This window comes from Polypterus senegalus, chromosome 11 (genome assembly GCF_016835505.1).
Source record: "Polypterus senegalus isolate Bchr_013 chromosome 11, ASM1683550v1, whole genome shotgun sequence".
Classification (NCBI taxonomy): domain Eukaryota; kingdom Metazoa; phylum Chordata; class Cladistia; order Polypteriformes; family Polypteridae; genus Polypterus; species Polypterus senegalus.
In genome coordinates this window covers 147,220,882-147,292,970 of record NC_053164.1, presented here as the reverse complement: position 1 = coordinate 147,292,970, position 72,089 = coordinate 147,220,882, and positions in this window count along the sequence as shown.

Below are 72,089 nucleotides of genomic sequence, written 5' to 3'. Positions count from 1 at the left end.
GATTAGCCCTTAAGGTGTTTCTATTTTGCTTTCTTCACATGAACCTTTCCAGTCACAAACCCTCTGGCAAGGGATGTTTTGGTGGATTCTTATTTTGATTTGTAACCTGGAAACAGTTGTTAGCTTGTATTTCAAAAATGACAATGTCCGAGTATGGTAAAAGTTTATATTTCTCCCTGGGGTCAAAAATCATTCAATAGCTTTGCATTTTTTATTGATTACAAAAAAAGGCTGGGTAAGACAGAACAGTTACAGTAAGTGCAGCACTGTAGCCTAACAACATTTAGGCCTTGGTTTGACTCTTAGCTGGATCTCTTCATTGCATAATTTGTATGATCTCCCAGTTTTCTGATTTACTTTTTGTTTCCTTCTACATTTCAAAGACAAAATGTGAGGTTCATTGGAAACCGAAAGATTCACTGATTTGAGTATGTGTGTATATGTATGTGTGAGAGGGTCCTCTGATAGCTAGTCTGTTGCCCCATCCAAAACTGAATCTACTGTACATTATGATTCTTTTTACCTGGTGCGTTCTGAAGCTGAGGACCCCTGACAGATGAAAGAGGGGGCAGAAAATGACAAGATGGGCAGATATTCCTGTGCAGATAACAGTCTTGTCTTTTAAATCATATTTTTGGTCTCATGTGTTTAATTTCATGCCACATCAAACACTATTGTAACAGCATTGTCCTTGAACTTCCTATTTTGCCTACTGTCATTACTCTTTTATACTGGTGTATGATTTTCAGAATTTAAGAGCTCTATTAATTGTAATTTGTTGATGTCTTTCTCAGTCTACATTTACAGCACCTGCAATAGTGTTTGTTTTCTTGCTTTTTGAATGAAATAAAATCACTTATATACAGAATAATGTCCTCAGGTAAGATATTAAAAAGTAGCATGGGATCTGAAGAGGGCATATATCTGCTCTAGGTTACACATATGACAAATGTTCTGAAAATATGTCACTGCCTTACCAGAAGAACACAATAAATGAACAGAAACAAGTTAGACAAAAATGCGCATAGAAGTTAGAAATGTTTTTGCATATTAATAAGTACACAATACTTGAATAGATCATTTAAACTGAGGAAAATAATAATTAAATCTTGTAAGAGACCTTAACACATCAAGCTAATCGATTTATCTATGTTCTAACCCACTTATCCAGTTTTAAGTTGGTGAGGCGCCACAGTTTATCCTTGCAGCATTTGGTGTAGGACAGGTACCAGGCCTGGATAGAATAACAGTCCATCACCTTCACACTAGACACATTTAACATTAACAATTAATATACATTAACACACATGTCTTTGGGAGAAAAATCTGGCATATCCACAGAGGCACTGGGAAAACATGCAAACCCCCCTTCTCAATAGCTTTCCTATTCTGTATCTTGCTCTGCATGTGTTTCGCGCCCACATTTTTTTTGAGTCTTTTGAATTCCACTGTTTTCATTATCTCTAACCTGCTCTGCATGTGTTTGGCCCCTTGGTTTTTAACCTCTTTAGGATGTTTTACTTTTTTTTTGTACTCTTTGTCTTTTATTTCTGACCTCACTTTGTCCTGTTTTTTTTTCAATGACACCTGGTCCATGGTGATTATTTTCCCTTTTTTCGAGTAATAATTTCCGTTTGTTTGCGCTACTGCAATCTTTACTTTCTTTTAATTGATACTTTCTAATTTTCCTGCTTCATATTCTTTAACTTTCTCTGCATTTGTATTGCAACTGATTTTGAGCCTTTCGAATTCCACTGCTTTCATAATCTCTAACCTGCTCTGCATGTGTATAGCACCAATGTTTTTGAATGTCTTTATGAAGTTCTACTTTCTTTTAATTCTGAGCCCGATTGGACGTGCTTTTATTCAATGCCACTTGTTCTGGGCTGATTATTACTTTCCTTATTTCCTTATTACTCTGAATTTGCACCTAGATTATTCTTTTTCCTTTTTGCATTTTTTTTCTCTCCAACACTTTTAAGTCCTCTTTCTTCTTCGCTTAGTCGTCGACGTTTCATCTATGATGTATTGTCCTTATATGCTTTATATGCGCTGACAGCCCTGGATCTATGTGTGCTCAAAACCTTTACACGACTAAGTGTTTTGCTGCTCATGGTCTTATTTGATATTGGTTGTAAGTAGGGCGTGTCTTGCAAGAATCTCATGTTGTACGTCCCTGTGAGACGATCCTGGGCAATCTCTTGGCACAAAGTCTCATGTTTAAGGTTATACGTTGTGTAGTCACAATGTAAGTCCAAACACAGAATCAAAATTTAATGCGATATTGACGAAAAGTTAATTAAAAAATAGTTTTTACTGAAGTTTTACAGTAGAAGTGTAAGTTTAAAACGCACTTGCATGATAATTTCAAAATCAAAGAGAACGAAAACATATAACGCAATGAATACCTTCTAACACATCATGAAACATAATTTTCTTTCAATTTATTACATTTAACTATTTTTACTATGGTTAATTACTCGCTGTAATGTAAAATAATTGGTTCTATTATGCATATGTAACAATTCCCATGAAAATAACAATCTGTTTAAATTGTACATCCACTTCCCCATACGCGAGCGGCAGATCCGTGAAGTGGCTAGCGTGTAGCGCTCATCCAGGGGTTGGGAAGTGAAGCGAGCAGGAGTCCACTAGTCTCACAAAATATAATTTGCTTTTCAAACCAAATTCTCAGTTTTGACTCTTTTAACCTCACTTGTATCTCATGTGCCATTTTTGCAAAAAGCTAATTCTTCTAAAGGAATTTTTTAGAGAAATATCTGTAACCATTCGATTCTTGAATGAAACATAAATGAGTATCTTATGTATGGTGAGCCAACGCCAACCTTTGAGCAGTAAAATTTTCCTATGGGCTGTGGTGGTCTAGCTCCCCATCCAGTGTTGGCTCCAGCCTACTGTCCAATGCAGCTAGGGCAGGTTCCGGCTCGTTGTAATAGGATTCAGCAGATTTGAAAATGTTATGCTATGTATTTTCTGATATTGTAAAGATAAGTTGGAATTAACTGTTCTGAACGGATGTAATGATCTTTAAATGTTAACACCAATCATTACACTCTGGGTAAAAAAGAATAAAAAAAATATTTTAAAATGTGCTTTGCTTTTTTATATTTAAGACTAACATGTAGAATGTCTTGGTGTTCTGCATTTCTGTCATTTTTTCCTTCTTTAACGTGTTGTAAATTCAATAGCTACTGAAGATTAGACCATCCCTAAAACTACTATAGAATGTGAAATAAGGTATATTAAATGAAATGTCTTCCAGCATTTGAGTAGAGAAATCATGCCATGTCTGTTTAAAACACACTTAGTGCAGATCAGGGGAGGGAGGTATGGGAGCACAAGGCAGGAACAAATCCTGGATAGGAGGCCAATCCATTGCAGGGTGAACACACACACACACCCCAAACACAAACTAGGGCCAATTCAGCATTGTCAGTTCACCTAACCTGCATATTTCTTGACAGTGGGAGAAAATCGGAGCATCCAGAGGAAACCGCAGGAAGGACCCAGGATGTGAATGCTGGTCTCCTTACTGCAAGACAGCAATGCTACCACTGTACCATCCTTGTAACAGATGAATTTGGTCCAAAAATCTAGACTGTGGAGTGTTTGGATTTGTTTGGCTGATCTAGTTGCTGGGTTTCTGTTAAACACTTGCTCATAAAGTCTAATTCAGAAGCCCTGCCAGTTTTGTTTGAAAGAGTTGCTAAAGGAACGTGTATTTCAGGTTTCTGGAAGACCACAATGGTGCAGTTCTAACTAATTATTTAGTTAGAAGTCAACACTTACTGCTAATTTAACTTGTCAAGTCCATTTTCACTTGTCATAACTTATCATGAAAATGTTGACTCGTGGGCATACTTAGGTGCATGGCTCATCGCTCAAAGCTGCCATTTTATGACATTGTAAAGAAAGGGCATGTGGTTACCTAAAGTCAGTCCATGAATACACCTGTCATTTTCAGAAATGTCATTGTAAAAATGCAATTTCATCATTAAGCTTAAAAGGTCATTTGTTTTAATTATTTATCTACATAATAGTTATAAAATTTTAATTGAGGACCACAATGGTTATTACTTCTCTGTCAAATCATACAGGAAAAGCCCCTGACCTTCCCACCAATCTTGAATAGGACAAAGCAATGTGGATTTTAGACGGGCCAGTTTCACACTCCACACCTGTGATCACTTTTGGGGTAACCACTGCAACTACTTTAGAGGTTACTCCATGGTAATCCCATGTGGCTGCATGCCAGGAGCTCCCAGAGATAGGCGTCTCTTTTTCACAAACTTCAGGAGGGGTCCATAAGTAACAAAATGGACCTCGTGCTTCTGTTTAAAAGGACCGTGGGACTTCCATCCATTGACAGTCATCCTCCACTTCTTTTCAGTTTCTTTTGTACCCTGGAAAACCTATCTATGGGGATCTAAATATTCTTAATGAAATAAGGATCCCCTGTTGTAATTCTAATATTGGAATTGGCACTTTAGTGACATTTTCTACTGTAAGAGCCAGTTCTTCTTATACTATCAGGTCCTTGTAAGGTCCTGGGTCTGTGCAGTAGCACCTTTATTTTACAGCAGATTTATGTTAAGTATTCGGTGGTCTAGTGCTCTGCTCGAGAAAGGATTTTCTTTTTGCTTCCCTTTCGATGTCACTTTCAAGTTAACTTACATTATCACATGAGCTCTTTGCTCCCAGAAAAGTCAGGACTAGAGTATCCATTGTAGAAGTGAAGCCTATAGCTGAGCATGCCTTTAGAAATCCTTCAAACCATTCCCTTATGCTGACATCCAAGATTCAAAAGCTATTTTCTCTTCAGCTTTATAAATTCATATTCAGACTTTGCTACTAGTCAGCGATGCCACTTTTTACAGTGATGTTTATGTCCCCTTAGCAACGCTTCCGAGTTTTGCAGATTTAGTTGCCATGCTTTCTATAGTACATAACTAGTCTATGTATCATGTTTCCTCATGACCATGCCTGCTCTTGAAACCCCTCTGCCAGGATGGTCAAATATTTGCAGCTGTTTATTTTTTACTTAGAGTGGAGGTAATCCCTTTAAACAGCAAAATATAGTGTTAATAATTTAAATAACAAATATGAGCAGGACCAGATACAAGTTAACTTTTGCATATGCTCAGCTTTGACAATGCTTTAGTGAGTAATTCATAGTAAGCAAACTAATACTGAAAATGAGTGGTTTTTAATACCGTATACCACTGACTAATACTCAGCAAAGAACAGGCTGGAGGGCAATGTAATAAGCACAGACATCTCCACATACGGGAAGACCTGGTGGTTTCTGTTGTCTATAAAAGCAAATTTTGCAATGACTGTAAGCCCCCTTAGTGCTTAACAGGACTAACAACAGTGCAGCACTGCACTAAGCCATTGGCAAACAGCATGAAGTTGAACTAGCAGAGTACTAAGATGCTGAAATGTAGAGCTGATGTAGATTACACAAAGGCTATTTAACAGTTCACAATATAAAGTCTTGGAGGCAGCTCTATTTCCAAATCCTCTGGCATCTATAACCAAGATCAAGCTATTTAACATGCCTGCTGGCAAGCTGAGTGCAGGCTCATGATGATTCTCTCAGCCCAAATACACAATATTCTTGTCTTTAGGAATCTGGTTTCAATTTGTCAGTTTTTGTGATCTACGTTCCTATTCAACTTCATTTTGGCCATTCCTGCCTAGTTAGACGGGCCTACACAGCTAGTGTTATATAAAAAATGGCCATTGTTAATTATGTTCTTCTTTTGCATATTTTCTTTGAATAAAGGTTGACATTCATCACAGCAATCTTATCTGGAACCCTTACATGCTTCACAAAACCAGTCTCTCAGTTTCCTCAGAACACATTTTCCTGCTGCTGGGTCAAAGTTGACCATTTGCCATTCTTTATGTGACAAAGTATAACATTATGAAATGTTCAGTCCTCATTCTATGCCAAAAATATTTGATCATCTTTAACCCTAACCCTGTTTTTTAGCAGCAAAGAATCTGAATTGCCAAGTCAATCTGCATTTCTGTCAGCTTAGGCCTTGCCTATTTTAATTTACATTTCAAAATCATCTGGATTCTTGGATGCACCCTAACTAAACACTTCTTTCTTAATGCTAAGATATTCTTCATTGATCGTAAAAATACAGAAATAATAAAATCTGAGAAAGTATGAAAAAAACTTACATCTACAGTACTTTAAATAAACTATTTTTTCCCACTTAAAATGATGAATAATAGCATTTTCTGGCACATATGCAAAATTATGATGGCTGGTGATAGAGAAACAAATTACACCAAAGTATCAACTGACTTTTAGCAGTAAATTTACAAACAAAAGTAAATAGTCCAAAAAATGCTTTAATAGAGGGATTTTGTGTATATAAAATATATATGCATGTGAACCTTCTTTCAGTTTCTAAATTCAGTGATTTAGATAAAGAGCTTGACATTTGAAGATCTGGCATATTAAGAGAGTTGCCCACATTCACAAAGTAAATTGAGAGTTGTGAAATAAAGCTGTAGCTTTGTGGTTTACAGTTCAACTCCTTAAGCTGCACTTGGCTTTATAAGAATAATGAGAATAAACTGAAGTAATGGACCACAAGAATAAATCATTAACACTTCAGCAGAGGGGATTTGAGGACTTCTTTTAGTAGTAGTAGTACTATGGCTATTTGTACAGAGTACAGGGTAATTCTTATTGCATGTCCCAATAACACGCAATACATCACCACTCTCCAACACTATGATAAACAAGCAGGTATTAAAAGTACAAAGCTTCAAGATCACAATTTTACAGTTTGAAAATCTGATTATTTGCACATTACACTTAGGTGCTAAATAACATTGTATCAGAGACAGTCAAAGCAGGACCTTGCCATTTTTTTAAGTTAGTACTCCCAAGCCTAATTTCTTTGTTACAAATAATTCTCACATTAATAAAAGCTGGTTTTCAAATAATTAAGAATATGAACGTTTTAGTCATTTATTGCACTTATTTTTTTATAACACAAAGTTTTTTAAGGTCTTGTTATATAGCAGTAAATGACCTTTGGTGGCCACTTGGAGTGTGGCCACCAAGGAGTGTTGGAGTGTTGGAGTCTTATAAGTCTTACTAACACCAGGCTTACAAAAGCAAGAACATTTTTCTACCAAAGCTTGAACAGAATACTAGTGAGGACTAGAGTTTGAGATCATTATTTCATTTTTTTTTACTTTGTTTAAATGTTCTGGACAAACTAGATAGGAGACCAGAAGCAGTTCCAGGGTCTAGTTTAAAAGAAAGCCTTCTGCCTTACTTCATTTTAGTCAGAGGTGGGAGGCTGTAGGCACCTGGAGAAGAAAGGAGATATTGTGAATGGTTTATTTTGCTAGCATTTGTATGTGGAAGGCATTATTGTTGAATCAAAATCATTATTTGAACCTGTTGGGTTTTGCTGTGTCTGTGATTGTGGGCTCAATGGTGACCCCTAGTGGTTACAATTGGACTAGTTGACAGGATTTCTGACTGCCTACTTGGCAGGTGTGATGGACAGTCGGCAGCTTATCCCAGCCGACACATCCAAGACGCTAGATGGCATCCTCCCTGCAGCATGGAGGTGCCCCGGATTCCTGCAGGGCAACATGGAGGATGGAGTTTGGCTTCACAGCCCTGGTGGGTGCTGTGGGTGCCATCATGGGACGCTGCAGGGAGACACGGGGATTTTTATTTTCCCGGTAGCACAGAAGTACTCCTCAATCACGAGGACGGAGAAACATAAGTACTTCCGGGCTGAAGAAAAATATAACTCTTTATCTGACCCAGAAATGCTATGGAATCACGTGGACAGAAGGACAGAAGCACTTCCAGATCAAGGACTTTTAAAAGGACTATTTGAGTCCCAGCAAGAGAGCCAGTGTTGGGAAGGTGTTTGATGGAGCTGCTGGGAGTGCAGGATTGGATTATTGTATTTGTATTATTGATGTGTTTATTGTTTATGGGGGTGAAGGTGCTTTGGGGCACTTTGGAGAAGAAAATTAAAATACTTCTTAGTGCTTTTAAACCAGTGTCTGCATCTGCCCATTGGGTTTCACGGGGCAACAGCGACCCCTAGCTGTCCACTCATTGACACTGGTTTTGCAGAACTTATTTATTGCAGCAAAAATCCAGACTGTAATTCCACAGACAGCCAGAAAAGCTGGTGAAAAAGACGTGAAAGCAACCAGTCACCATTGGGAAGCGTTGTGATGTCTGAAGATACTGTAGCTGAACAACATACCGGGTCCAAGACTGCGATCTGTATGTACAGGAGGAGTACTTGGGTGCAGGGATGCTGAACTGCCACTTTGGTAGAGTGTTACTTGCCACAAACAACAATAAGGTAAATGCCGTCGTAGGGTCAAAATTACTGAAAAGTGATGTGGAAAATCTCACTGCCCCTAACCATGAAAAAAGCTAGCCCTTGGTAGGCCATCTGTTTTGTGTTTCAGCATCTCGACCAGAAAGCCGCAAGGCACACAAAGATCATAATGACAAGGACATCACTTTTAAACCCTAGGCTGCTGGAGTCTTCACCAATGAATCCCAGATGACGAGACTGGGGGTAAGCGAGTCTCCTTTCTTATCAGAAGATTATAAGGGGTCTCAGAATTTGCGTTGGATTTCCGTCACTGCCTAGTGGTTATAACTTCTTTAATAGATTCATTTTTACAATGGTTGATATGATCATGTTATATTCAGTAACTGGCTAGCATATGCTTTATAGGATGCCCTATTCTAAAGGTTTACCACATGTAACAAGGTAAAGCAAATTCAGTTTCCAAAAGCAATTTAACTGCCAAGACAAACTAATAGTAATTGTAAACAAATGTTCATACAATATAGGGTCCAAGTACACAAAACTGCTCTGCAAGAAAATAAAAGTGGGCCATGACTTTCTCCTTTGACTTTGCCTGTTCTGGCCAGCAGAGAGCTCCACTATGCCATAATATGTCTAATATTCTGATTCATCATTTACAAAGCACAAATACAAATTTTTAACTTAATGAGAGATATGCTATTTTATTATACTGTATAAATACTTCAGTTAAAAAATTTTGCTTATTTTCTTTGGTAATTTCTTTAATTCATACATTTATTTTTCCTTGAAGGGGCACATTGCCACAGCAAGATGGCTTTTGGCAGGCATTGTGGCAATGTTATGAAGGCATTGGACTTTGAATCACACTTTCATTTAACCTGTCTGGGTTCCAACTGAAAAAAAAAAATCTGTAAGCAAACAGTAAAGTATCTTGTAAGTGATCTCAGGCAAGACCATTTTATAGATGGAATGGAATAAGGAAACAATTTATTAATAACCATGATGCTGCAGCAGTGCTACTTAAATTAACTACATATCCCAGCAGCCATGGTAGTACTTCGCTATTGGTCATCTTTGGATGTTGCCGCTGGGGTTGCCAGGGGAAATAAGGTATTGCGTGGACTCTAAATGTGCATCAGAGGAAGCTGTCAAAAAAAAAACCAGAATCATCTATTTTTTCTGTCTCAACTCCTCACCCCAATATCTGTTACTGAATTTGTGTTTGTGTCCTTTTCCCAGTATCTGTGTGGTCTGATAAAAGTTTATAAACATTGTTGAGCGCTCCCAACACCTGCAATTCTTCATAAACAGCTCTTTACAGTAGGACAAACATTATTTAAATATACTGAAAGCTGTTCACTTGGGACTTTGCTCATTTATCACATTCAATCTGCGTTAGCATCTGGACTGCAGTTGAACTTTGTCTTGCTGTGTTCATTGTCAATCTTTTTGTACTTAGTGATTTGGTCCGGACACAGACAGACGGACATCTTATGTTCACCCAACACACGTTTATTTATAATATTTACAAGTTTTTGTGCACTCACACACCCCAGTGCCTCCAGCACCGATTCCCCCAATGTCCAGGCCACACAGTTCCAGTGCCTTTTTCCTGGCCGCCTCTAGTCCTCCCTCCAGTTCCAGCTAATGACTGGAGGGAGGCGGCCCCTTAAATAGGAACCCGGATGGGCTCCAGCTGCTTCCCGGCATTCCCCTGTAGCCACGCCCCTGTGTAGCGGAAGTGCCGGCTCCCGGGATATTCAGGCACCAGGGTGCCTCCTGGCGGTGGCCACGGGTCCCTACAGGGCTGGGCTTCCAAGCCCTTCACCCGAGGCCCCCAACATAACCAGGGCGGACGCCCCCTCGCGGTCTGTAGGAGGCTGGAGCCCGGCCGGGGACCACAGTTAGTTAATTTTTGGGGAAGGCTTTTGCATACACGTTAGTTGTTTAATAATAGGTTTCTCCTTCTTTCTTTGTTTAATATACGCTTTATTATCAATTAATTTGTGCCTTTACGTGTCTCTGTTTTTGCATTTGTAAATAATAAAATCTTAAATAAAATAAACCAATTGCCACTTAAAGACAGAGTGAATATGAGCTATGCTACAACACTGTTTAACATTATTTTTATATGAATGAGTATGGTGTCTGAAATTCTACTATAAATTGCCTTTAATTTTTCCATTATCAGTTATTTGCAGTCTTAATTTTGGTGACTAAAGGTACAGGAAATGCTGTTATGGGAATGGACAGAAAGTTTTCCACAAAAGCATGAGAACTAGAGTTTGAGACCAACATAAAAAATATTGTATTTTTTGCTGAAATTAGTCTTTAATCTCAGTTAAAGAAAGTCATTCTCAAGTGTTTGACTTATGACTTTATGAGAATCCTTACAATGACAGATGGTAATATGGGAGGTTGTCTAATATCACTGGACAATGAAGATTTTGGCCTGCTGATCACACAAATCATCTTTGAATTTTCCTTTAAGGTACTGTGGGGTACAGCCCGGACACAGACAGGAAGACATGATATTTCACCACACACACGTTTATTTACACTTATTATTTACACAAGTGAGCACAAACCCAGTGCCGCAGCACCAATCACCCCTCAAGTCCAGGGGCCTCATGTATAAACGGTGCGTACGCACAGAAATGTTGCGTAAGAACTTTTCCACGTTCAAATCACGATGTATAAAACCTACACTTGGCGTAAAGCCACGCACTTTTCCACGGTACCTCATACCTTGTCGTACGCAAGTTCTCCGCTCGGTTTTGCAAACTGGCGGCACCCAGCGTCAAAGCAATGGTACTGTTCTTGTGTGATTACTCATTATTTTCATGACGCGGCTTTATAAATACACAGAAACTAACCGCATATTGTTTATTAGTGTAATGCATCTGATTGTAATTAACTCGTAACAATATAATGGTCCAGGGAACAGCCATAGTATTCCAAATACCATAACTGCTTTAGCGTTGTTACTCTCACTTCTTTTTCTTTTTCTTCTTCTTCTTCTTTCAGCTCCTCCCATTAGGAGTTGCCACAGCGGATCATCTTTTTCCATATTACTCTCTACGCATGACTCGGAGTATTTATATCACTGTATCTGAGTGTGAATCACAGCAGCAGCTGATCGGAAAGAGAATTATCGGTATACAGCTTTAAGGACACGCTGTCTCAGCCACTGCAAAATGTTTTAAAGCCTTTCCTGTATGGACCTCGCGGTTCAGAAACAGTTTAATCCCAAGAATTTTAAATGCACTCAATCAATTGCTCCTTGTAGAACGGTTTGCACTTATAAGTACAATCACCCCACTGTAAACTTGCACTATAGTTATAATATCTCACAACCTGGGCCACTTTATAAAGCGCATATTTACATATAATGACGATATCATTTTTAAGGTGAAACGCAGCAAAATATGTTTGTTAAATTATACACATAAAACTTTAACTTCATTTAAATAATCTATATTCTTCACTGGGAGTGTCGTGAAGGATAGAATAATTAACCATGTACTACGAAGATATTTCAATGTTCTTTAAACATTTTGAAGAATCGGCGCTAAGCTTACAAATGGCTTAACGTGTATTACAGAGCTGATTGTATGGCGATCGGTTACTTGGGGAAAGAAAAGCAAGGACTCTTGGGGCGGCCACGCCAATATATATTGAATATAAAACAGAAAGAGAAAATAAAAACACAGCTAAAAACGCAGCGACAAATTTCGACAAAAGATAAATGCTTGTCATGAGCACGAGGCTCATGAAACACATGTTTAATAATGTGCTTTAGCTCCTATCATCATGAAAATGACATCACGTACAGTATACATCTCAGTATTTTAGTTATTCAGAGAGCTGTAATATCATAAATGTAATGGACTCTGTGTCCAGTTGGAGGAAGAGAGACAGTTTAAGAAGCAAGTAGTGATTCACACACATAGAGCACATACGAGTAGAAGATCAAATACAAAACAAAGCATTTAACGTGCTACTTTAATTACGATGTAATTTTGAGAAACTGGTTAATTAAACGATTTTAAGATGAAGTTTATAATGTTCTACTAAATGACAAAATAAACTACGTGATTAAAGTGGAAAATTCGAGATTAAAGTTGACATTTCGTGCTTTTTCCCCACTGTGTGCCTTTTTTCTCTGTACCCTAATAAACTTTCATATGACACTCAGACAGTGGGCTTACAACTCTTCTTTTCACGGCAACTTTGATATGTGACTTCTTTTTATTTCCGGCACTGTGCGATTTTGTGAATGTGAGCTTTCAAGTTTCTCCAACACGCTATGTCACTCGATCAACTTCATTTTGTTGATTATACCACGGTTTATTTGAACAAATAGTATGTTTTTCCTTTGCCTGCACTTGGTATTCGCTGAAATTCTTATATTTTCTCCGTGCTTTTCCCATTGTCTTTTCACAGAAGGCTGCGCTTAAGGGCGATTTATATTGATTTGCATATTCAAATAGGCGTAATTCTGGGAGGATTTGGGGCGTTACATAATGCGCGTGCACGAGCGTTAGTTTTCATGCTGATCGGGATTTATGTAACGGAAGAACGTGGAAGTTGGAGTACGCACAGATTCCTGCATCTGGATTTTTCTGTGCGTAAGCACATTTCGGCTTTTGTGCTTACGCCATGTTATAGTGCGAGTTCTACACACGGCGTTATACATGAGGCCCCAGGCCTTCTCACAATGCCTCTTCTGGTCTCAGGTCCACCTCCACTCCTCTCCTCTCCTTTAAGACTTTTGTCCATTTCCACCCAACTCCAGCCATTGAATGAAGGGAGTCAGCCTCTTTTATAATCACCCGGATGTGCTCCAGGTGTGGCGGAAGTGCCGGCTGCATCTCCGGAAGCATTCTGGGTGTCCCTGCTCTTCTTCCCCCCAGCACTTTCCCCATAGCAACCAGGGTGGTTACCCCCACGTGATCTGAGGTGGGCGTACGCCCTCTTCTGGTCCTCTAAGGCATCCCGGCCAGGTAAGTTGCCTCAGGCATCTGCCACAGTACATATATATGGTATGACTACAGCTGGAACATCTGTGGTGATCTAAAAGTATTGCCACTTCTACCTGGACTCAATCTCAGATATACCAAGCACTGTTGTTTCATTTGCAAATTGGACAGCTGTGCTAAAGAGTCTCATTACATTGAAAGAACTGGTCGCTTGTAAGCATTTGTTTTCAGGGCAGAAAAGTGTGGCACACAAACCACTTGTCAACCCAAAAAAGATATTTTTGACTGCTCTTCATTTAACACTTGGACTGATGAAAATTTTTGGGAAAGCCAGTGTAATAAATAAAAAGTCTTTCAAAATAGAAAAAGATTTGGGGATGATCCCCATATATTGTCGTCCAGACAAAATGAAATAAAGATTGATTCAAAGTGACTTTCCAGTACAGAATGAATGAATTACTGCAACAAAATGGCATTTAAATAACAGATTGTATGATGGGAGAGGAAATGGTTGGCAGGAAGTGACGATTGGAGGCGGGACCACGGAACCAACTTCATTGTGAGTAGACTGAAGTAGTTGAGTGTGGAACCGGAAGTGACGTGATCAGAGTGGAACCGGAAGTGACGTCATCGCGGCCATTTTGGAACTGAAAATGGATGGATTTATTTTTCTTCCAGTTTTCTGTAGGTAGAAAGAGATTCAGGTAAGTACCACGTGATAAACCCTTGTCTTGCGAGATTTCACTCACCTTTGACTGCCTTCAACTCGCACGTGTGTGACACCAGTAAATTGAAAGATTTTGATATGTGGTGTTTCCACAAATAACTTTGCCAAGATTAAGGAAGAAAATTGCATGGAAGGCATTCAAGAATATTATTGAGAACTTTCTTGGCAACTACAGAGCACCTGCAGAGGAACTGCTTGCCAACATTCAACCATACAAAACCATGAAGTGGAACAGATTCATTTTCTGTATTCATTGTTGCTCCTGTTAGGTGTTGCCACAGCGGATCATCTTTTCCATATCTTTCTGTCCTCTGCATCTTGTTCTGTTACACCCATCACCTGCATGCCCTCTCTCACCACATCCATAAACCTCCTCTTAGGCCTTCCTCCTTTTCTCTTGCCTGGCAGCTCTAGTCTTGGCATCCTTCTCCCAATATACTTAACATCTCTCCTCTGCACCTGTCTAAACCTAATCTTAGTAATTTCAACAGGACATTGCAACAATGGATTGCAGTGTCAAGGCAAGTGGAATCCATCACTGCTGGCCAGCTACTCTTGGAAACTGTAATGAAAAGCATCAGAGACTAAGTACAATGCAGCAGCAAAACCTTTTAATCTCATTGATCAAATGCAATGTATATTCATGATTAAGTGATTAAACACACTAAATTCATTAAAAATTATTGTGTTTCTCCAAATTCCTATATGATACAGTCTATCTTGAATTATACTGTATTTCGTTTCAGCTAGAAGCTGCCTATTATAATCACCAAAAATATTTCAGGAAACAAACATTTTGAAAAATGTTATTTTCTAGTGCATTCAAATGTAACATTTTCTTCCTTAAAATTGCCATTATCTTTATTTTGGAAAAAAAATGAATCTACAACTAAGGTTTTTTTTGTAAATACATCACTTGCAGGATATGGTTAGAGCTTCTGCTTCACTACTCCAGAGTCCAGGGCATTAATCCTGAGTCTGTATACTGCCTGGTTTGCTCCCATATCCTAAAGATGTACATGTCAGGTTAATTGGTAAGCACAAGCAAATGTGTGTGTGTGTGTGTGTGTTTGTATACTACAATGGATTGCAACAGACTGGCACCCTAGCCTCAATTTCCAAGACTGGATGGCCCATTTCAGCCTTTTATTGCATGCTTTCCTTGTCTGTTTGTGGATATTACTTTTCCGTCTCAAAGACATGTTGTTTAAATTGATTGACAGTGAAATTACTCCAGTTTTGGTAATTGACTGATGTGTCCAGGGTTAGTTCCTGGAATGCGCCCTTTGCTCAGCTCCCTTTGACCATGGACAAAAGAAGTGATTTGCAAAATACATGGTGTGATGGATGGCCAGGGATCTTGCCAGATGGGACGCCCTTTTGAAGAGAAGACAAGGGGAATGGACATACTACCAGCAGTACCTCCCCCGGGACATGAGACGGCAGCCCCCTTGGTTTACATCGGGACCTTACAGGTGGCGCCTGGACAGCTCCGGAGTCTGAGCATGCAGCACTTCTGCAACAACTGGAAGTGCTGCCTGATATAAATCGGGAGACACCTGGAGAACTTCTGGGTGCAGTATAAAGGAGGCCGCCTCACTCCATTCGGGAGGCCGTAGTCGGGTGGCAGTGGACAAAGCGTGCAAATGAGGAGTGGAGGCGGTAGAAGAAAAGAAGGACTGAGCATTGTGGTGGTTTGTGCTGTGTCCACCAAAAGAAGAAATAAACATATGTGCTTTCGAACATTCTGAGTTAGTGTCTTTCTGTCTGTCTGGGGTTCAAGTTCTACAATGGCTATACATATTTTATTGCAATGCCATGGTTCATTATGGCCTTGTCTAAGCACAGCTGAACAACCCTGGAATGGGCACCAGTGCATCACAGGAAGCCCTTGGTTACACATTCACCATTTGTGCTTATTTGGCCAGATTAGAACTGCCTATAAATGTAGCTTTTTCATCATTAATATGTGGGCAGCAACTGGAAAATGTCATATGACCTATACAAAGACAAATGACCAAGGTGAGAAGTGAACACAGGTCCTCAGAGCTGTGAAGTAGCAATTGTAACCACCGTACCACCATGCTACCATTAAAAGAACAGCAATGAAGAAAAGCCATTTATCCTCTCTCTAAAGGACTAATTTTCTTAATTAAAGAAAACTACTTAGCCCCCAGGGACACAATTTCTGTATTATTTTAACTGACTCAGTGATAGAGCTGAAATACTCAGTGTAAGAAAACCACACTAATTTTCCCTTATCTTTGCAGTTCTGAAGACGTCTGTATGATATAAAGGTGGGAGTTTGGGGTCCATGAGAAGTTTTTAACAGAACACATAACTGCTTTGACTGGTGATCTCAAACTACAGAAGACAAAATAGAAGAGGAATTGCAGTAGTGAGAATGACAACTAGAAAATACACGTTCGTTAATTTATAAAATCCTTTCTTTATGTCTTGAGGATTGCTATTAATGGAGTAATTTAAAGTGTGTGGCCTATAGAAGGTATTGCAGCAAAGCCCTAGACACAACTCATGTCCTGGGTGCTAAATGATTTATTTCAGCAATACCTTCTAGCAGGTTTCTGAACATGGCTTGCACAATCAAAATTCTGTTGTTTTTTTTTCTTGTATTGTCTTGTCTTCCTCTACTCCTCTCAGGCAATCTTTGTCCATTTCCACCCAAAACAAAGTTGCCTTTATGGAAGGTGCAGGGAGGGCACTGCCTGTAGGAAGCATTTTAAAGTCAGGCAGAAACTCCCCGAAGTAGGGACCACAGATCACTGCCGCACACCCTGGCGGCACCCATGGACCCAACAGGGCTGCCCACAGGGCTGCAATTCCCAGCATACCCTGTGTGTATCAGTATGAGTACCATATCCCACTGCTGCTATCATCTAGAATGTTGGTGGAGTAAATAGCTCGAACTGGCAGCCTCCCCCTGCCCCTCTTTTACACTGGCCTCCTGGCCAAGTAAGGATTTTCAGCCTATCCCTGCTGGGATGCCAGTATATTCACTCTAAGGTTGACACCTTCTGGCAAAGATAAGGAGTAGCTTGCCTTTCTTCTATTGAAAATGCTAATCACCCACTTCATAGTGTTGTGGCTGGGCAGAGGAGCGTTTTCAGCAGTAGACTGACTAGCATCAAGTGCTCCACTGAACGTCACAGAAAATCCTTCCTCCCCACAGCCATCAGACTTTTTAACTCACCCATACTTTAAGCTATTACCGTCTTTCTTTATTGGATATCCAGGTACATTTTTCAAGTACTTGAAATGTGCAACATACTATCTGTTCTTGTGCAATAAATTGTCTTCTCTTCACATGAGAATAACCTTATTTGTTCTCAGAATGTGCAATATTAACTTAAGGTGCAACACTCTGCACTCTAGTTTGATACTTAAATTTATTATACTTTATTTATATTTATCTGATTACTTTATACTTGCTCTTAGTGTAACATGTCCCTTGTCTGTTGTTAAGTTGTAACATAAGTAATTTCTTTTGGGATTGATAAAGTTTTCTGATTCTGATTCTTGGCCATTCAGTCCTTTGTACAACCAGGTAAGGGAATCACACACCATCCCAGTCATCATAAGTAAAATCTGCCACATAGTTGTACTAAAACTACAAAAAAAACTGATAACCCACTGCCAACAAATTAGCCCTCATTCAGGCTGCATAAGAGTTTGTCTTTTTCAGAAAAAAAAGACATTCATTTTCATCATGACTGAATATTAAATGATCCCTAATGCACTGCAAGCTACCTAAATTACAATATAAAAAAATAATTGAAAACATTAAACTTGCTTAATCTGGACAATGAGAGGCTAGTAGATGCCTAATACATGTTTCTGATTTGTAGACAATATTATAGAAGATAGAATATATCAAGTGTAGTGATTTTATAATACACAGTAAATCACTCCAAATATCATGGGATGAGGACAGGTTCATTACATTTCTTCATCTAGCAATGCATAAACCATTAGGCTTTCTACTGACACACATAGTGAAGGCAAAAATAAACAAGGCTACTATCAATTTTATTGGATTTTTTCTCTTCACAAAGAATATCTGGACATAAGTGCCTTTCCAATTTATTTAAGTTTTGAAAAAAAATTGCTTAAATAAGTAGTAAACCAATATCACCTTTGATTAATAATGGATAAGCTTTCACTCACACATGAAAAGTAGGGTAAGCATCATTTAACATTATTTTTAATAATAATATGCAAGATCTGTTCAAAAACTTTGAAGATGTTCATTACCTGAGCTATGATAGGGTGTGTACCAATGAGAAATATTAATGTATCCCATAAACAAGCCATTTCCCCATACATCAGAGGAGTTCTGATGTAGAAATATCTCTTACTTCAGTATAATTAATGCAAATGCAAAAGTAAAGCAACATGAGAACATTAAGTTTTATTTGAAAAGTGGTAGACATGGAACATAAAAACTTTAGATGTTAAGAAGTGACTTTGGTAATGATTGCATTTCAGGAAAGATTTTTTTTAATCAAGTGGGGACTCAATCATTAGGGGGATTGAAGCGCAGGTGTGCTCCAGAGAGAGAGAGTCTCGCACGGTGTGTTGCCTTCTGGGAGCACAGGTGGGAGACCTCCCTGGAAGGGTGGATAGGCTCTTGGCCAGAGCGGGGGTGGATCCAGTTGTCATTGTCCACGTTGGAACAAATGACATACATAAGGGTATTCTGTCAGTTCTGCATTCCAAATTCAAAGAGTTAGGTACCAAGCTGAGGAGCAGAACTGACAAGGTAGTCTTCTCCAAAGTTCTGCCTGTGCCACGCGACAGTCCAGGTAAGATTGAGGAGATTAGAAGGCTTAACGCGTGGCTCAAATCTTGGTGCAGGGTAGAAGGGTATAGGTTTATGGGGCATTGGGACTCCTTTTGGAACAGATGGGACCTGTTCCGCCGTGACGGGTTACATCTGAACCGGAGGGGCACCAATGTATTGGGGAGGCATATGTGTAGGCTAGTCAAGGATTGTTTAAACTAGGGAATGGGGGGGCAGGGTGTTTAGGACAGGCCAGATTTAGATCTATACATGGAAGAACAAACAATGGTGTAGAAATCAAAATGCATAGTAATGTAAATTCTAAGCAAACACGTAAAGTAGAAGGATTAACACATTAAAAATAGCTTGCCTTAATGCTAGAAGTATCAAAAATAAGGTAAGTGAGTTGGAGTTGTATGTAGCAGAGCATAATTATGATATTATAGCAATAACGGAAACCTGGCTAAATAACAAAGATGGGGATGAGTGTAACATAGAGGGATACACATGTTTTAGGAAGGATAGACAGAACAGAAAAGGAGGTGGGGTTGCTGTTTATGCCAAACAGGGTTTAAATGTAAGTCATCTTCAGTTGGATGATGAGCCCCATCTTAGTGAGGACATGTGGCTTCGCCTGGAAAATATTAGGGAAAAGGTCTTATTTTAGGAGTGTGTTATAGACCACCCAATTCAGACAGTAATTTCAAACACATCTTTTTAGTAATATCAAAAAGGCAAGTTTACAGGGGATATTATAGTCATGGGGACTTTAATTATCCAAATATTAACTGGGATAACCTTACAGATGGAGGAGCAAGAGCAGGAGTTTTAGAAGTAATCAGCGACTGTTTTTAACACAGCATGTTAAAGCACCAACAAGGGGTGAAGCCTGTCTGGATTTAGTATTCTGTAATAATCAGGATAGAATTGAGGGTGTAGAGGTGATTGAACCACTAGGGTCAAGTGACCATAATGTAATACAATTCTCAGTATTTTGTAAGAGTACAGATGCAAAGACTAAAATTGTTAAGTTGAACTTTAGTAGGGCTAATTTTGAGCAGATGCGACAAAGTCTAAGTAGGATAGACTGGGATAAGCTTTTAAATGTGGAGACAGTCGAGGAGCAGTGGAACAGGTTTAAAAATGTTTTACATGTAATGCAGGACAGATACATACCTAAATTTGGAAGTAATAGGAAACTAAAAAACTCCACGATGGATTAATAAAGAATTAAAAAAGAAGTTGCAAAGGAAAAATCTGCTGTATAAGGCATATAAGACTAATGACTGCAAAGAGAACGTAGCGTATGAGAACATGAGGGCAACCATTAAGAAGGATATCAGAGAGGCTAAAAGACAGTTGGAGAGGAATATAGCAGATAAGGCGAAAGAAGACCCCAAGAGATTCTTTCAGTATTTTAGTAGTAAAAGAACAGTTAAGGAGGAGGTCAAGTTCATCAGGAATAGTAAAGGGAATTAAAAGATACAGACAATGAAATAGCAGATGCCCTAAACTTACATTTTTCTGAGGTGTTTACAAGTGAGCAAGTGGATAACCTGCCAGAGGTAAACAACTACTAAGGAGGTACTGAGGGATTTGGAAATTGTAGAGGGAGAAGTGCTGCTCAGATTAAATAAGATGAAATCAAACAAATCACCAGGCCCAGATAATATTTATCCTCGTGTTCTTAAGGAGGCTAGTGAGTACATATATAAACCCTTGACACATATTTTTAGGAAGTCACTGTGCACTGGAGAGATTCCAAAGGACTGGAAAATGGCAAATATCATCCCATTATATAAAAAGGGTGACAGGGCAGATCCAAGCAACTATAGGCCAGTAAGCTTAACAAGCATCACAGGAAAATTAATGGAAGGAATTATTAAGGATAAGATTGAGCAACACATGGCAAGGACAGGAGTTATTCTGAACAGTCAGCATGGGTTCAGAAGAGGGAGGTCGTGTTTTACTAACATGTTGGAATTCTATGAGGAGGCAACAAAAGGATACGATCAAAGTGGAGCTTATGATATTATTTATCTGGACTTTCAGAAAGCATTTGATAAGGTGCCACATGAGAGGTTGGGCATCAAGTTAAAAGAAGTGGGAGTTCAGGGTGATGTTTTTAGATGGGTGCAGAATTGGCTCAGACACAGGAAGCAGAGGGTGATGGTGCGAGGAACCTCATCAGAACTGGCGATGTTAAGAGTGGTGTTCCACAGGGGTCAGTGCTAGGGCCGCTGCTATTTTTAATATATATAAATGATTTAGATAGGAATATAAGTAACAAGCTGGTTAAGTTTGCAGATGATACCAAGATAGGTGGATTAGCAGATAATTTGGAATCCGTTATATCATTACAGAAGGACTTGGATAGCATACAGGCTTGGGCAGATTTGTGGCAGATGAAATTTAATGTCAGTAAATGTAAAGTATTACACATAGGAAGTAAAAATATTAGGTTTGAATACACAATGGGCGGTCGGAAAATCGAGAGTACACCTTATGAGAAGGATTTAGGAGTCATAGTGGACTCCAAGCTATCAACTTCCCAACAGTGTTCAGAAGCCATTAAGAAGGCTAACAGAATGTTAGGTTATATAGCACGATCTGTGGAATACAAGTCCAAGGAGGTTATGCTCAACCTTTATAATGCACTGGTGAGGCCTCATCTTGAGTACTGTGTGCAGTTTTGGTCTCCAGGCTACAAAAAGGACATAGCAGCGCTAAAAAAGGTCCAGAGAAGAGTGACTAGACTGATTCCAGGACTACAGGGGTTGAATTATGAGGAAAGATTAAAAGAGCTGAGCCTTTACAGTTTAAGCAAAAGAAGATTAAGAGGTGACATGATCGAAGTGTTTAAAATTATGAAGGGAATGAGTACAGTGGATCGAGACTGGTATTTTAAAATGAGCTCATCAAGAACACGGGGACACAGTTGGAAACTTGTTAAGGGTAAATTTCGCACAAAAATTAGGAAGTTTTTCTTTACACAAAGAACAATAGACACTTGGAATAAGCTACCAAGTAGTGTGGTAGACAGTAAGACATTAGGGACTTTCAAAACTCTACTTGATGTTTTCTTGGAGGAAACAAGTGGATAGGACTGGCAAGCTTTGTTGGGCTGAATGGCCTGGTCTCGTCTAGAGTGTTCTAATGTTCTAATTAATGGAATTTTTCAAATATGTCCTAGAGTGAAAGATATGCCATGTTCAGAGTATCCTATGCCATCATACAATGAGAAAGTGTCTGCTAATTTCAAAGAAACAGGTTGAAATGACCTAAAATTAACCATCAAAGAAACTGATGAAGACTTAGTAATTTATTTTGAATCATGTTGGGCAAAATGTCTGCATTTGTCAAGTGTCTATAAAATCTCTTCCAAGATTGTTAACTGTTAAATCAATGTTTTGTAATCAGGAAGTGTGTGATAATCAAAACAGAAGACAAAATAATCAAACCAACTTTCTTCACCTTTTCCCAACCGTATATACTCACAGATAAGTTCTCCCATGGATAAGTCGGGACTTGATTTTACTGTGTAATTTCTTGTATTTTATAATGTTGGCCATATAAATTGAATGTGGAAAACTCACGCTATTGGTCTAAGAGATTATGCTATTTTAATGCCCACCTGAGAGAGTAACCATGGAGCGTACTGCCTTTTTTTCTATGTACAGTAATCCCTCGCTATATCGCGCTTTGACTTTCGCGGTTTCACTCTATCGCGGATTTTAAATGTAAGCACATCTAAACATATATCGCAGATTTTTCACTGGTTCGCCACTTTCTGCGGACAATGGGTCTTTTAATTTAGGTTACATGCTTCCTCAGTTTGATTGCCCAGTTGATTTCATACAAGGGACGCTATTGGCGGATGGCTTAGAAGCTACCCAATCAGAGCATGTATTGCATATTAACTAAAACTCCTCAATGCTATAAGATATGCTTCCCGCGCTGTGCTTGTTTGCTTCTCTCTATCTTTCTCTCTCTCTCTGCCTGACGGAGGGGGTGTGAGCAGAGGGGCTGTTTGCACAGAGGACACGGATGCTCCTCTACAAAATGCCGCTTTATCGCGGTGCTTCTGTATACTTAAAAGCATGTATTGATTTTTTGATTGTTTGCTTTTCTTTGCGAGCGCTCTCTCGGACATTCTCTGCTCCTGACCGCTCCTTTATGATGGCGCTCCTTTGAAGATAAGATATGTTTGCTTTCTTTTAATTGTGAGAAAGAACTGTCATCTCTGTCTTGTCATGGAGCACAGTTTAAACGTTTGACTAAAGGGTGTTATTTCATGTCTAGAGGGCTCTAATAATGTTAACAGGGTGGGAGAGTTTATAAGGGCTTAAAATATATAAAAATAACCATACAAACATATGGTTTCTACTTCGCGGATTTTCACCTATCGCGGGGGGGGTCTGGAACGCAACCCCCGCGATCGAGGAGGGATTACTGTATTGTGTCTATGTGACCACATGGTAATACCCACAGTATTCCGAAGCACTGTTTGCACTGATTTGTGTTTTTGGTATCTCACACCCTCATACACCTTTATTGTAAGAGCATCCCTTACCTATGATGGGGCTTTTTATCAGAAGAAAATATGTAGCTGGTTTTAAATTAAATGTTGTTGAAGTAGCCAAAGAAATTTGTAATTTCACTGCTGCAACAAAATTCGATGCGTCTGAAAAACTGACACGAGATTGGAGGAAGCAAGAAGATGTAAAAAAACAAAAAAATGAAGTGTCACATTTTTAAACGGGTGTATAAGTCAGGGTCTGATTTTATGATCGATTTTTCGGGTTTCAAGAGCCGACTTATACGTGAGTATATACGGTAATTAAAATTAAGCTCTACGGAAGACAATTTGATGAGTTTCAAGTAACAGAGAATAGAGAACTTCCTAGTGCAATAGACGTCCAGGATTGCTTTCTGAAGTGTGTCACACACATGCGCATGGGAGACAACTTCTGAAAGTTATTGCACTCTCAACCAGGGGTTGGCACTGTCGCCTAATGCCTTTTCTCTTCCTCCCTCTGCATTAGCAGTGATTGACAATCAAGCCACCAATAACGTCACTTCCATTTCCTGACCTCTTGAACTCACCTCTTCCTGTTTTCCAACCTGAAAACTGGCTCCACTGCCATCTTCAGGCAGTCCACTTCTAATTCTCATCTGAAAAGATGAAACAACTTCATTTTGATACAGTCTTTCTTTAGTGTCTTACTGTATTTCCAATTATATCGATTATATCTTGCCTGAAGAAGTGGCCTCGAAAGCTTGCATATTGTAATCTTTTTAGTTAGCCAATAAAAGCTGTCATTTTGTTTGACTTTTCACTACATTCATACTGGCTAACATGGTACAACACCCTAGTACTACAATTAATATCAAGATCACTATGGTGCCCCAACTCTCATTACCTTCCTTGGCATTATTGACAATATGAATATTGAAACAAATCATCTGTGGGACATTACTTTAAAGGTAAATAATAATGATTTACAGCATTTACATTATTATTTAAACTAAATGCTAGGTTTTCTGCCAGTTCAAAATGAGCAGAGGAATTCTGAGAAATGAACCATGAGATGAAGCAAGAAAACTCAGAAATAAGTCGAAGAAGGACAAAATATCTTTTGCCAAAGCCTAAACATTAACCGACTCAAAACCAAAAGGAACTTCTTAGCCCTTTTAAACATCTTTTCTTCCCCTGCTCCTTTTTCTTTTCACAACAAATCAAGTGCAGGCTTTTAGTTTGCACTTAATGGTAAAGAGCAAAGGACAGGGTACCAGTTCATCGCAGAGGCCATTCACACATACACAATGATACTTACTTGGCACCAGTTTGGATTCACCTTTTGGACATAGGAGAAAAGACTTCATAGTAAATGGCTTGATGCAGGATTTAAGCCTAGGATGATGAATATTTGAAACAGTAGTGGTCTAATGAATCAGACCCAAAATGCTGAAATGGACTGATTTCTACCATTTACCCTACTAAACTGTAGGAGGCTAATAAAAAGACAGGCGAATATCATCCCCTAAATCACCCTGCAGTACCTCCCTTTTTGATATAATCAACTTTAAACAGTCAAATGAACATATACAGTATATGTAAAAAAAAAGTTAAAAGGCAAGTTCAGAAAAAACAGTAAAAATATACATTAAAAAAAGACACAAAGATGAAAACAGCAATGACCTTTTTCCTCTGAAAACACAATATCCCTTATAAGTGTGAATAATAATATATGTAATATATATAGGACTGTATTAAGAATTAAGTAAAATAAGCACGTGCTTAGGGCATCAGCGATGCGGAGCACCATAGAAATTTTCCATTGCCAGGTTTACCATGGACCATATGGAGCAAAACTGCAAATGAGCCAGGTTCCACAGAAAGGGAATCCCATAATAAGTGAAAGAAATACATATATATATATATATATATATATATATATATATATATATATATATATATATATATATATATATATATATATATATATGTAAAATAACAATAATAATAAAATAATAATAATATAGTCTAATGATATATATTAATCTTGGGAATACTGCAAAATTATAATCTGGTAACTGCCACACAGTCCTCCTAGGCTCGCATGATCATTCTTGTCTTAGTCATGTCGGCTGACCAGTTCAGTCCTCCACTGAGAGTGAGTACAGCTCATATATAGGGGGGCACTAAAATCTTTTAAGTGCTTTAGGGTATCTAAAGGTCTTAATCCAGCCCTGAATACCCCACAGCCTCTCCTGAAGTTCACACAATAGTCTAGAGATCGAGTTGTCTGATTGTAATAAGTAAAAGAATTGTAGAAGCTATCCATTGAAAGAATGTGAATATTTAAATGTAAAATGCTTCCACAGTCAGTAATGAGCCATTTTTTTAAAAAAAAGGACTTCAACAAGCTCACCCAATTCTGCTAGTCGTAACTAAATACAGGATTCACATCGCTGGAGATAAATGCTAACCTTCACCTATCTAGATAGGTCTTCATAGCATTGGTTCCTTTTACATGGCCCATGAAGCAGCTAATCCGTTTTGCTGGTTTTTCCATCTTTTTCCTCAGATTGCTGTCCTCTTCTCTCCTTTCAAAATGCAAAGTACTTCTGAAACCGGACGCCCAGCTTTCAGGGGTGCCACTGTCAATCACTTGTATATTCCCCAAACGGCATATGTGAGTTAGCTTCTTTGTCCACACAAGCACGACCAGACAGACAAGTGGCAAACACATAACATTTTCAATTTGCTACAGCGCTAACCATGGTGCTACCATGCCACTCTATAATACACTTTGAGATATTTTGTATCAATTTCCTAATATCTTAAAATGGGTTCCTCTTCAAGTTGAAATATCTTAAACTCCATTGCAAATATCTATATATTAAAGGATTATGAGATATCTGAAAATTAATTTTCAGGCATCTTTAACAGTTAATCTAGCTCGCCATATGCTAGTGACTTCCAAACTGACTGACAGCAAGCTCAGCAGCAGCCAGGTGCCAAACCAACAGATAAAAGGTTACAAACCAAATTAAAAAGTCCCAGTGAATTAACTCAGAAATATAGACCAGAAACAAAAAAGTGCAAACTTTTTGAAGAATCCTTGAAGTTAGACATGAAGATTTTATATTTTAGATGAACCACACTGATTTATTTCTGAACAGATGCCTTCCACATATAATTCATCACGTGCGCTCTAATTAAAATGAATTTGATGGAATGCTTACATTATTCATTATTAGCAAGTGATTAGATTCAGAAAGCTGTATCTTAATTAGCCTTAACTGAATCTTTTTCACTTATTATCTAATACAGACAGAATGATAAAAATCCTCTGTTCTGTCTGGAGCATTTGTTGTAAAACCGCCAAATGAGTTGATCATATTTTACACATTGAACTCAAAGGTGTGAAAGACACATTTTGCTTGCAGTCATCTGTTTATGATGATACATTGTTTGAATAATCTTGCTATGAACTACTTTGTGAAGTACACTATATAAAATGAATGCAATTTTTTGGTAATGTGAAAGTGGGACAGGGAACAGTCAATTTGTTGCCCTTGTAAATGTCTTCCAGGCCACTAGAGTACACTGGGGGCTAAAACGACAAGAGTACTGGGAAGAACAGACAGACTGGCCTTTCCCAATTACACTCTGTGGTGGGAGAAGTCGGCCGGGAAACCTAGTATTGCTAGGGGGAGCTACTCAGAGATACCTGAAGACCTTTGAGCACTGGCCGGATAACCCGGAAACAGTAGTGAGAGCTTAACCGGGTGGGTTTCCTGACCCAGCGAAAAAACAGGCCCTGCAGTCAGTAAACAGGGGGTCTTAGTGCTGGAAGGAAGTCATTGCTAAGTGGCCAGACAAGAAAAAAAGGCTGGAGGATAAATAGAACAGCCAGAAGGTTTAGGTTTTTGTTATTTTTAAACCCCTATGCGTTTATGGGAAACTGTTTTGAATGTTTTCCTGCTTTGGGCCAAAAAAACCCTTTTCTTTTGTCACTTCATTTGGACTCAGGGATGAAACATGAGCACCCCCTATAATCCACAGTGTGGGTTCTAACAGTATGAAGTGAGTATTGAATTAAGAAGACAGTAAATGTAAGAGCTGTATTTAGCATTGCAACCTTTCTTTGGTGTTTAGAACTTCACTTTTTAAATATACACATTAAAGCAGTTACAGTTTTTATTTTTACTAGCTTCTTTTTTTGATCAGTTTTGCATCGCGGTGAGCAGTAAGAGCATAATTACAGAGTCTGTCATGTTAAAAATGAATTCCAAGGGCACTATGAAAAATGATAGGGACAGAAATGTTGTTTGAACTTTTGTTTCTATTGCATGGTAATTAGCTTGAATTAGCATTAAACAAAGTTTGAACAGGCGCTCAGAGAGCAATGACAACCACTTAATCCTAGCAGAAGAATGAATGTTGCTTAGGTGCTCTAAAGGCTGATGCTCCCAGATTTTGAAATTGCATGAATTGTGTGACTCAGGGCTGCTATTATTTTTTTCTTATTCTTCATAGTTTTTTATGTATTTCCCCATCTGTCACATTAACCATTTTTTTATTTTAGGGATTTACTTATATGAATGTTCTTTGAACTCTTTCCTCTGGCATTCATTGCATGTTCTGGTACTTTAAATGTGTATTCATAATTGTGATTTTTTTTCCAGTTTTAATTTTTCACTCTTGCTTACATAATTTCTGAACTACTTTATTAGTATAGCAATACATTGTCAAACCTGCATAATTCAATTCATGGCCACAGGGACAAAATCTTTTCATAAACTTACCCTGGACAGGGCACCAATCCACCACACTTACAAAGAGACAGTTTAGAAAATCTCAGCAACTTAAAGGGATGGGACAGGAAAAATGGGAATCTAGAGAGACCCAGGCAGACATATGGAAAATGTGTATACTCCATATAAAAAAAAAAAAAACTTCAGTTAAGCTGGAGAAGAAAACAAAATCTGCAGTGGTTCCAGCCCAAAAGACTGCCCAGCTTCCACTAATCATTCTTTTTTTTATTTTTTTTTTAATTTAAATATTAATTTTATTGTAATCCATACAAAGCAATCAAGTTTTTACAAAAAGAAAAATTAAGTTAAGAACAGATCTATCCCCACCCCTGTGAGAGAGAGCAAGCTAAACGACGTAAAATTTAAGGCTTGTAAACATACCTAAATTAATAAATTCTCTGTGCTTCATGAACTTATTTTAAAATATTACTGATTAGAGCCTGCCATGTTTTGAAAAAAGTCTGTACGGATCCTCTAACTGAGTATTTGATTTTTTCCAATTTCAAATAGTATAACACATCAGTTTCCCACTGACTTAAAAGAGGAGAGCTTGGGTTCTTCCAGTTTATCAGAATAAGTCTGCGTGCCAACAGTGTAGTGAATGCAATCACAATTTGTTTTTCTTTCTCCACTTTAAGCCCCTCTGGAAGAACCCCAAACACAGCTCATAATATAATATAATATAATATAATATAATATAATATAATATAATATAATATAATATAATATAATATAATATAATATAATATAATATTAGTAGACCCTAGCCTAATGTTTCTCAATTATGTTTACCTCTTTTGTAAGTCTCTTTGAATAAAAGCATCTGCCAATCAAATAAATGCAAATGTACAGTATATAATGTACATTAGTATTAAGACTGATTTGAATTAGTTAAAGCAGACAAATTATTTTAGCTATATTGTCTGAGAGGACCTGGGTGCCTTAGAATGTAGCCAATCTGTTCTGAAAAACTGCTGTCACTCCCAGAACAAATTAAAATTCTTGGTGATGGCAAGGCTGTGCTCAGTGCAGAAAGTCTTCAACCTGGCATCTTGGGAAAACAAATGACTAAAGGCTTTATCTGAGCACTGGAACATCAGAAGTGGTCCAGAGATAAAGATCCTCACTGCTGACACCTGGATCCCTTCTCAAGCAATATACAACAGTGATCCAAAGTCCTCTTTTAATACCTCTAACCAGAGACTGCAAATGTTGTTTGTTTCCATGTGGAAAACCACAGCTCCAACATCATCAAGCTTTTTAAGGACAAACAGATTTTTTTACAATGTAAAGTACAGTAAAGCAAGACACAAAAGTCTTATAGTCAGAAGGTGCACAGTCCAGTTTTCATACAATACAGCTTCCCAAAATGACAACAGCACTTTATCAGGCAGCTGACACAGAGTCGAGAGCTTAGAAATGGTTGCTGAAATGGGTGCTTTAGGTGGAGGCCAGTTTTTTTTCGTGTGTACTGTACATGCACAGAGGTAATACTGCAACAGATAATTGTAAAAATGTTGAACATAACAAACATAAGCATGCTTTGGATTCTCCGGAACAAACTTGACTACATGAAAAAATCTGCTCACTAATTCCCACGCTTGCTGTTGACTAATGAGAAATGGGCCCATGTGGAGTTTGCCAAACAATTCTATGTGGATTCCGAGAAGGAACATTCGATGATGTTCAAGTCATTCATCACTAGTAATGAAGCTTGGTCTCCATCCGTATCTCTGGAATCAATTTTGTTGAAGCCCCATCTTATTTCCCGGATCTAGCCCCTTGTGATTTTTGAATTTTCCCCAAAATCAAATACCTTACTTATTCTCGTCCCCTTCTCTCTCCATCACTACAATAAAACTTTATCTCACTGTGATTTTCTATGGAACTATCATAACAGAAGAAATTCTCACTACCACTAATTATAATCAACTGAAAAGAAAGACTATAGCACAAAAGTGTTATTTATCATAAACAGTAAAGTTATATTAAAGGTAAACAGACACATCTTTCTGTCTTTTAGTAGAAAAATTACTCTTTCATGTGGAAGGTTTGAAAAAAATCATGGTGTGGAACAATATAGCTGTTTTTATATAAATTACCAGAAAAGAGTAGACACGTGATGCCACTGTTTTAATATTAAGCAGAGGGAAGAGCTCAAATCCCAAGAATGAATGTAGTGGTTGATGGATGGGCTGGGCATGTATGGCATAGCTCACACCATTTTGATTCTTTGGGCCTTGATAGTTACTGTGCCATATCGCTAGCATGTGATGTCGGCATGACCATGATATTTAAGTTGTGTTTGTTTGATTTATTGTTTTACACTGTAGACCTTGATGTTCAATATCAATAACACGTAGATGGCGTAATAATCAGAAATCAGAAAGGAGCAATGAGAGGTGTACATAAGAATAATCACATTGTTTTAGGAATTTGCCCTCTCTTTCAGATTCCCTTTCTCATGGGCACCAACAATTTTTTTAGTAAAACTCTGTGTGTTCATAGGCACATAAGTCGTGTGCGGAGATAAGCGTGACATCATTGGTTGATAGAGGTTTTTATATAAATAAGATAGCAACCTTATCAAATAATTATATACTTGGGCAATCTAAAAGGAAAAAGAAACAAAAGAAAAAAAATTTAGGGTTCCTCCAGTGTAAATCTGGTAGCCTTCAGTGTTATTTGACCCTAAAAATGGTTTGCCAAACTTCCAAGTAGAGTTCTGGCCAACTTTTTAATTGCTTTGCATCATTCTACTAATTATCCCGTTATTAGATTAAAATGGATTTGACTCTCACTATATACGAAATTGATCAAAATTTAAAGTGTTTGGAGGATGGATTGGTGTTGGTGTTACAACTAATCTAGGGCTTGGAATTTGCATTTGAAAAAAAACATTTATAGATTTCGTGACTGTAAAATATTGATATCTCATAGATTATTTCACGAGAACTGATATTTTAATTATAAAAAAATGCTCCAACAATGTTAATTTTATTTAATCCTGTAGCAGCTGATCTCTCGCATTTGGTATCACTACTACTTTTATTTGTAAAGTAACATTAATTGAAAGGAATTCCTCGAGGGGCAGATTTGTGCTTTCACAGCAGACAGTAAGCCATGCAGCACTCTTTCTAATGAGGCCAGTGCCGTCAGTAATCTACTGGAGGTCCACATGCAGGCATTGCCCTTTTTTGTCTAAATTAGTGAATTAGGTCAGTAAGAACATGCAGACAATGAGATTTAGGTCAGGGTCTGGTCCAGTGCTTTTATATTCATGTCACACAACCAGGGACATTTCAATGGCAGTATGTGTCAGCATTACACTATATGTCAGTTATAGATTTTGTTGCATTTCATCTGTAGAATGACAGGGGCAGCTTGTGGCTATTCCAGCAATCATTGCGCACAGAAGCAGGGATAACACCTAGACAGAACAGCAGTGATGACTGTTCCTAACACAGCAAAACACATTATTCCTTTATATTTTAAATCTTAGTGGAACACTTTCAATTTTAATAACAGATCATGTGAATGTGAATTGTGCCTGAATGAACAGTACATTTTTGGGTTAGTATTCTTTCATGTAATGTTTGTTCTTCTTTTTCTCAGGTTCTAGATTAGATTAGATTAGATACATTTTTTACCATTAATTATGTAATATGTACATTTAAGTTTTTGATGCCGGGGCATTTGCAGGATCAATCGAATATACTTAACTCCTTATAATTTATATGATTTTTAAATAACCTGTTATTCATGTATTGCTTTAGGATGTATATTTTTTCTAAAGAAGTTTAAAGTAATACTTGTTGTGGAAGGTGCTATATAATGCATTCCAGTCATTTTATTGCTTCATCTGGGTTTTCAGTTTAATAAAATGAAGTATATCATTGTGCCAGAAAGTGGTTAATGAATTTCATCATGCTCTGTAAACTTAATAATACTACTACTGTGTAGATGCATACATAGAAATCTTTTTCTGTAATTGCTGACAAAAATGTATCCACACAAATTTGTGTCCTGGAAATACCAGGGCATTCAAAATAAGTGTAAGATTTTAAAGCTTAATAGAAAATATAGGTAAATTGAATACAATAAAAATAGTTTATGCAAATTATTCTCTTCCTCCCATAAGTCTACTGTCACAATCATATTTAATTTTTAATTTATATATTATATTGCATACCTAACTGAAAAATAAAACTATTTATATCTTTAAAGACAATGGCTCACATTGTAAATGGCTTGTAAAGTAAAACAAATGTGCAATTTAGAACTTGTTAACTATGTCAACTTATGTGTTACATTTGCTAGACTTGTAGCTTTGGTCAAAGAAGCTATAAGATGCTGCAATTTATGTGCACAAATCCTTACCTAAGGTTATTATTGTTTGTAAATGTTTATCTTCTCCCTTAGTGAAGTTTGCTTACTAGCTCTGTCTTTTTCACCACAGGAGGCAGTACCTTCACTTCACTTCATCTGATGGCTCATGTCCTGGGCTCAAAATGTACACGGGCATATTGAATTAATTGACTTACATGTGCTGCATCCCATGTTGCTGATGTAAACTTGTAGCCAATCATTTTTTTTTAATAATCAAATTTCTCTGTTATCTAGCATTCCTGTCAATCAACTTGCTCAGATGCAGTGCCATCTTGGTAGCAGCTCTTAGAATTTTTAGCATCAATACCATAATGAACCGACACGGTGTGATAAGTTAGACTTCTGCCAAAATTCAGTATAGAAACTTTACACATTTTGCAAGTACGTGGGATGCATGGGGTTTGTGGAAATATTGCAGCTTGCATCTGGTTATTCCATCCGCTTTAATTTTTTCAACCATTAAAGCTTGCAGAAGAATCATAGTACATTGCTACATACATTATTCTTACAAATCCTCCACAGTCAAATGAGTTGCTAATCTTAAAACTGCAAGGTGTATGACCAGCACATGGTGTACCATTGGGGGTTAGAAAGTAAAATGATGGGATGTGAAGTAAGGGAATGCTTGAATTAAATCCTAATCTCACCTACTTGAAACACTGTTTTTGGTACATTGTCTCTGATACCTCAGCCACTTGTACCTGTAAGTGCTACTCTTTTTATGGACATGTTTGTTGGTTAAACATTGAGCTCTGACTGAAATATTTTAATCATTAATCCATTGAAGGACACATTTATGGCCACACCCACACTTTTTGCATCTGATCATCTTACGGTCAATATGTAAAAATATGAATGTTCATTCATTCAATCATTCATTTCCATTACTTATCCAAAACCAGTACATTGTGACAACCATCTTAGCAGTGAGGCCCAAATGTCCCTTTCCTCAGGCACTGCCCATATCCATCTGTCGATCTCATCATCCCTTTTGCCCTCAATTGTGAACAATTGAAGGTGCTGATCCTCATCACTGCCACATCACCTTGATTGCAAACAATCCCAAAGCTAGTTTGGAAAGAAGAATAGATTGACTGACAAGAACTTCAGATACCCTCGATTGACTGATCAAGCATAAGAGCTGTTTTCAGTTGAACCCGTAATGTAAAAAATCTTTCTGAATTCTTCCAAATACTTATAAAGATGCATGCACGTAAATACAGTAGTTTAGGGGATTCTGATATTACATTTTTGTTTACATAAAAATAGTTTATGATGCCTAGGTTGCAATTTATTTTGTGCATCCTCATAAGAAACTTCCTGGGGAGATGCTCTGCCTGCTCAGTCTCCTACACCCATACACTTAAAGCCCACTTGCACTCCTACTACCCCTTCTTTATTTGACTTTGTTTGTCTTCTTCATTTCAGAGTACGCATCATTTTTCAAAGATGACTGAGGAGGTTTCTCTTTTGTGTCTAAGTCATGTATCCTTTCGGCCCACTCTTCTGCAAAAAAAAAAACTCTCCTCCAACTTCATTTTTTAAATGTAGAAATCCACCTACCTCCTGTTATGTTTGATGGAGAAAAAGGCTGAGAAACCTCTGTTTTCACATCAATAGCTGGATGCCTTACCATAGTGCCACCTTGCCAGCAATAACATAGAATGAAGCACTTAAGGCACTTTTGAATGTGTTTCTGAAAGTGTCTCCTAATGTGAAAAAGAAAATCGGATCATTATTGTAAATAAAACTATGGTATTTTAAAATATTTAGATTTGATTTTTGATTTGATATACTTTATAATCAAATAATAAGGTTTGAGTTTGACTGAAAAAAATGAGTGGTTACAAATTATGATATGCAATATAGAAAAAGATAAATTGATTATTCAGTTAATTAATTATCAGGTTTGAATTCTACAATGCATGTAATTAATTAAATAATTTTGTAAGGCACCCACTTTAAATGTCTTACCTTTTTCTGTAGAAGGGGGTCTCCAGTCGTTCGATTTATATCAAAGCAAATGTTTTAAGAAACAGTATAATATGATTTATTAATAAACATAAAGTGTAACAAATTGACTCCAGACAGTCACAAAGGTTTGGGGCAGCCACCCGTATAATATGATCCTGGCTGCAAAAGGTTTGAAAAAGTGAGTTGTTTACAAGACAGAGTCCAAAACAGAACTGTTTAAGTGGAGGTAAGATGGTGGTTTTAAAGGCTAGAAGAGGAAATGATGTCATCCATGTCATAATCGGAAGTGACGTCTTCGGGACCGGAAGTGGCGCAACAAGTGGCACCGCAGCCGGACATGACGTCTGCGGGAACCAGAAATGACTTCATCAAGTGACACCAGAACTGGCATTGACATCATCAGTGACACCGGAACCTGATGGGATTTCCCAGGTATGGTTTGCAAGAGACTAAGAGAGATAGTTACCACAATCTGCCACCCCCTGGTCTGATGTAGTATTACTTAAGCCCTTTAGCTGCCTCCTAATCACATGTGTGTGATAAAGGATTATAGAATTATGATAACAGAATATGTATCGACATAGAAGACAGTATGCAAGACAGATGAAACAGACAAACATATAACACAGAATAGACTGCCTGTTTGCTGGCTATTTAGAGTTCTAATTCATTTTGGAACACATACAGTTTATGTTATCAGGCCTTTAAGGATGATATCCAATGTAACACACAGTCATGTGATATTGTTCTGAGTTCAAGTGGAGACACCCTCTTGCGTTAGAGTGCACTCTTGCTGTTTGCTACATGGTCCTTTGTCCTTGGTGTGGTGTAACATTGCCTTCCTCGGCTCACTTTTAGGATCTTTGCTGTGCCCTCTGAAACTTCACAGGGATGTAGATGCTGAATTTCCCTTCTTGAAGTAATGGCTGATTTTCAGTCTTCACAGACAGGGCTCAGTCACTGGAACAGAGCTTGGGTTGGCAGAATGGATCTTAAAGCTAGTTCAGGGTGTTAAGCTCCAAGGCTCAATGCAGAATAGCTTCTAGTCAAAGAAAATTTGTGAGCACTTTGCTCCTTAGAGTCGGTGGTTTCTCACCCCAAACAGAGTAGCTCATCAGCTTTTAGCTCTCGAAAGGGAAAGATAAGATGTACAGAGCTTGATTTGAAGAAAGGTATAACCTCTGGTGACTGGATCAAGGTCACTTCAAGTTATAGATCTAGCGCCTGCTTATATACATGTTATTACATACAGGCAAATTCAGTTTGCAGTCACAAGACTAAGATGAATGTCCAACTGGATGCCTTTTTGTCTGAAGGAGCCTCTGCCGAGGTGTGAGCTGAACTCTGATTTGCACCATTGTTATTTGATGAAGTTCAGTGCTGACCAAAGTTAGGTATGACCTTTAGTTTAGCTATTCACTCTGCAATGTGGGGAAGTGCAACATCCTGTTGAATATGCTGTGTAAGATCTAAGATCTCAAGAGTCCCAAATTCTCGAACAGTTTCAAAACTGGCCACTACAGGGAGATGCACTGTCAAATTACCCTGGCCAGTAACCCAGTGCGGCATGTAGAATCTTTATAAAGAAACTGAGTTATTTTTTTCAGAAAAATGCTCTGTAACAACAAGAAGCTCTGCGGAGCACTGAAGAGAAAAAGGAGTTGCCTTAAAAGACAAAGGAAAAGGCAATTCAAGGTGAACAAGCCCAAATCACAAGTCCAAGGCAAAATCAAAAATAAGAGAGTACAGAATTAAAACAATTCAGAATATCACAAAGCACAAGTAAATCACAAAGTACAAGAAACTCATTATCCCCAAGCACATTTGAAAGAACCTCAAGAAACTGTGGGTTGCCCCTGTCTTTATAGAGGTGTGGCCATTCCCTTGCAGTGATAGGCAGGTGGCCCTTCCTCCTGAGGGAAAGCCCACAAAACATATGGAAAATAACAAAGGCATTATGAACAAAAAAAGACTTGAAACAAGGGTTCAAACCCCAGCCAGGGGAGGAGCACTGGCTGAAATATAACAAACAGGACTTATATGCCACTAAAAGCCAAGCAGAATGGACAATGCCCACTTTGCAACTAATAAACAGTAGGCACTGTTTATGGCATGTGCTGTACATGACTGGCTGCTAATACACTTAAATGATTTTCCTAAATGACAAAACGTACACCTCTTTCAAAGGGATCATGGAGAAATAAATGCATAATTGTGATTTACTATCCCATGCCAAAACATGCTATGTTACATAGATGCATATGATAATGGAGATTATTATAATCACTAGAGCTACATAATAAGTTAAACGTAATATAAAATAGGTTATGGTGGCCAGAGCCTATCCTAGCAGCACTAGATTCAAGGCAGGGAATAAGCCTGGACAGGGCATTTGTTAGTGCATTTAACGGCATACACACACCCACAACTAGTCAGATTAGAATATCCAATTAACCTAAAATGCATGCATGTTTTTGGGAGGTGGAAGGTAGAACTACACTATAAATCACAAAACAAAACTGTAAGATGTAAAAACCTATAAATATTTTAGGAATAAAACAATAATTGGTACTATTTTTTTTTCTTAGGACTACTAACATATCAAACTTGACAGATCTAATTCATAGTTATGGTGGAGCAGAGAGCAGGAATGAGCCCTGGACAGAGCTGGAATACTTGTATATCGCCATGTCTGCTCACACACACGCCTACTCTGAGCCAATTTGGATACAGCAGTTATCCTAACCTCAATATATTTGGTGATGTGGGGTGGAAACTGAGGCAGAAATAGCAAAAACACTCATAATCCGCATGGATGATGACCAGGTGAATGGCCTGAACCAAGGATACCAACCACTGTGCCATCTTGTGTCTAGACCTAATAACTTAGCATAATTATTAATGTTAGTTAGTTATCTATATTTCTGTTGTCTTTGACTCTGGTTCCCTGCCGGTAACAAAACTTTCTCCATTTCTCTCTACCCTGTGCCACTTCCTCTAGGATTCTTCCCTTGCTTCTCTGTCTCTTGCTTCCTCTATAACCATATCTTTCCACTACTGAAAACCATCTTTCCACTCTTGTTGCTGTCCTTGAATTGTTCATGCGCTATACATGTCCTGCCTATCTTATCTTTCTCAACAGCCATTTCTCTCAGCTCCATTTGTTCAGGTACATTGTTTAATTTTACTGTAAGCACCTTGGACAGAAATTAAATAATATATTATAACATATTTGGCTCAGGTAACAGATCTCAGGACTGGATCAGTAGATGAAAAATGTTATGATGAAGGTTGTAGGGATATTTTATATGTATATTTTTTTTCCTTCCATACCTATTCTATCCATCCATTATCCAACCCGCTATATCCTAACTACAGGGTCACTGGAGCCAATCCCAGGAAACAAACCCCAGGCCACACACACACGCTAGGGGTGATTTAGAATTACCAGTGCACACAACCTGCATGTCTTTGGGAGGAAACCCCACACAGACATGTGGAGAACATGCAAACTCCACACAGGGAGGACTTGGGATGCGAACCCGGGTCTCCTCACTGCGAGGCAGCAGCCCTACCACTGTGCCACCATACCTATTCTAAGACTCTATAATTATTCTTCACTTACATGGTGTCATGTGTAGTTCAAAGTTTTTTGTCTTAAGCGTGAGATAATAAGAAGTGAATAAGATATGAAAGTTAACTACATTAAGCAGTAAATGATGTAGCATAATGAAGAACAATATTCTAAAGAACAATATGCTGTAGCAAGTTACAAGATGGAGTAAGATATTAAGTGGCAGGATCAGGTAGCAGTGAGCTATTCACATAATAGAATAAATGACTTGATTGTGTGCAAGAAATCTATAATTCTTCACCTAAATAGTCTGTATACAAGAGCCATTCTTGTTTGCTTTAGATATTTAAGTAACACATGTTAGAACATTTTGAAGTCAACAGATTTTGTAAACTCCACACTTTTAACAACTGGCTGTTGCTTATTTCACTTGGCTAACTGGATTGGAAGAGATTGCAGGTCTTCATTCAGTTATAGGATGCTTACCACTGCAAACAAAAATAGTGTTTTCTGTATTCAAATACTTATTTATATTACAGTGTTCTTTGTTAACTACAGTTAACTACAGTTTGATTCTTAGTTGGGGTGTATTTTTTGTGAAGATTACTTGCCCTCTCATAATCACCTGAGTTTCTCTTCACTTTACAAAGCTTATGTTGATTGCTGACTATGCTGACGTGCATCCCAGGTCTGAAGATTCCTGTATAGGTTTTGTCACACAACCAATTTACAGTATAGCAGGGGAAGAAGGAAAGCTGACATGTTCAGGTAGCACAAATAAACACAGAGAAAAATTACACAAAGTGCAATACAGACCAGAACAAGCTCAGAAGCTATGCCAGATTGTTGATCTACATTAGATGTTAAAATATTTCTAAATAAATTAAATTATAATTTTATGCACATACTCTATTGTCTGTACGAGGAGCACCAAAGTGAAAGAAAACAGATGTGTTGGGTTTGCAGCACTTGCAGGAAAATGTAATACATCAAAGCAGTTCTTTGAAATGTGAGAATGGTGTGAAAGGGCTTTGCAACAAATGTTAGCAGTCCTTGATATGCCAGATGAACTGCAAATGAACACATTTACACAATACACTTCATTCTAATAACCTCGTACTTATTCTTTTTTTTATGTGAAGAGTTCCCTCATCTCCCTTAATGTAGTGTCTCTACCTGACCCGAGTATTTTTCAGCTCCTGCATCAATTTTCGTACATGGGGTGTTGCCAGGCTACACTGTTTTTTTTAATTCCTACCTTACCCGCCAATGCCTTTGTAACAATATTCATACAAACTAATCATCTGAATTCAGACATACTGTAAACCCTTGCACACAAGGCAGAATCCAGGTGTTATTATATCTGATGGACATTTAAGTAGAAAGCATCTCTACATAATAGAGAGCCATCACCCAACTTAGCAGATAGCAAGACAGAGGGAACATGGTGTCAGGCTCAGCATGCTTTGGTGGATGCTGAGGGACAGTAACCAGGATAGGAGTCTAGGTGGACCACTTTAGCCATGGTTTTGGCCCTGTTGAACATAACTGCAAATTGGGTGATTTGAGGTGAGATGAGTGAGTGAGAGAGAAAACACTATAGTGGTGATTCTGACATTGGCTTTACCCAGTATTTTAACGTATATATTTTGATTTTAACTTCTTCACAGAGCCATTTTATCATGGATGACTTATTTAATGATCTAAAGAAGACTGCACTGCACTTTATTTATTGTTTGGATACTAGTGTTGGAAAATAGAATCTTTATTGCTTGTATGCTCTTTTATCCTTGTTTTAAAGAGCATGCCAGCTGCAGGCAACCTGGGCATCAGAATCTCAGCAGTCTCAACCTGAGATTGCAAACATTAACAAAATAATATATATGCAAAGCTATTTACACATATGAGAGTACTTTAAAAACAAAGGTATCATGATTGTGACACTTTTCTGTTTTTCAAAGTGATGTATGCTGAACATTCATTCACAATCCACTTGAAACATAATATGCATGGTTGTTAATATGTATGATTAAAATATACAAACTCTAAACCTTAAAATAAGTAGACCTGTTACTTTAGTTTTTTTAAACATCTTTCTACTTTAAAGCCATAAAGTTTTATATTTTATTTTGACTATGTTGATGTATACCACCCTCAGCCACAACATCTTTGGACTCCCTCTTGGCCAATTCCCCTACATCTCCATCTTGGTGTTCCATTTCACCCATTCTTTGCCAATTGCTCAAACCACCCTAGTTTATTTCTCCTCCGCACAACACCTATCGCCTCCAAACCAACTTTTTCTTTTTACTCAGCATTCATCTTCCTCCCACTCTGTGGCACTCCACTCATCCAGCTAATCATTGTCATCTCTGTTCTTTCAGGCCTTACTTCATGTTCCACCTTTATTGGACACATCTAACTCCCAAAGAGCATGTTACTCCTCACAAAGCTTTTGTAAGCTTTACCCTTCAATGACAGAGAGATTACCTTAGAAGTCAGCTCCTACACACTCTGGCAAACACTGCTGTGCACTCAGCATGCCACCTAAGCAATAGAACATTCCTACTTTTGCCAAAGAAACTTAGTTGCTGATATCTAAATTTACACTGACCACATGGGCCTTCTGTACATCTCTCACATACTTTCTACAAAGGTCCAACTTGTTGCCTGCAGAGTATCCTTTGCACCACTCCATCTTTTATGCACTAACAACCAATACATTTGGTTAAATTTCTCCCAACACCTTTACCACACACTGCATGGACATGCATCAGCCTCATCAACATCTCCTGCCTCTTCATCTTGAACTATCAACTTTGTCTTTTTACATTTACCTTGAGACCTTTTACTTCCAAACTAGCTATTTCGGTATATTTTCATTAAATTTCATTTTTTTTATCATCCAAATGAGACCATCAGCATGTAATGGTCAACTGAGATTGTGTATGTACCTGTAAGTTTGTACCTTTTCCCATACTTGTTTTTGTGGTATACCTTTATGTTTAGGGCCGGCCCTTTATACAGAGGGAGGGGAGCACCAGGCTTGGAAGGCCAACAGACTGTACGGGGAGGAGTTATCCGAATGTAAATAGGTGGCGGGAAAAAAGGAAAAGGAGAGAGCTAGGAGAGAGAAGGGGGCCATAACAGAAGAAGGCACGAGGGAAAGGATTAACACCTCTTGGATATCGTCAGGTGAACCCGGGTTCATTTCCAATCAAATTATTTTTTCTATCGGGAGGAAGGAATACGGGAGAGGACTTGACGGGCCAACACAAGGAACAGTTAATCAGTACGTTTCCCGGAACAAGAGATATGGTCGGCGTCTCATTCCTCACCACAGACTGAGCTCAACGCTCCGTACAGATAAGATTTAAAAGACTATAAATCCATTTTTTTTGTTGTGTTTCCATTTACTCAAGTCTTTATTAGTGATGTATGTTTTCAAGTGTTTGTGTCTTGATTTGTATAGAAAGGGGAAACGCTGCAGCGCGATATTATGTATATAAGGTTTTTTTTTTTTTTGCTGTTGTTGTTACAGTGATCCTATGTATTGTCTTCTAATAATCCTTTTTGCTTGACCCTGCTTTCACTGGTGTGTCTTTATAATTGAAGTGGTGAAGCAGGAAAGAAGTGTTGGTCACTCGCGCCCCGGATTATTTGTTTTCTTTTTCTTTTTGCTGCCTCTCAAATAGGGCAGCGCGTATTATAATCGTGCCGGATCTGAGAGCGGTACAGATTATTGGTGGCCCGTACGGGGAGCCGGTTGACTAATTTACATCCACTGCATTTCATTTAGCCACTCACAAGTACCGTCAGAAATGTCGACTGAGAGCATTGAGCAGCGGTTTGCTAACTCTTGTGCAACGCCGGAGCGAGGTGAATTGCTAGGTCGCCACGTTACGGTCAGAGCACAAGAAGAGGTGGAGGAGGCAACGACTCTGCTAGATACTTTATATAATTCGACGCCCAAGAGCCAGGGTCAGGAATCTATGCATGCCGCACTGAACTTGCAGCCCCCATGGGCAGAGGTGCAGGTGCAGCTAGACGAGCTTCAAGTCCGGCTAGCTGAAATGACTGAAGGGGCGGTAACTCTGGAAGAAGCTCTGCATGGATACGTGGATTCGGCGGTTGCCGATTTGCGGGAGTGGGTGCATGTACGTCTAAGAACTGAAGTCTGGAACAAAAGCTGGTAGACTGCCTACTGCGGCGCGATCAGCAATGGGAGGTAGAAATACAGGACGCGATCAGGAGGAGTATTACTACGTAATTTCAAAGTCCGCGCCGATCGACGCTATTGATTGAAACGAGGCCGTCCTACTCCTCTACTGCTGCAGCTGCTGTACGGCTGGAATTTCCAAAACTGGAAGCTTCCTGTAAATCGTCAGATGTGCTTCAATTCATTGAACAAGAAGACGCGTTTTTAGAACTTCACCCATTAACGGTAGCTGATGGGCTTCTTGAGTACGTCTCTACAGGGACCAGCGCGCCATTGGTGGCAGGCGGAAAAGAATAATATTAAGGACAGGGCATCTTTCCGTACCGCTTTTTTGGAAGCCTTCTTACCGGCTGACTACCAAACTGAAGTCGAAGAACAGCTCCTGGCTGCTCGGCAAGGTCCATCGCAACCCATCAGAGACTTTGTTTACGAATACCGTGCGCTCTGTCTAAAATGGAACCCCAATATGTCAGAAGAACACATGGTTAGACGCATTCTTGGTGCTTGTAACCCGCACTTGCTGTAGCACTTAGGGGCACGGTGAGTTCAGTACAGTCCATGGTAAAAATCGGATCCTTGATCGAGAAGGATTGGGCTGCTATGAGGGGTAAAAAAAGATCCTCCTAGAGACACTTCTAGCAGAGATGCACACAAGGTCAAATATCCGAAGGACAAGGACCGGTCAGTTGGGGCTGAGCTCACCATGTTAAGCGCACAGTTGCCTTTACTAGTGGTACCGGTGAGAGTGCAAGACATCATCTGGGATGCTGTCATTGATCCAGGGAGCACCTTTACCTTAATTAATCGCAGCTTGTGAGAAAAAAATAAAGTTGCCCGGCGAGCTGCTTAAGGGAGGTGGCACAGTAAAGTTCTTCTTGGCAGACGGGCGAGCATATGGGGATAGTGGCAAGGTTCTGATGCAGTTTAAATTGCAAAATATATCTTGGGAAGTTGTGCTGAATGTCTTGGAGGATGCATTCCTGTCTATGCCACTACTCCTGGGGCTGGATTCAACATGGCAGCCGACATCATTTTGCACCCAAGGACTCATGAATATGTAATGCAGTGTCAGTTTTGAGGTAAGAGGGTGTGATGAATTACACTGGCCAAAAGTAAATTACTATTTTGCAGTACCAGTTAAAGATATCAGCCCTGTGGAGGACAGCATTTGTTCTCAGCCCTGCGAGGTGCAGCCTCTTCTGAGGAGATGGCCCATGGTATGGACAGACAAACTTGGGTGTACGGAGGTTATTCACCATCATATATACACAGTTGATGAAGTCCCTGTCCATCAGAGAGCTTACAGGGTCTCTCCTATGAAGAGAAAGGTTATCAAAGAGTGGGTTGATCATATGCTGCTGGAAGGTATTCTTGAAACCTCTACCTCAGCCTGGGCATCTCCAGTAGTTTTGGTGCATAAGACCAATGGAACCTTTCGCTTTTGTGTGGACTACCATGGTCTAAATGCCAAAACTACCAGCGATGCCTATCCTATGCCCCTGGTGCATGAAATTTTAGAATCCTTACAAAGCGCAGTGGTTTTTAGCACTCTGGATTTACAATCAGGATATTGGCAGGTATGCATGGGAGAAGACAGTGTGGCCAAGACTGCAGTGATCACTCCTGATGGCTTATTCCAATTCCGAGTAATGCCTTTCGGCTTGAAGAATACGGGGGCATCTTTTCAACGCCTAATGGAACAAGTGCTGAGGGGGCTGATTGGGAAGAACTGTATTGTCTATATTGATTATATCATTGTCTTCTCTCCATCAATAGAGCAACACCTCCAGGACCTAAATGAGATTTTCCATCGGCTTCAGCAGGCTCAACTGGCCCTAAACATCAGTAAATGTCACCTCGGACAACCGCAACTTACCTTCCTCGGTCATGTGGTATCAGCAAAAGGTATTGGTGTGGATCCAGAGAAAATCATGGCCCTTGTGGACTACCCACCTCCTTTGGACATTAAATCCCTTCAGCGGTTTTTGGGAATGGTGGGTTGGTTCCACAAGTTCATACCCAGATTAGCTGACACTGCAGACCCATTACATCGCCTGCTGAGGAAGGGAACCTCATGGCAATGGACTCCGGTGTGCAAAAAGGCATTTGAGCACCTGAAGAAACATCTGATGGAATCGCCAGTTTTGGCACAACCTATTCCACTGCTCACCTTCCAAGTCCAGACCAGCGCAAGCAATGTGGGGCTTGGGGCCGTATTAACTCAGATCAAAGAGGGAGAAGAACGTTATTGCCTATGCATCAAGGTCTCTCCGTGGCCCCGAACTCAACTATTCAGCGTCGGAGAAGGAGTGTCTCGCAGTCGTATGGGCAGTGGAAAAGTGGCATCATTATCTTGAGGGGTCACTATTCGAGGTGTATACAGACCACCATGCTCTGGCCTGGGCATTTAATTGCTCGAAGATGTCCTCACGACTCACCTGGTGGGTTCTTCATATCCAGCAGTTCACTTTTAAGGTTTTTTATCGAAAGGGTTGTGGAAACGTGGTTATGGATGCGCTGTCCAGGATTCCAGAGCCTCAGGAGGTATCTTCAATAGCCCTGATTTCGACTCGGTGTTGGGACCTTCCATTTGACATATCAGATATAGCCCGAGCCCAGGATCAAAGTCTGGTTTGTCGGGAGGTACGGGAAAACTCTGGGTCGCGAACGGGGCACATTCATTTCCAAGAGATCCAAGGGATATTGTATCGCTGTGTGCCATCAAAACTCGGGGGTGAGAAATACCAACTAGTCATCCCCGAAGGCCCTTCTTCCAGAGTTCTTGGCTTATTTTTATGACAGCCCTTTCGGCGGTCACCTTGGCAGATTGAAGACTCTAAAAAAGGTATTGGAGGTAGCCTGGTGGCCCACCGTGAGGAAGGACGTGTGGAGACATGTGAGAACCTGTACCATATGCCAGCAGTACAAAAACCCACCGGGGCTTCCTTCAGGACAACTGCAATCAACAAATATTACTGAACCGGGAGAGATGTGGGGAATTGACATTATGGGACCACTGCCACCAAGTAGGAACAAGAGGACCGTTCTGGTAGTTTATTTCTCCAAATGGGTGGAGCTTTTTGCTTTGCCAAACTCAACGACTGAACGGCTGTGCTCCACTCTAAAGAATGAAATGTTTACCCGCTGGGGGGTTTCAAAGATCATCATTTCCGATAGAGGTCCACAATTTACCAGCTCTGAGATGGAAAGTTTCATGAAGGATTGGGGGGTAACCCATAAGAAAACCACAGCATACCATCCACAATCCAACCTCACGGAGCGAGTGAATCAAACCCTGAAAACTATGATAGCCTCCTATGTCGGTACCCACCACCAGAACTGGGATCAGAGGCTTCCAGAGTTAAGAATGGCCCTCAATTCCGCGTGGCATGAGAGTACTGGTGAATCGCCTGCTTGTTTGGCTCTCGGAAGACAGATATTAGGTCCCCTAGAGCGGCTTGTCACCAAACTCCTGATTCATCCCAATATTGCAAAGTCTTGCAGCTGGAAAATTTAAAGGATCTGGTTAAGGAGAGGCTGGTGTGTTCCAAGGCTAAACAAGCCCGGTTTTACAATAAGCACTGAAAGAAGGTTAGATATTCTGAAGGGGACCGGGTTTGGCTGAGGACACACTATATCTCAAAAGCATCATCCAGGTTTACATCCAAGCTAGCGCCAAAATGGTTTGGTCCAGCTACAGTATTAAAACAGTTAGGGCCCGTTAATTACCAAGTCCAATGGCAAACTGAAAGTAACATGAAAACAGATAGATTCCATATGACCAACATGAAACCCTACTATGCCCCAATGGAGGGTTTGGAGGGGGGGACTCTGTAACGGTCAACTGAAATTGTGTATGTACCTGTAAGTTTGTATCTTTTCCCATACTTGTTTTTGTGGTATGCCTTTATGTTTAGGGCTGACCCTTTATACGGGGGGTTGGGGTTTTAGAAGCACCTGGTTTGGTGAGCCAACAGACTGTACGGTGAGGAGCTATCCGAATGTAAATAGGTGGCGGGAAAAAAAGAAAAGGAGAGAGCTAGGAGAGAGAAGGAGGCCATAACAGAAGAAGGCACGAGGGAAAGGATTAACACCTCTTGGATATTGTCAGGTGAGCCCGGGTTTATTTTCAATCAAGCTATTTTTTCTATTGGGAGGAAGGAATACGGGAGAGGACTTGACGGGCCAACACAAGAAACAGTTAATCAGTACGTTTCCCGGAACAAGAGATATGGTCGGTGTCTCATTCCCCAACTACAGACTGAGCTCAACGCTCCGTACAGATAAGATTTAAAAGACTATAAATCCATTTTTTTTTTTTTGTTGTGTTTCCATTTACACAAGTCTTTATTAGTGATGTATGTTTTCAAGTGTTTGTCTTGATTTGTGTAGAAAGGGGAAACGCTGCAGCACGATATTATGTATATAAGGTTTTTTGCTGTTGTTGTTATTACAGTGATACTATGTATTGTCTTCTAATAATCATTTTTGCTTGACCCTGCTTTCACTGGTGTGTCTTTATAATTGAAGTGGTGAAGTAGGAAAGTAGTGCTGGTCACTCGCGCCCCGGATTATTTGTTTTCTTTTTCTTTTTGCTGCCTTTCAAATAGGGCAGCTCGTATTATAATCGTTCCGGGTCTGAGAGCAGTACAAGCATATAACAACAATCATGGCATTTGTTTACAGTACACCTTCATTACTATCATAAAAAACAATAGATTAAGGATGGATCTCTGGTGCAGCCCCACCTTCATCTCAAAGCTCTCAATATCTGCTCTCCTGACCACCATTTATGCTTCCTATACATTGACATCACCAAAGCCACTAATGATATATCCACACTTAGCTCTCTCAAAGCTCACCTCACCACCTAATACAACACCCTGTCAGAAGAGTCTCGAGATCTAAAACGCATACTACAGTGTCTTTTTCCTCAACTGCCTTCAAAATTTTCAACACCACTTCAGTTGGGCCTGCTGCTTTACCTATCTTCATTTTTTCATTTGTTTTACAACATCCTCTTTTGAAAATGCACAGATTAACAAGTTCATCAAACATTGTTATTTCGAAATCTCATTATTTTCAATCACACTGTTCCCTTTGTCATTTTCAAGCAATTCACATCTACTACATCCTGTCTTTGTTTTACCATCTGCTTCATGATCCTGGTCACATTTCTCTGACCGTTGTCATTCTGCAGTTCAAACTCACATCTATTAGCTTCTTGAGACATTGCAAGTGGCTTTTCTAGCATTTTATTTTGCTTACTTACAAACTGCTGTGTTACCTTCTCTCCCTCTTTATCACATATCTTTTCCTCAATTGCACTCTCTACCACCTCCATGTTTTCCAAATCCCTTTGTCCAACCACCAGCTTCTTCTATTGTTTTCAACCAAACTATCTTTATTACATCCAACTTACAAGTAAATACTTCTTACATTTCTCCATGCCTCTGACTAAAAAAATCTCCCACAATCAAGTGATGTGGATCACTTTTCCTTACCAACAAATAGTCATATCATACTTCTTACTCCTCCAGATTCATAAGTCGTCAGCTTGTTTTCCTTCTTCTAACATGGTATAGCATCCAACCATTTCCCTTTGCATCTCCAAACTTCAGAATCCTCTGAACCTAAAGCCCCTTTGAACTCACTTATAACTCTCACTACAGCCTTCATTATTTAAGTCAACACTCATTACTTGGATGCTTGGAAAAAAAAATCATTCTTCTGAGGTACCCCACTCATCCTCTCCATCAATTTGTCCAAAAGCTCATCTTTCTGTTAATCACTTCTACCAACCTCTGGTGCTTATCCTGAGATAATATTCATTAGTCATTTACCAACCCTGATTTTGAGGTGATAGAGAAATATGTTCAGCAAAAAAGAACAACTAGTTCTGCAACAGATGGCTCCATTGAGCCCTGGAGAGACAGAAGCAAGTGAGACAGTGGGACTAAGAGAACGGATGTACAGTAGCTGTAAAGACAAAGGATGGCCACACAAAATATTGATTTGATTTAGTTATTTCATTGTTTACTGCTCTTTATATTGCAGTCTATTTTTTGATATTTAGAAACTTTTAATTTTTTCTAAATGCATTCATTTCTTTTTTTTGTATTAACATGTTCAAATGGTGTTGTGCTGTTAAATAACACCAGACATTTTAAAATATATTCAGTTTTTTCAAATTATTTTTTATTCATTTTTTTATTCATGTCAAGTATTCTTTACACTATAAGTTGTAAAGATAGTTCTGCTATATGCATTAGATTTGTAATATGTGACTTAAGTGTAATTATTATTACCACGAGTAAGAGCCAAAACATCTTATACTGTATTATTTTCTTTTTTGGATGGAAGTGTCTTCTTCTGTTTAGAATGAAGAGTATCTTAATAAACTCTATAAGTGAATATGTTATCTGTGTATGAAAATGTAAAGTGAGAATATTACAAAACTGAATTTATTATGACAAATGGAACATTTTACATGCAAAGACAGTGTGACATACAGTATACACACTAAATAAAATGGGAGATTAGAAAAAGAAAATCAATAAAAACAAGTGAAATTATACAATGAAATAATACCCTCCTAAGTGGGCTAATTAGTAAAGACAAAAGAAAGAAAATGGCAAAAAAAGTATGAAGATCAAAGTAAATAACAGTACAAAATATGTAGAAAACAGTTACTTCTATACAGGTGGGCTTCCTGAATTTAAGCAACAACAGAAATCTTTGCATGTGCACGCTGGTGAGTAAAAAATTTACGGCTTTGGATCCTGAGGTGGTTCGTCGTGTGGTGAGTGCAGCAGCACGATGTATCACTTCATGCTCCCAACCTCTTTCTCTATTTGTTGCTGAGAACTATGGCTAAGATGACACTTTGGTGAGATTAAAAGAAAGGTAGTAATGAGACTCTTAGCACAAGCTCCAAAAAAGAAAAAAAGAATGGACGCAGGAATCAGACATCACCATGATATTCAGAAATGGGCAAGTATATGTGTGGCACACATCAAATGTTAACAACAACCGTTTCCAACATTTCCATAATAGTGTGTTTTTTAACATTGATTGGGTATTTTATTCCCTTAGAAGGCATAGTAAATATCAGTAATTCTGAATAATCTCTTTCACCTCATGTTTTTTGCACATGGGTGTAATATATTTCAGAATGACAATGGCTTTATTTATGACACCCATGCAGTTACTCCCTAGTGTAAGGAAAAGTGACAAGGAACCTATTTATATACCACAGGCTTCTTAGTTACCAGACATGAACTCAGCTATCTATAAATAGAAAAAAAAACAAGGACATCTGAGACAATTCTCTCCAACTCAATTAAACATGACATGAATTAATTGACTTCCTAGGGGATAAATGATGCCAGCAGAATTCCAGATTCTGACAGTGGCTGCATATTTATGCTCTTCATCACCCTTGGTATCTATATATAAAAATCTATATTAAAATTGTTCTTTGCTCTTCTTGGCTTCTTGTTCCACCATATCTTTAACATGAAAGTGACCTGATGAATTGAAAAGTGAATAAAATGTAGCATTTTAGTTTTGTACAAATTTATCTCTTTTTATTCCGCTGCTCACTTTTCCTTTTGTGTTGATGAAGAAAATTGTAAAAACATCCCTCTCGTTGGATTAGAGACCTTTATTGTCACATACACTGCAAGAGTATAGTGAAATTCTTGTGCCACAGTTCGGTTGATGTATAAATACAGTAAATAAATACGAGTAGCAGAAGATAAATAAACAAATAAATAAATAAACACAGTAAATAAACAAATATAGTAAATATGAGTTAACTAAAGTAATCTTCATCTTCTATCACCTTCTCCCGTTAGGGGTTGTCACAGTGGATCACCATTTTCCATATCTTTCTGTCCTCTGCATCTTGTTCTGTTACACCCATCACCTGCATGTCCTCTCTCACCATATCCATAAACCTTCGCTTTGGCCTTCCTCTTTTTCTCTTCCCTGGCAGCTCTACCCTTAGCATCCTTCTCCCAATATACTCAGCATCTCTCCTCTGCACATGTCCAAACCAAAGCAATCTCGCCTCTCTGACTTTGTCTCCCAACCGTCCAACTTGAGCTGACCCTCTAATGCACTCATTTCTAATCCTTTCATCCTCATCGTACCCAGTGCAAATCTTAGCATCTTTAATTGCTACCTCCACTCCCTGCATCCTCACCATTCCACTGACTTCCCTCTCATTTACACACATGTATTCTGTCTTGTTCTTATTGACCTTCATTCCTCTCTTCTCTGGAGCATATCTCCACCTCTCCAAGGTATCCTCAACCTGCTCCCTACTCTCGCTACATGTCACAATGTCATTAGCAAATATTATAGACCAAGGGGATTTTTGTCAAATCTCGTCTGTCAACCTGTCCATCACCATTGCAAATAAGAAAGGGCTCAGAGCTGATCCCTGATGTAATCCCACCTCCACATTGAATGCATCCGTCACTCCTACTGCAGACTTCACCGCTGTCACACTTCCCTCGTACATATCCTGTACAACTCTTACTGCCACTCCTGACTTCCTTATACAATACCACAACTCCTCTCAAGACACACTATCGTATGCTTTCTCCAGGTCTACAAAGACATAATGCATCTCCTTCTGGCCTTCTATATACTTCTCCATCAACATCCTCAGAGCAAACAGCGCATCTGTGGTGCTGTTTCTTGGCATGAAACCATACTGCTGCTCACTAATCATTACCTCCCTTCTTAACCTAGCTTCCACTACTCTTTCCCATAACTTCATGCTGTGGCTCATCAATTTTATCCCCCTGTAGTTACCACAGTCCTGCACATACCCCATATTCTTAAATATCAGCACCAGTACACTTCTTCTTCACTCCTCAGGCATCCTCTCACTTTCTAAGATTCCAATAAACAATCTGGTTAAAAACTCCACTGCCAACTCTCCTAAACACCTCCATGCTTCCACAAGTATGTCATCTGGCTCAACGGCCTTTCCATTTTTCATCCTCTTCATAGCTGTCCTTACTTCCTCTTTGCTAATTCATTGTACTTCCTGATTCACTATCGCCACATCATCCAACCTTCTCTCTCTCTTGTTCTCTTCATTCATCAGCCTCTCAAAGTACTCTTTACATTGGTTCAACACACTCTCCTCGCTTGTGCGTATGTTTCGATCTTTATCCTTTAACACCCTAACTTGCTGCAAATGTTTCCCAGCTCAGTCCTTCTGTCTAGCCAATCGGTACAGGTCCTTTTCTCCATCCTTAGTGTCCAACCTCTCATACAACTCATCATTTTCTTTAGCCTTCGCCACCTCTATCTTCACCTTGCGCCTGATCTCCTTGTACTCTTGTCTACTTTCTGCATCTCTCTGACTATCCCACTTCTTCGCCATTCTCTTCCTCTGTATACTCTCCAATACTTCCCCATTCCACCACCACATTTCCTTTTCCTCCTTCCTCTGTGGTTCTCTGGGTAAAGAAAAACTTCCTAACGTTTGTGTGAAATTTACTCTTAACAGTTTCCATGTGTGTCCCCATGTTCTTGACGATCTCATTTTAAAATAACAGTCTTGTTCCACTGTACTAATTCCCTTCATAATTTTAAACACTTCAATCATGTCAACTCATAACCTTCTTTTGCTTAAACTGAAAAGGCTCCGCTTTTTTAATCTTTCTTCATAATTCATCCCCTGTAGCCCCGGCATGGGCCTAGTTGCTCTTCTCTGGAGTTTTTCCAGTGCTGCTATGTCTTTTTTTATAGCAAATCTGCAATCAGGATCTAGATGCTGCCTCACCAGTGCATTATACAGCTTGAGCACAGCCTCCTTGGCCTTATATTCTACACATCATGTTACTGTATATAATATAACTAGCAAGTACTGCCTTAAAATTTTTATTAAGAAGAATATTAAACCTTTTTAAACTGAGGGAAAACATACCAATAATTATTTGTTAAGGATCTCTTTGTATACCACATTGTCAGTTCGGCCCTCCAGTTGTAATATGACCAATCTGTGCACTGAGCTTACTCTTGAGCATGCAATGTACAGTTGGCCATGTAAACAGTTCTTGTTTCAAATCTCAAAATCTGCTGTCATAATCGGTTTGAGTTTCATGGTTTGTTTCAATTACGACTGTATTTGTAGGACTTCTGTTGAAGAGACATTCGGCATCTGTCAAGCATTGTAAGTATACAACCTGTTTCATCGATAACTTTACATCCAGCTTTTGAGAATTTAAACATTCATAAACATCAAAGTGTCCACTACTGAAATCGTCACCTGTCAATTTAAGATGTTTAAGAGGCATTGGCGGTTGTCAAAAGGTGTAAAGTATTTGTCACTTGAAAGCGACAACCGAACAATTCACCGGCAGCCATCAACTCACATGCAGATGCATAGGTGAAGGGCTTAAGAATTTCACTCTTCTAGTGCTCCTGTGTAGTATAATTATCTCCTGTACCATCATCAGTCCACACCTTGAACCTGTCCCAGTCATTCAATACATAAGACACAATGTTCTTCTAGAGTGAGCCTGATATGGCCGTGCAATATGTAACAAAGGGAATGGAAAAGGTAGGTGCCATCTCCGGGCATGGAAACCACTCGGTAAGTGACAGTTCTTTGATCGATGGTGATCACCTCGATAGACATGTTAATGGGGGTACGGTTGGAATGATAAAGGAAATGGGTACCTGAACAATGTAAAGTAAGTCTAAAATACCTACACAATAACTATAATCGTAATAAATGAACAATAAAACAGCGGAGAAGACATGGATTAAATAAAAAGGCTGTAGTTATTAGCACGGAGACGTGAATCCCGTGGCGAAGAAAAGAAGGGAATGTAGAGACTGGAGCGACGGACGGCCTTATATAGGCAGGAATCCAACAACGTGGGAGGCGTTGGGATGGGGGACACGGTGACCAAGCTGCAGGCTATGGATGTATATATGTACGTAAGTAGGATTCAGTTAGCGTTGGGAACCTGGGTACCAAATTTCTTGAAGATGGGCCCATAAGTAACAAAGACCGTTGAAAAGTTCAATATGGCAGCCCAAAGTGGCATCATACCACCAAAATAAGTACCAAATTTCAGCCTTCTACCTACACGGGAAGTTGGAGAATTAGTGACGTTGGAAAGTTCAATATGGCGGCTGACAGTGGCGTCATACCACCGAAATCAGTACGTACATTGGTTTCGGTTAGCGCAGGGAAGCCGCCTACCAAATTTCATGAAGATGGAGCCATGAATAAGAAAGTTCAACATGGCGGACGTTGTTGACCGTTATGACCGTTACGCGTAGAATTTCGAAATGAAACCTGCTTAACCTTTGTAAGTAAGCTGTAAGGAATGAGCCTGCCAAATTTCAGCCTTCATACCTCACAGGACGTTAGAGAATTAGTGACGTTGGAAAATTCAATATGGCGGCTGACAGTGGCGTCTTACCACCAAAATAAGTACGTACATCGGTTTCGGTTAGCGCAGGGAAGCCGCCTACCAAATTTCGTGAAGATGGGGCCATGAATAAGAAAGTTCAACATGGCGGATGTTGTCGACCGTTATGACCGTTCTGCGTAGAATTTCGAAATGAAACCTGCTTAACTTTTGTAAATAAGCTGTAAGGAATGAGCCTGCCAAATTTCAGCCTTCTACCTACACGGGAAGTTGGAGAATTAGTGACGTTGAAAAGTTCAATATAGCGGCCGACAGTGGCGTCATACCACCGAAATAAGGATGTACATCGGTTTTGGTTAGCGCAGGGAAGCCGCCTACCAAATTTCATGAAGATGGGGCCATAAATAAGAAAGTTCAACATGGCGGACGTTGTCGACCGTTATCGACCGTTATGACCGTTATGTGTAGAATTTCGAAATGAAACCTGCTTAACTTTTGTAAGTAAGATGTAAGGAATAAGCCTGCCAAATTTCAGCCTTCTACCTACACAGGACGTTGGAGAGTGAGTGAGTGAGTGAGTGAGTGAGTGAGTGAGTGAGTGAGTGAGTGAGTGAGGGCTTTGCCTTTTATTAGTATAGATATTCTGTTAGCCTTCTTAATGACTTCTGAACACTGTCTGGAAGTTGATAGCGTAGAGTCCACTACAATTCCTAAATCCTTCTCATAAGGTGTACTCTCGATTTGCAGACATACCATTGTGTATTCAAACCTAACATTTTTACTTCCTACATATAATACTTCATGTGCCACAAATCTACCCAAGGCTATATGCTGTCCAAGTCCCTCTTTAATTATTTAACGGATTCCAGATTATCTACCTATTTTGGTATCATCTGCAGATTTAACCAGCTTATTATTTATATTCCTATCCAAATCATTTATATATATTATAAATAGCAGTGGCCCTAGTACTGCCCCCTGTGGAACAACACTCTTAAAATCAGCCAATTCTGATAAGGTTCTAAGCACCATAACTCTCTGCTTTCTGTGTCTGAGCCAATTCTGCACCAATCTAAAAACATCACCCTGAACTACAACTACTTTTAGCTTGATGCCCAACCTTTCATATGTGGTACCTTATCGAATGCTCTGATCATACTCTTTTGTTGCTTCCTCATTATATTCCACCCTGTTAGTAAAACATGACATTCCTCTTCTGAACCAATGCTGACTGTTCAGAAAAACTTGTGTACTTACCATGTGCTGCTCAATATTATTCTTAATAATTCTTTCCATTAATTTTTCTGGCCTATAGTTGCTTGGATCTGCCCTGTCACCCTTTTTATATAACCGGATAATATTTGCCATTTTCCAGTAATTTGAAATTTCCCCAATGTGCAATGACTTCTTAAAAATATGTGTCAAAGGTTTACTGTATGTATGTACTTGCTGGCCTCCTTAAGAACTTGATGGTAAATGCAATCTGGCCTGAAGATTTGTTTGATTTCAGCCTATTTAATCTTAGCAGTCCTTTTCCCTCTAAAATGTTCAAATCAATCAGTACCTCCTTAGTAGTGTTATTTACCATTGGGAGGTTATCTTGTGAAGACCTCAGAAAAATGCTTATTTAGAGTATCCGCTATTTCACTGATGCACTTCATGTCCTCCTTGACTGATTTTTTTACTACTATGACTAAGCTTTCACCATTAAAAAGGTTTCATAGCCTGTTGAAGTTTTGTAGTCCATGATTACCTGTAAACCTTTCCTCAGTGTTAAGTCTCTGCCACTTTGATTGTCCTCCACAGCTTGTACCAGGACCTCTTGTACTTCTCTATGTTATTTAAGTTAAAAGCAGTGGTCTTCTCCCTCAGGCACATGTAAACAATGATGTTCACTCAGGGCTTCTGATTAAGGTAGGTGCTTGCAGTACAGATAGGCACACACAAGTTCATACAGACATAATTTGTCACAGCATATTCATCCAGATTCTTGGAAGCATCTTTAAAGACAGATCAGTCAGTGATATCCAAAAAGTCCTGTAGTTTATATTCTGGTTTTCCACAGTCCAATACTGAAAGTGTAGGATAATGAACACAATAGTCATTAGCCAAACTACGGTCAATGATCTTACTTCTAAGGTTCCACTGACATTGTTCTTCCACATTGCCATCTTATCACACTTCAGTCTCTCTGCAAGAAAACACCAAGAAACAAAAATGGTTTATGTAAACCAGTTATATATTGTACTGTATCAGTATCGATATATATAAAACCTACCCTATTACAAACATGTAATTGAGTACAAACTAATCATTTTCTCATAACTAGTGATGACCAAAACATTTTGCGTGAACTTAAATTTGCAAAAAACTATTTAACTATAAACTATAAAATATATATATATAGTCACACACGTGCACCTTTGGGACAGTTTGAAGGCTCCGGTGGTAGTAATATTTCACCAATGCACAGTACTCTTATGCCGGACCAGATTATTGACAATTTCATCACCTCTGACATCACTTCCGGTGTTCGTCCACCTAAACCTGCCTTTTCCTACCTGGAAGACTTTTAACCTGGATAGTTAACTTGGTCTAATCTAATATTCGTGTCCTTAGGGATATTCTTGTGGTGAAAAGCTGCATATATTGTTTTGCCTTTAAAATATACAGGGTCACATTGTCACCTGAAATTTTTATCTTTGTCTTGTCCTGTTTTACAGTTCTGTAGTTGGCATGATCAAGGACTTTTAGTGAGTGGAAATTCCAAGCTTTTGATTCATAGGGCAGAGTGAGTGTTGGTTAAAGATGGGGGAAAATGAGTAGAAGAAGGTTGTTGAGGTTGTGGTTTGCAACTTCTTTCTAAACACCATCCCTGACTTCCTTGCCTGGCAATTCCAGTGACTTAACATCCAAACTATGGCCAGCCTCATAGCAGCCCTTGAGTGTCACCGAACAACCTTGCAAATCAAGAGCTTGGAAAAGCATTGTGTTCACCACCAGCTCCAGATTGGATATATTGCCATACCTAACCCTATCATCAGTTGAGACTCAAGGAGAAACCCATACTTCTCTTGTGCTGTTAAAAGTGCAGAGAGGTGGGCCACACCACACCACCTTGCCCCAACTTCGGCAAACCGATAGATTGCAGCTAGGTGTGAGGAGATAGGTATTGTTTTGCCGCCAATCCCTTGTCCCTTCCCTACACTTGGATGGTTGTTATTACTGGGCATAAAGTCAAGGCAATGACAGATTCTGGCAGTAACATTTCTGTTGTTACTTGCCGTTTTGTGCTCCTGTGACAATGGGAAACAAGCGTGACCAGTCTAACCTGCATTCATAGGGAAACGTGTTGGTACAAGTCTTCCTCTTTTATAATTACCTATCAGGGGGTAACTCATATGCTTAAGGTGACTGTTATGCAAACTTCACCCTACCCTGTATTACTGGAGTGAGACTGTTCGCAAAGTTAAAGCACAGAAGCACAAACCACTCTAGAAAAATCATGGGGAAAATCATTCGCAAGTTGTCTCCATGGTGTGTTCCCAACCAATTACACAAGGAGATATCGGTAATCAATAAGATGTAGACATTTGGTTTTGACTTATTCTAACTATGCTACAGAGACGGAAGTTGAGCTGTCACAGCCCGTTGCTACGCGTATTATTGTCACCACTGATCCTTTAACTAATTTACAATTTCAATATCTGCAAACTTCATCATCTTTTAAAAGGGATCAGTGGAATGATGATTCCCTAAAGTTTGCTTATGTTTCCCCTAATGCCACCAGATCCACACTTTGTATTAAGTAATGATTTATTGTATCATGTAGCGGAACATGAAGGTGAGGTGAGGACACTGCTGCTAGTTCCCCGCACCTACCAACGACAGGTCTGTGAATTAGCTCACTCCCACATCATAGGTGTCAATTAGGGAGCTGAGAAGACATCAGAGAAGATTAATCTCCAATTCTTTTGGCCTGGAATAAATGAGAAGGTCCTCTTCTTTTGTGCATCCTGTCCAGAATGTCAATTGCGCCAGATTCCTCAGAAGAACCATGCTCCTCTGATTCCCGTGCCACTCGTTAACATTCCCATTAAGTGTATTGGGATCGATATTGTAGGACCCCTTGAGCCCTCCGTCATATGTAAATATAATAATAATAATAATATTAATACATTTTATTTATATAGCGCCCTTCCCATGCTCAAGGCACTTCACAGAGTCTTAGAAAAAAACAGCAGGGTATATGTAACATTGGATACAAATGTTTTCCTGAATAGAACAATAAAATAAATAACAAAGCATTAAATAGAATAAAGGACAGTAAAACCAGAGTGAAATACTTAATTCAATACTAAAAGAAAAACCCAACAAAAAATGTAATTTGTGATGTAACAGACACATAAATTGTCCTGTGCATCTTGACAGAGAGGTAAACTGAAAGAAAGGGCAAAATGTTAAGTTAAGTTAATAGCCTGCCTAAACAGATGAGTTTTAAGTTGCATTTTAAAAGAATGAATGGAGTCAGCTGATCTAATTAATTTTGGGATGTCATTCCAGAGTCTGGGTGCTATGGAGCTGAAGGCCCTGTCACGCATAGAGTGCAGGTTAGTGTGAGGCACAACAAGATTACCAGAATGAGAGGACATTACTAGGCAAACAGGAGCACAGTGATTTAGAAGGTCAATGATGTAGTCTGGTGCAAGGCCATTTAAAGCTTTGTAGGTTATTAATAGAATTTTATATTCAATCCTGTAAGACACAAGGAGCCAGTGAAGGCAAAGCAGGATGGGTGTTATGTGCTCACTGTTTCTGAATCGGTAAGGACTCTTGCAGCAGAGTTTTGAATCAACTGGAGCTGTGATATAAGATTTGAAGGGGCACCTGCCAGCAGCGAGTTACAATAATCGATGTGGAATGTGATAAAAGCATGGACAAGTTTCTCTGCATTAGAAAAGGAGAGGAATGAGTGAACACGGGATATGTTACGGAGGTGAAAGTAAGAAAATTTCTTAATGTGGTTTATGTGGGCGGAATAAGAAAGGGGGGGATCAAAAATGACACAAAGATTCCTTGCACCAGAAGAAGGTCTGATGAGATCAAGAGTGACTTAAGTAGCGCTTTAGTGCCAATTTGCAGGAGTTCAATTTTGTTGCAATTTAATTTTAAAGCACTCTGTTCCATCCAGGTTTTAATTTCATTGAGGCAAGTTGTGAGCTGAGAAAACTCTGATGAAGTTGCACTTTTGACATTGAAATAGAGTTGATTGTCATCTGCATAAAAATGAAAACCCAGTCAATAGCTATGAATAATACGGCCAAGGGGAAACATATAAATACAGAAGAGAAGAGAAGAGGACCGAGGACAGAGCCCTGAGGAAACCTTTGTGTGACTGGAGCTGAGCTGGATCTGCTGTTGCCAAGACTAACAAACTCTTGCCTATCAGTCAGATAGGACTTGAACCACTAGAGGGCAGTGCCAGAGATACCCAACATGTTCTCCATTCTGGACAGTAGAATGTCATGTCTGACAGTGCCAAATGCTGCACTGAGGTCTAACAGAATTAATATGCTGGTTTGCCCAGAGTCTGCTGCCATAAACAAATCAGTGGTTACCTGAAGAAGAGCAGTTTCACAGCTGTGCTGCGCCCTGAAACCAGACTGAAAGGGTTCCCTCAAATTATTAGAGGTTAAGTAATTGGTGGGCTGGGAGGCTACAACACACTCAAGAACTTTTGACAGAAAAGGAAAATGGGAAATAGGCCTAAAATTGTTAAGATCATCACCATTAAGACCAGACTTTTTTAACATGGGGGTTACAGAAGCAATTTTAAAAGTGGCTGGCACAAACCCAGTTTCGAGGGATGTATTGATTATTGTCTCAACAGTCGGTATTATGGCATGAAGGCAGGATTTAAGAAGTGTGGTGGGGATGGGGTCCAGTACACAAGTAGTTGGCCTCATGTGACAAAGCAGGTCATTAACAAATGCCGATGTGACTGTTGAAAATTTAGAAAAGGAGCTGGATGGAGTGGGAAAACAGGGAAGGATATAAATGGATGATGGATTTATGTTATTTGAATTATTTAGATCTTTAATTTTATTGTGGAAAAAGTGGAGGAATTTTTTACAGACTTCAGTAGAGGAGGTAATTGGGCCACATGCAGGTTGAAGTAATTTATTAACTACAGAGAACAAAACCCTTCGGTTATCATGGCCACTTTCTGTTATTCTGCCATAATGTGTGTTCTTGGCTGCAGTTAGTACATCCCTGTAAGCCCTTTGATGGTCAGAGAAATGCCTGGATATGAACAGTGAGGCCAGTCTTACGTGACATTCTCTCAAGGCATCGGCCAGTTGCTTTCATAGATTGTGGCTCTGAATTATACCATGGAGCTGAACGCTTAAAGAAAACCTCCTTATGTTTTAAAAGAGCCGTTTTATCGAGTGCTGAATGAAGAATGAAGGGCTGAGTTATAGTGGTCAACAAGACTATCTAGTGTTGATGGAATAGGTAAAGACAAAAAAAAGATCAGAAATGGATCCAGCAAGAACAGAATGACAGATATTTTTAAGGTTTCGGAAAGAAATTTGACGTTTACAGGTAAGAGGAGGTAGAGGTAATGAGACAGTGAAAAGCACTGCTTTATCGTCAGAGAGTTCCAAATCACTGCTATAAGTGTTGCCATCCAAATAATCCAGATGTGCGCATCAGGTCCAGTATATGACCACCAGAGTGGGTGGGAAAATCAACATGCTGCACCAAGTCAAAACAGTCCAGTAAGGATAGGAATTCATTTCTCAGTTTACATGTAGTAATGTCAATATGAATGTTGAAATCGCCAAGAAGAATGACTCTCTGGGAAAGTGAACTTAAGTGGGTTAATAATTCAGTCAGATCAGATAAAAAAGACACATTGTATTTTGGGGGACTAAGTGAGACAGGACCAGATTTTGTTATTAGCTTAAGAGCCAGACACTCGAAAGACAATGGACCATCAATGGGAATTCTTTTGATGTTTAACTTCAACCTAGTAATTACTGCGACTCCTCCGCCTTGTCTTGAGCTGCGAGGCTCCATGAGTAGTTATAGGCGGGGGGCTACTGTCAAAATCGCAATTAGAGCTGTCAATCATAATGATTAATGACTTTTAAGCCCCGCCCCTCTGACGTCACACCGGAAGTGCCGCCCCGCTGACGCAAGACCGGAAGTCCCGCCCCGTCGCCTCCTGATGACGTCACGTCAGAATCCCCCCGCCCCTCCACGTGACCTCTCTCCGCCCCGTTGGCACCGCCCCCCGGCGTCGGATTGGTGTAAGGCTTCCCGTCCCCTCCCCGACTCCTCCTTGAACCCTCCCCCGGCCCCTGATTGGTTCCATAAACTGTCAAGGGTCCGTTTGACGGAGGCCTGACCGCTGTTTGAACCCGGATTGCACCTGCCGGGAGAAATAAACTGTCAACGGACCGTGTGATGGATGTCTGCCCCCTGTTTGAACCCGCTCCCACCCCACACCCACCTGCCTGCCCAGGAAACTGTCAAGGGCAGTTTGATGGATGTCTGCCCCCTGTTTGAACCCGCTCCCACCCCACACCCACCTGCCTGCCCAGGAAACTGTCAAGGGCAGTTTGATGGATGTCTACCCCCTCCTTGAACTCCCCACGCCCCTCTCCCGAAAGACAAGCCCGGCATGTGACAGCCTTTACCTGACAAGCTCAGACATGCCCGGGGGATGCCTCGGGCCCCCCTTTCTCCGGCACAAGCCCAGACAGACCCTGGGGTCTGTCCTGACCGGCTCAGACCAGCCTAAAGTCGCCCCAGCACCGACCCGAGGATGTTCCGTACCCTGACGTCCTCAAGGGACTGCCTCGGCCTCTGGGTCCGAGGCAGCACCTGACGGACGGCAGCCCCAGACCTCCCAGTCCCCCGATACTTACCGGCCAGTTCTGAAAAGGCCCTATAAAAAGCCAAGCATTTTGTTCTCATCTTAGCTTCAAAAACCTGCATTTTTCCAGCTCACACACACACACAGATAACAAACTGTCAGATCAAAGACACGGTCTGAGTCAGGCCGCATTTAACCATAGGCGCCCCACACTGCCCGCCACTTCTGAAACTGAGCGGCGTAAAACAGCCGAGCGTTTTCTAAAGACTCTGACCGGGAAAAAATGGAATCTAGGGCCGAGGTCCCAGCCAAGCGTCGGTTCCGCGGGGTGAAAAGATGTTTGTTGCCCGAGTTTCTCAAAGCTGAAGCGTCAGACATGGAACGGACCAAGTCATGTGAAACCAGGGTAGAACCAGATGGTGAGGATCAGGGAAACCCGACGCTAGTTTATGTCAAGCCCCGCCCTTTTACCCTAAATACTCCACCTGTTAGTCCCCGGATCCAGACGGATGATCAGACCTCAGCATTCTTTGAAGCTTTTAGCGCTCTCCGCATTTCGACAGTTACAGACTCTGCAATGACGGAAGTCGGCGTAACATCCTCAGGGTTTCCGCCTGAGGCTTCCAAGCCTGAAACTTACCAATTTTATAACTCGGGTTGGACGGACGGTTTTCAGGACCGCCAAGAAGCGTGACCCGCGTTATTTTACTGTACGACCCGATTACACTCTCTGGGCTACAGACCTTGAGACCGACGGTGGATTTCGTTCTCCAGGGCCGGTGAGTTCTTACCCCGACCTCGCTAATGGTGATCAGACGGAAACCTCTTACCTAGCTCCTGGACAACCTTGGGTGAACAAACAAGATCCGGAGGAACCGATGTCGATCGGACTTTCTGAGACAGATATGGATTGCCCCGATGGGTTGCTGTCTGAAACCTGGGAAAAGGCCCTGAAGCTTATTAAAGGACTGATAACGTCTCTGGTGGACATTATTGTTTACTACGACCAGAAAAAAGAATGTCAAGGATGTGATATAAAACATCCAGGACAGTCTAGGCATACCTGCCTCTTTGAACCTGAAATCGGATACCGACAAGGTCGTTTTCAGAAGATTCTGAAGATTTTCCGTAAGTCTTGGCTGAAACGCTTGGCGGTGAAAGTTCTGGGGTATTATAATATTCTATTGCCGATTCCCAAAATAGACACGGTGGTCGAAAAGACTGTAGATGAATTTGAAAATACCAGCTCTATTCATGACACAGTAATGCAGTCATTCTATGAAATGGATGAATACTCTTACTCTGTTACCGCCGTGTGGCAAATGAGTTTTGTAAACGTAATATTAATCATGAGGGTCATATGAATCTCTGGACTAAATATGACCTGGAATTTGATGATATGATAGAACTGGTGGGTCTTTCTGAACCTGAAACCGCAGCAGTCTGAACCATGCAGAATCTTAAATAAATGTTTTCTAAGTTGTTAAGTGTTGTCAGTGTTTGTTTCATCACCGGCGATGGAGCAGGTCTTGGAAAAACGTATTATAACTCTGAGAACCCGGGGGCCTTAGGGGGTAAAGAGTCCTTGAAAAGAGCTCTTTTGCACGACGGACACCGTATTGGAGATCAAGAGGTATCCGACTGGTTATCGGGGCAATACGCCTACACGATCCATAAACCGCCAGAATCCATTTTAAAAGGAATAAGGTGTATGTTTCCAATATAGACGGGCAATGGCAGATCGATCTGGCGGATATGACAAACCTGGCCGAGTATAACCAAGGCTACAAGTATCTACTGACTTGTATAGATATTCTTTCTAAATACGCCTGGGTCAGGGCTCTGAAAACAAAACCGTAAAGAAGTAACCAGGGCTTTTCGAGATATTTTGCAGGAAGGTAGAGCTCCCGTCAAACTTCAGACCGATAGCGGTAAAGAGTTTCTCAATCGGGAATTTCAAAGCTTGCTCCGTAAACACGGAATAAAACATTTCACCACCGCTAGTGAATTAAAGGCTTCGGTGGTGGAGAGATTCAATCGAACTCTGAAAACCAAAATGTGGCGCTATTTCAGCTCACGCAATACCCGGTCCTATCTGCCCGGGCTACAGGACTTGGTGAAATCTTATAATCTGAGCTATCACCGAGGCATAAAAATGGCCCCTGCAGAGGTGAACAGTTCCAATTCTTGGAAAGTCTTTAAAAACTTATACGGTCTAACTAAACCCAAAACAAGTGTAAAATATAAATTCAAAGTCGGAGATACGGTGAGGGTGTCGAAAGCCCGGAATCCATTTACCAAGGGCTACGAACAAACCTTTTCAGACGAGGTATTTACCGTTTCTGAACTAGTCCCTAGGGATCCGCCGTCTACAAACTCAAAGATTATGACGGCGAGGACATTATAGGTTCCTTTTACGACGCAGAGTTACAAAAGATTCTAGGACCGGACGTCTTCAGGATCGAAAAGATTTTGGCAAAAAAAAATATCCGTAGAAAAAAGCATATTTTGGTGAAATGGCTCGGTTGGCCCGAAAAGTTTAACAGCTGGATCCCTGAAAGCTACGCGCAAGACGTTAAATACTGAGAATGAAAAATAGTATTTCATTCACCGGCTGTTCACAATGGAGAGAAAAAGCTTTTACGTCGTTCTTCCCAGCAATTCTTCCCGCGATGTTTTCCCTAATAATACCATCGCCGAATTTACCGTCAAATTAGCCGCCCCCATCGAGCTACAGGGTCCCTGGGAAGTGGCATTGGCCGAAATTCAGTATCCGCACACCTGGAATACCCTAGATAAACCGGATAATAACTTTATCGTGGTGTCCCGGAGATTAGTTAAATTTTATACTATTCCGGCGGGTTATTACTCCAGCCTGGAGAAAGTCACTTCCAAGATGAATGAAGCGTTGTCAAAAGAACCCAAAGCCGTCGATGGCGCCTCACCCAACACTCCAATACCTGAAAACACCATGAGATTCCGCTACAGCGCTATCGAGCGAAGATTCTACGTCGTAAGCACCGTCAAGGATGAATCTTTGCATGTCAAGGGACAGTTGGCTAGGCTTTTAGGAGCTCATGGGGACGTGAACACAGGTCTGGTGAATGAAGCTCCTTACCCCGCGGATATCAGAGCGGGGTTTTATACCTTGTACGTCTACAGCGACATTGTGTCTCATCAAAGAGTCGGAGACAGTTACGTCCCTCTCTTGAGATGCGTACATATTGAGGATGAGATGAATAAGATTACCACAATCACTACGACAGGCCGCATTACGCTCCGGTCAGCAAGAGTCAGTTTGATACTTTGACCGTTGAAATAAAGACGGACCAGAACAAACCGGTTCCATTTCAGTTTGGTAAAGTCATCGTCAAGTTACATTTCAGACCCTGTAAAAGTTGTATACACGACTAACACAGAGATGAGATCTTACCTGGACCCTACCCCCTATGTACGGTATTATGAAGCCCAAGCGGGCAACGGTCTCCCTGGGTTTTCCGGGGCCCCGGTGATGTATGGATCCGGGATCGGCGGAATATTTCGCGGTTTGTTTAGGCGGGCTTTGCCTCTCTTGAAAAGAGGATTCGAAATTGTCAAACCCACATTAAATCAGCCGCTAAGAATATTGTCAAAGACGTGGTGGCAGGGGCCATGTCCGGAGCGATGACTCGAGGAAACGAAGAAAATCAATCGGGGTCGGGTCTGATGGTGATGAGGAAATCTAAGCGTAAGAGACCGCCCGGATCACGAGCCGCCCCGATCAACAAAAAGACGCCGCTCAGCTTTTACATCATTTTCTTCTCTCCGACACAAGGATAAGTCCCCCCGCAGGAAAAAGAAATCGAAAAACATTTTTTAACTCAAGATGTCTTTCGTTCATCGAATGTCTCAAGAGTGTGTGAAATCCGAACTGGACTTGTTTACGGTACCTATACTCAGACTAGCGTAGAGAAAAGCATCTACGCCGAGGTCCCCTCTCTCAGCTCTATCGGAAGTCGCCCGCTGGAGTTTCTGATTACCGAACGGGAAGACTACTTGGACCTGAATAATACGCTTCTACACATCCGATGCAAAATCGCAATGCCGACGGAACTAATCCGGGCCAAGGGGCCCGGGTAGCCTTGGTTAATTATCCGATAGCCGCCTTATTTTCACAAGTGGACGTCACCTTGGGAGATCACTTAATATCCCAGAGTTCCAGCCTTTACCCGTACAGGGCCCTTTTTGAGGAATTGCTAAATTACAGCAACGAAACTCTCAACTTCCAATTTGCTTCGGGTCTTTTTTACAAAGACACGGCCAACGAACATGAAAACACCGCCTTGGACGGACCGAATCAGGGGTTCAAAAAAAGAAGCGGCTATACGGCCCAAGGTAAAACGGTAGAACTCCTCGGGCCTATTCATTCCGACCTATTTTTTCAAGAAAAATTAATTCTAAACGGGGTGGACGTCAGAATAAAAATGGTCCGAAGCAAAAATGAATTCTGTCTGATGTCCGGAGATGCCGAGCGTTACAAAGTAAACATTTTATCCCGCTCTTTTTGTCAAGAAAGTTAAAGTTTCGCCGGCTGTGAAAATAGGGCATGCCCACGCTCTCACTACCGCCAATGCCAAGTACCCCGTGGAAAGAGTGAATATGAAAGTTCTCAGTATGCCGGCCGGAATACGTGTGAGCAATCAGGAGAACCTGTTCTTGGGACAAATACCCAAGTACGTGGTCCTAGGCCTGGTGGATAATGATGCCTTTTCAGGGGATTATGCCAGAAACCCCTTCAATTTCAAGCACAACCAGGTGGAATTCCTGGCCTTGTATTTGGACGGAGAGCAGATTCCGGCCAAACCATTTCAACCTGATTTTGCTAATGACATCACGCCGAGAATATTACAACCTTGTGTTGGCCTCCGGAAAGCATTTGAAAGACCAGCCTTTAGCCATCAACCGCTCTGAATTCTCCCAAGGATACACCCTGTTTGCCTTTGATTTGACGCCCGATCAAGAATGCGGAGACCATTTCTCCTTGATGAAAACCGGGAACATGAGATTTGAAATCCGCTTTCGACAACCCCTACCCCATACGGTGAATCTAATAGTGTACGCCGTCTTTGACAACATCATTGAAATAAACCAGAGAAGAAACATACTTTATGATTACTGAAAAAAAGCATGAACACCTTGCAGATCGACGAACTCCTGTCCGTAACCCGTACACAGAAAATCTGTTTTACGGAGTGCTGGCGTGCGACCAACTGCCGGAAAAGATACTCACGGCTCTCCGACCATGATCGTCGCCAATACTCACCGCCAAAATCAACCCGGAGAACACTGGTTGGCATACATCTCAGAGAAGATGGAACTGGAGAATTTTTTGATTCCTACGGCGCCCCACCAGACTTTATCTATTTTCCTGAGGAAATATACAGCTTTTTAAACAGAAACTGTAAAGACATTATTTACCATACCCGACAACTTCAAAGCTGGTTTTCTAACGTCTGCGGACAACATTGCATTTTCTTCCTGCATCACAGAGGGAAAGGACGTTCTTATCAAGAGATTATGAACCTGTATTTTAATGAAGCCACCAAGAACGATGATATGGTTCAAAAGTTTGTCAACACTTTGTCTAAGAACGCTTCCAAAGGTTTTCAGGATCATCACTGCCTGCAAAGTTCTTTGCCCTGTCATCATCATCATCTTAATAAAGAATAGACCGCCTGTGTAATTCGATGTAATATTTTATTAAAAACAAAAATATAATTACATTTCAATAAGGAATCCATTCATTCTTTCTGCGAGATCTGGTTTTCTTGCCCACAGGTGTATCGGGAGCAACGGCAGCAGGGACCGAGGCAGAGACAGCAGAGGCTCCGTCTGAGGTAGAAGTTTTGAAACTCTCTAGAAGTTCTCTCGTGTCGATGTTCGCACGCAGAGGTCGGAATGTTCAATCCGCCAGGGCCTTAATAAAATCTTTCCAACCCCTGGGCCTCCGATAAGACGGGATGTTGTGACGGGCGGTTAAGTTTCGCATTAGATCGATCATATTCGTACCGGGTAAAGGTTCTCCGCGAAACACAAACTCTCCCAACTCATTCCAGTAGGTTGTATTAGGGTGATGCGACATTTTCTGTAAAATAATTTCTGTATATTTCTTTGATTTATCCGAGCACTTTTCAAAATCTCGTCGTACACCCTTTCTTCCGGGGTACTAGGAGCCTGTTTGAGAGCTCCCGACGGTTCCTCCTGACTCTCGTCAGGCAGCAATAACGTCAGAGATCCGGATTGTTTATCCGCTTTTTTCACAAAGGTCAGGTATCTTTGTAAGGCGGTCGTATAAAGTTTTACTTTTGCATCGGCGCTCAAGTCATCGCGTTGCAGTATGAGTTTCATTTGTTTATCCAGTTCACTTTCCGTAGCGCTTAAAAGGTCGTTGGAAGTTGGGGCTTTCTGATGCCATTGAGCCATTTGTTGTTGAGGGACCAGGTACATCTTGCGTGTATTCCATATTTATAATCTCGATCCTATTAAACTAGTAATGAAAGGAATGGCGGCGCTTAATAGGGCCCCGAGAAACCCTCCTTTCTGATTTAAAAGGGCTTTTTTCTTTTTAACGGTGAGTTTTTTATCGCCGAGTTTTTTAACGGAGCAACGATGCTTCTTCAGCAACTTGAACTGTTTGGAAGTCAGGGCACGTGGCCTTTTAAAGTATTGAGAGCTATTTCGCCAGAGCGTAAATGAAATCGTCCGGAGCCTCTCTCAACAGCGCTTTTCTTCGGCGACAAGACACCCTGTGCAGGGTCTTGAGCAGAGGGAGATTTCTTTTTATTCTGATCGACATGCCGGCTCTTTTTCAAATACTCGGGAAATCGCCCGTCTTTATCTTTTCACGACGTAGGCCACAGGCCATTCGGGAGGAAACATTCCGGTACGTAAACGAAATTCGTCAGGCGTTTGGGCTTTCAGATCCACCAACAGATAACCGTAAGGGGTTCGCGTGGCGTCCTCAAAGGCCTCCAAGAAAAATTTCACCCTACCGGGGTACATTTGACGCGCTAAATTCGTAATTTGGAGCTTATCTCTCGGGTTTTTAAACAGGGTGATGTAATTCGCGTTCAGATTTATCGTTCTACTTTTCTTGCCTTGAAAAAATAAATTTTGGACCAAGTAAATGATGGACAAATTCCGGTGATGAGTATATTTTGTGAAGGCCCTTTCTATCTCTTGGCTATGGCTCGCCTGTTCCATCAAATCGTCGACGATCGCCAAGTTCACTCGGTCAGGCGGTAGTAGTTCATCGTCGCTTAAGGAGACGGGTAACCCTTCGAAAAATCTGATATTGGGAAACTGGGCTAACAGTTCGTCGTACAGAGTCTGCCAGCAGCTATAAAACCAGATTATATTGTCAGGGCGGCGAAAGCACACGGTCCGTGCTCCAAAAGCTTTTTCACATAATGCGATTTACCGAACACGAGGGTCCCGAGACTATTTTTGAGAACGGATGCTGAAGTCTAACGTCAAAACCCTCTTTAGTATCCATAGGGGAGAGATGTGAAATCGGGCAAAAGAACCCTTTTGTTGTACACCACTCTGAATCTTTTTCTGAGTGGACGGTTTTGCAACGTCAGGTTCTTTTTGTTCCTATGAATCTGCGTACGCGTGAACCGTTATTTCTTTCGTGACGCCTTGCTCTACAAAACTATGCACTAGATCCATTAATGAGTATAGGTTTACCGCTTGAACCGCTTCGTGATTGAGAGTAATGCCCTTGACTTTCATGCAGATCTTACCTTTGAACGTTTTGTACGCGTACGTTTTCGGACCCCGGAAACAAATTCTTCTATGAAGTCGTCAGAATCTAGTTCGCTGGTGAGTTCACCTAAATAGTCCCCTAGGGATGGAGTGTACTGGCCGGGTGATGCTGTGAAGATAACGGAATCTGTATCATGATACAGAATCCTCGATCCTAAACGATCCAACAATTCGTACAATTCTAACCGGGCATAGGCCGTGGTGAAAGCGGCGATCACCACATTGACGGGCCCGGGTACAACGTATCTATCATCGGCATACCTCCACTGCACTTGAGCGATTTCGCTGATAAAGCCAAAATAGGAGACCCGATACACGTCCGAGAACAGGTAATCGAAGAATTCTTGGGTGTGTGTAACAAACGTCGTGGTCAGCTGGTTAGGCTTCTGACCGAATTTTCCCCAAAGAGAATTCAGAAATAGCTTGGAAATTTGTCTCTTAGCGGGTTGGAGGCTATGTTTACACTGTCCAATAATACGCCTTCTTTTAAGAAATAGTCGTCTACATAGCGCCCGGATGTTTCGTCCGGCCCAGGAGGGCCACCCGAGGCCTCCTGTTTGCCTTTCAGATGAATTTTGATGTACTCGGAAAATAAATCTGCGGTACTCTGTTCGTAATGCCATATCTCGTGAATCTTTAAAACTCTGTACCCTTTATCTAAGGCCTTGAGTATCTCGACGCTGCACCAGGTTCCCGTTAAAGACCTTTCCCGATCGTTGTGACGGCAAAGGCCGGTGGACGTCTGGGTTTCTGCGCACGTACGACACAGAACGAACATCAATTTATCACAAATTCTTAAAGGGAGGACCGGAAAGTACAAATTGCGCGGGGGTAACACGGTGATTTTAATGAGCCCAAAGTATTTCTTAAGATCGCCAAACTCTTGGAAAACAAGGTTCGGATGGCCGATCGGGTAGGTTTTTGTTTTGTTGACGTAAGGGTACAGACTCGTAAAATCGTAATAATGCATTTGTTCGTCGCCTTGAACCTTATGATATAATTTGATCGCGTTGGTGCGCCCTCCATACAGGGCATCGCGGGGATTGATAGGTTCAGGAAACTCAAAGCGTCTTAAGAAATCCTGAAGCTCCGAGTCCTCTTTTTTCATGCGTTCCCATTGATGTTCCCAAAGGACTCTCACCGTCAGATGAAATTTTTCACGCAAATTCTTGAGTTTGTCGTCAAACGTTTGAAACAATTCGGCATAAGGAGCCCCGTGAGAGGATGTTTGGCTTGCGCTCGTAGCACTCTGGACATCCGTGATAAAAGCATCCGCGAACTCAAAGGCCGTCGGGACACCCTGAACTTCGTAACCGTCTAAATAAAAGGATCCCATCTTGACTTCGCCGTGATTCAGGGCATGCCGAATGTTTATTTTTTCCTTTTCGGAAAGAAACATCAGCCATTGAATAGAAGCGTTAGAATAAGCTTTGTGAGTGCTTTTGTAATGATCACTCGGAATGATTCCAATTGCATGATCGGGCATGCAGTTTTGTCTGTACATGGACAGGCAGAGAGAAGCTAAGGTCATACACTGAAAAGGATCGATATCGCCGATCCTGACCACTTCCTCTCTAAACTTCATGCACGCCGTTCTCAAAATAACCACATCGCTTCGACAATAGTAGGCCATTTCTTGTTTAAAGTTGAAGGTACCACTTTTAATTGAATCGTACCAAGACAAAACTCCTGTCTTTCCTGGCTCATCATGTGTTCAAAACCGTAATATTTAGGCTCTGGGTATGGTCCGATGTAATTTTGATTTTCAGCGGTGTTAAAGAAATGGGGAAAGTACCCTTTTTGAGCCTGGAATCCCAAGGCTTTGGGCATACTGCTCAATTTCATAGGCAAGAAGTTCAACGAATCGATAAATCTCAAGTTATAATCTTCTTCTATAAAGCACATTAGTTTACACCCCTGAGATGTAACAGACGGAGTTTGTCCGTTCTCGCGAGATATTTCAAAAGGAAATAGCCGTCATACCCCTTAGAATTGTGAGCTATGAACGTGTAATCTTCGTATTTCGGACATCGATATCTGTCGAAGAACTTTGCTACGCAATCCTCACCGGCCCAACTCCAAGATTGACCGTTCCAATGCATGCAGTGGATGTAATTGGGTATGTGGATTCCGTCATCTTGACGGCACTCAAAATCGTAGAACACATATTTTTCTTGAAGCGGTCTTACCGGTAAGCTTTGAATAAAACAAAGATGATTTTCATCCGACTCTTCCACGACCGCTCTACAAACGCGACAGTGTTTGGGTCGACACTTGTGAGGTTTTGACTTGGAATTCACCACGTATTTCTGGTTGCAGAGAACGCAGACTTTCTGGGTATCGCACCGGCTTTCAGACCGACGCGTCTTTTCGTTAAATGTCCGTGTTTTGTGGAGATCGAAGCAAAACCTCGATCGACAGAAACGATGGCAATCGGAACATCGAATAGCTTCCCCGTCAACCGATCGACAGTCTGTAGATAAACAGACGTTGCAGTGCTGCTCGCAACGATGTCGTACCGGATCAGAATATCCCGTGTAGCAGAAATCGCAGATGTAGTCAAATCCCAGAAAGCCTTTTAGGTTCAAAATACCGTAATAATGCTCACGGTGCAAAAACAAG